Source organism: Malaclemys terrapin, chromosome 12, assembly GCF_027887155.1.
Source record: "Malaclemys terrapin pileata isolate rMalTer1 chromosome 12, rMalTer1.hap1, whole genome shotgun sequence".
Classification (NCBI taxonomy): domain Eukaryota; kingdom Metazoa; phylum Chordata; order Testudines; family Emydidae; genus Malaclemys; species Malaclemys terrapin.
The window spans coordinates 1,647,500-1,716,661 of record NC_071516.1 but is presented as its reverse complement, the minus strand read 5'-3'; the positions used below and the strand labels follow the sequence as shown (position 1 = coordinate 1,716,661).

At 54.8% G+C, this 69,162-nt stretch overlaps 2 protein-coding genes across 3 annotated transcripts; both read right to left on the bottom strand.

The window, feature by feature from the left end:
• Nucleotides 1–31,063: 31,063 nt before the first annotated feature.
• CDK5RAP1 (CDK5 regulatory subunit associated protein 1) lies at nt 31,064–43,752 on the bottom strand. 2 transcript variants are annotated; one of them, XM_054046211.1, is made up of 14 exons: nt 43,511–43,752; nt 42,119–42,427; nt 40,757–40,860; nt 40,195–40,229; nt 38,545–38,645; nt 38,135–38,345; nt 37,304–37,424; nt 36,281–36,511; nt 35,967–36,064; nt 35,121–35,176; nt 34,569–34,699; nt 33,627–33,776; nt 32,859–32,999; nt 31,064–32,335 (listed from the first exon to the last, which is right to left on the bottom strand). In XM_054046211.1, the coding sequence occupies exons 2-14, from the start codon at nt 42,396–42,398 to the stop codon at nt 32,255–32,257; spliced, it is 1,740 nt and encodes a 579-aa protein (XP_053902186.1). In that variant the 5' UTR covers nt 42,399–42,427; nt 43,511–43,752; the 3' UTR covers nt 31,064–32,254. The 2 variants fall into 2 exon arrangements, with proteins under 2 accessions (XP_053902186.1, XP_053902187.1); XM_054046212.1 differs by lacking the exon at nt 43,511–43,752 and adding an exon at nt 42,535–42,750.
• Nucleotides 43,753–47,944: 4,192 nt separating this feature from the next.
• On the bottom strand, nt 47,945–63,993 carry BPI (bactericidal permeability increasing protein). The gene is made up of 15 exons (XM_054046498.1): nt 63,623–63,993; nt 61,627–61,741; nt 60,739–60,867; nt 59,653–59,808; nt 58,979–59,042; nt 56,353–56,416; nt 55,704–55,795; nt 54,972–55,148; nt 54,556–54,615; nt 54,016–54,183; nt 53,459–53,526; nt 52,015–52,057; nt 51,115–51,178; nt 50,524–50,600; nt 47,945–49,245 (listed from the first exon to the last, which is right to left on the bottom strand). The coding sequence occupies exons 1-15, from the start codon at nt 63,735–63,737 to the stop codon at nt 49,207–49,209; spliced, it is 1,431 nt and encodes a 476-aa protein (XP_053902473.1). The 5' UTR covers nt 63,738–63,993; the 3' UTR covers nt 47,945–49,206.
• Between the last annotated feature and the right edge of the window lie 5,169 nt (nt 63,994–69,162).

The window sequence follows — 69,162 nt, the reverse complement described above, 5'->3', positions numbered from 1 at the left end:
TCCAAACAAGAATTCAAATGCTTCACTTAGTTCTCAGAGATCCAGTTAGTCGGCCACCTCCTGGGTTATTACATGAAAAATGAGTCTATTTGTCATGTTCTAACTCACAGCCCCAAACAAGCACTCCAGTTGAGGAGCGGCTCCTAACTCTCCCCCCGAGACCCAGAGATTAACGTGCGACGGTACTTAAAATATCTCACACTGCTAAAGCTGCTTCAGTGCAGCAACCTTTCTGGCCCTCAAGAATTATAGATCTGGCTCCAATAGCCCATGAATAACAGACCTCTCTTGGTGAAGCATCTCCTCCATAACAAATCCCCGCAAACGGCCCCGCTCCGCGTCTAAACCAAGGAGTGGGGAGCTCGTGACATTTGCCTAAATCGGACATGTAGCGTTGGCATATGACAAGTCCCGTCATTTGGATTTCTCTCCTCCTTTGATAGAATTCTCCCTTACCCTACATGATCCTTTTCACCGTGCCAGCATCCCTCTCAGAGAGAGAGAAATACAAACTGAAATCGGGGCCAGCAGCATGACGATTTTTTGTCCCAGAGTCCTGGTCGCGTTGTTCCATTTCATGCTTCGTGGCGGGGATTTCCGGGAGTGGGAGGGGGCTGGCGCCATTTCATTGAGAATCGTAAGGAGGGCTGCATTAGAGCTGCCATAGGAAAGTTTGGGCTGCACACAAGGCTTTAAAGGAGGAGCAATTGGATCTGATCTGTAGAAATAGCTCAGAGCTGCTCTGTCACCCCGGTTGCAATAGCGCCGAAGGGGCCGTTCTGACAGCTGGCGATTGCTGGAGTGCGGCAGCACTCCGGCGGTGCGTCTGTCACCTAGGCCAGGCCCCTGGGCCAGGGCCAGGATGTGGGTGGTCTAGAGATGGGAATTCTTCTCTGTCGGGACTCCCCAGCCAGCTGTGTAGCTGAGGATGGGAGGCCTAGGATCGGTCCCATTGTCTCTAGAGTATGCACCTAACGCCTTCCCTTTCTATAATGTATACGGCACCTCTTCTGTCCGCTGGGTTTTCTGTGTTCTGACTGTGGTACCTGTCCTCTTCCCACTCCGTCCCAGGCAGGGGCATTGACTAGAAACACTCTGACCGGCATTGGGGCCAAGATGTTAAAGGTCTGCAGTATTCTCCTCTTCTGCGCTCTGCTGACCCTGCCTCAAGACTCACAGGGCTACAGGCCGGAGCTGATAATCAGGCAGAAGGCTACTGAGAAAGGTGAGTAGAAAATGTCCCATTCGTTCCCCACCCCGCCTGACATGAAACCTGCTAGCTCAGCGAGCCTTTCCTTTAGTACTGTAACATGCCAGCCGTGGGACGGGGTGGAGGTAAGCTGTCTCCTGAGTTCACAGAGATCAGGGGTCTCCTACTTAGTGTCTCTCTTTCCAGCAGCCATTCAAGGTTCTAGGCTTGACACAGGAATTATTGGGTAAAATTCGGCAGCTCATATTATGCAGCAGATCACGATATGATCATGATGGGCTGGGGCCCTTCTGGCTTGGAAATCTGTGTTCCAGTCTTTCTTCCTCCTTTAAGGGCTCAACGAAGTTAAAACGCACCTGTTTAGTCGTCCTAGCACAGTGCATTTATCTACACTGACCCAAAGCCTTCCAGACCTCCCTAAGTGTGCTCACAGAAGCAAGATGGGTGCATATGTGGTGTACGCCCACGGAGACACAAGGTCTGTGTGCGGTGTCACCTGGGGTAACATTGCAAAGATGACGTAGGAGCAGAGCTGCTCAGAAAAATTGCAACCAAAATTTTCTCATCAGAATTTGCTGATTCACCAATATCAAAATGCATCACCGAGATGGTTCAGTTTTGACGACGCTCTGATGGAGGGAGGGTTTCAAACTGTCTGGTTTCCTGCCAGCTTGCCTGATGGGGAGCTGGGGGCCTGGCTCCCAAGCTTCCAGATGCCCAGTGCCTTGTGAGCCAGGGCTTCCAGGTGTACCTGGCAGAGTGCATTGGAGTCGGGGACCCTAGCTAGATTCAAAATTTGGGGTTTTTTTCCCCCTGAACTGGCATGAAATCCGATTGCAAAATATTGCAATCCTCCATCGAATGGAATGGCCTTTCTCTGCCCAGCTCTGGTTAGGAGCCTACGGGCTTGGCCACTTAGCGAGTTAATGTGTGCCAAGCCAGGGTGTGACTCTAGGGAGCACCAGCTTGCAATGCAGTAACATTTCCATATTTCAAAAGTGTCGTCAGCTCTCTGGAGCCTGAACCCATTAATATTCCATGGGAATTCAGCTCCTAGGCACTGGCTTTTCAAAGGTATTTAGGCACCGACAGGTCCAGGGAGGCACCTAATCAGATTTTCAAAGGCACCTACATGGGATGGGTGTCTAACTCCCTTTGGAATCAATGTGCTTAGCTTGTTTAGATGCATTTGTAATTCCCATTAGATGACGCTGTGCCTTTCAGGAGCCAAAACACCTTGGCAAACCTGGCCCTGAGGGCCCAAGTCACCTTTGAAAACAGGACTTAGGCATCTCGGTCACTTCAAATGTCACCTTGGGCCAATGGCCAGCTACATGGAACCATTGGGCTGGATCCTGGAGGTGCTGAACAAGGCGCCTGTCTCCTGCAGACCTTCTGAGCGGCAGAGCAGATCCCCCAGAAAGTCAACGAGGAATCCGGTGGCACCTTAAAGACTAACAGATTTATTTGGGCATCAGCTTTCATGGGTAAAAGCATCTGAAGAAATGAAGTTTTTTTAATCCACGAAAACTGATGCCCAAATAAATCTGTTAGTCTTTAAGGTGCCACCAGACTCCTTGTTGTTTTTGTGGATACAGACTAACACAACTACCCCCTGATATTTGCCCCCAGAAAGTGACTCTCATCCTCCCCCAGCCCCCAGGCCGGATGGGGCCACAAGCCCTACCAGGTTGTGCCAAGAGAGATCATTAACCGTTGCATCCTAGAAGTGAGAGCTGGATGGGCCGCAGGGGCCATCAGCTCCCTCCTGGCACTGGCAGGACATCGCCCCCAAGGTGGAGATAGCCAACGTTAAACTGAGATGCTGCCAACACAACTGAGTAGCTGGGGCCTGATTTTCAGGGGTGCTGGGAACCTGCTCAGCAGGAGAGGTGGGTGCTGAGCCCCTCTGAAAGGCGGGCCCCATGTGAGATGGTGTAGCTGCCGTATAGGCAGCGCTGCAGGAGTGCCCGATGGGGGGGCCCAATGGGCCATACTAACATGTACAGCCCTGTTGCTCCCCGCCCAGGGCTCGCCAGGGCCATCAGTGACATGACTGGCAATCTTTTCAGAGTTTCTAGACTTGGTGTCCCACGTGCTCCATAGGCAAAGTCCTGCGGACGAGCAGCTCAGCGGTGACCCTGGAGGGCAGCTGCCAGGCGCTGGAGGCACGCCCATCGCAGGAAGCCAGCCGTCACTCCTCGGCAGCCTGCTGTCTGCGGTGGGCAGGCTATTAGGTGGGCAGGGAGCTGAGCGTCAGTCCAATGCGCAAGGGGCTGGAGCGGTGCCTTCCTTTGGTGGGCGGGGGGTCAGAGAGGCCAGACCTTTACTTGGGATGGAAGCTAGGAGAGCAGGACAGCCTGTCTATGGGAGGCTACTTGGCTCAAGAGGACAGGGAGCACGTCTGCCTTTGATCAGATGGCTGCTTGGGGGAGGCAGGGGAGTGAGGTTACTTTTAATTGGGAATAACCTTGGTGGGGTACGGGGGGGTCTGCTACATGGGGGAGGAGGTGTCCCAATAAGTGGCGGTAGGGGGTTGCTTGGTGGGGGAGCAGGCGTATCTACACATCAAGGTGCCTTAGGAGGGGGAGCAGGTGTCCCTATAGTTGGAGATATACTCAGTGGGGGAGCAGGTGTCCCTGTAGTTGGAGATCCTCTCAGTGGGGCAGCAAGTCTACCTATAGGTGGAGAAACACTCAGTGGGGGAGCAGGTGTCCCTATAGTTGGAGATGTACTCAGAGGAGAAGTAGGTGTCCCTTTAGGTGAAAGTCTGATGAATGTGGAAGTAAGTATCCCCCTAGGTGGAGAAACACTCAGTGGGGTAGCAGGTGTCCCTATAGGTGGAGATATACTGAATGGGGGATCAGGTCTCCCCATAGGTGGAGATCCACTCGGTGGGGTAGCAGGTGTCCCTATAGGAGGAGATATTCTTGATGGAGGAGTAGGTGTTCTTATAAGTGGAGATCCTCTCAGTGGGGTAGCAAATCTCCCTATAGGTGGGGAGACACTCAGTGGGGTAGCAGGTGTCCCTGGAGTTGGAGATCCTTTCAGTGGGGTAGCAAGTCTCCCTATAGGTGGGGAGACACTCAGTGGAGTAGCAGGTGTATCTGTAGTTGGAGATGCTCTCAGTGGGGTAGCAAGTCTCCCTATAGGTGGAGAGACACTCACTGGGGTAGCAGGTGTCCCTGTAGTTGGAGATCCTCTCAGTGGGGTAGCAAGTCTCCCTATAGGTGGGGAGACACTCAGTGCGGTAGCAGGTGTCCCTATAGGTGGGGAGACACTCAGTGGGGTAGCAAGTCTCCCTATAGGTGGGGAGACACTCAGTGGGGTAGCAGGTGTCCCTGTAGTTGGAGATATACTAAGTGGGGGAGCAGGTGTCCCTGTAGTTGGAGATCCTCTCAGTGGGGCAGCAAGTCTACCTATAGGTGGAGAAACACTCAGTGGGGGAGCAGGTGTCCCTATAGTTGGAGATGTACTCAGAGGAGAAGTAGGTGTCCCTTTAGGTGAAAGTCTGATGAATGTGGAAGTAAGTATCCCCCTAGGTGGAGAAACACTCAGTGGGGTAGCAGGTGTCCCTATAGGTGGAGATATACTGAATGGGGGATCAGGTCTCCCCATAGGTGGGGATCCACTCGGTGGGGTAGCAGGTGTCCCTATAGGAGGAGATATTCTTGATGGAGGAGTAGGTGTTCTTATAAGTGGAGATCCTCTCAGTGGGGTAGCAAATCTCCCTATAGGTGGGGAGACACTCAGTGGGGTAGCAGGTGTCCCTGGAGTTGGAGATCCTCTCAGTGGGGTAGCAAGTCTCCCTATAGGTGGGGAGACACTCAGTGGAGTAGCAGGTGTATCTGTAGTTGGAGATGCTCTCAGTGGGGTAGCAAGTCTCCCTATAGGTGGAGAGACACTCACTGGGGTAGCAGGTGTCCCTGTAGTTGGAGATCCTCTCAGTGGGGTAGCAAGTCTCCCTATAGGTGGGGAGACACTCAGTGGGGTAGCAGGTGTCCCTATAGGTGGGGAGACACTCAGTGGGGTAGCAAGTCTCCCTATAGGTGGGGAGACACTCAGTGGGGTAGCAGGTGTCCCTGTAGTTGGAGATCCTCTCAGTGGGGTAGCAAGTCTCCCTATAGGTGGGGAGACACTCAGTGGGGTAGCAGGTGTCCCTGTAGTTGGAGATCCTCTCAGTGGGGTAGCAAGTCTCCCTATAGGTGGGGAGACACTCAGTGGGGTAGCAAGTCTCCCTATAGGTGGGGAGACACTGAATGGGGTAGCAGGTGTCCCTGTAGTTGGAGATCCTCTCAGTGGGGTAGCAAGTCTCCCTATAGGTGGGGAGACACTCAGTGGAGTAGCAGGTGTCCCTATAGTTGGAGATCCTCTCAGTTGGGTAGCAAGTCTCCCTATAGGTGGGGAGACACTCAGTGGAGTAGCAGGTGTCCCTGTAGTTGGAGATCCTCTCAGTGGGGTAGCAAGTCTCCCTATAGGTGGGGAGACACTCAGTGGGGTAGCAGGTGTCCCTATAGGTTGGGAGACACTCAGTGGGGTAGCAAGTCTCCCTATAGGTGGGGAGACACTCAGTGGGGTAGCAAGTCTCCCTATAGGTGGTGATACACTGAATGGGGTAGCAGGTGTCCCTGTAGTTGGAGATCCTCTCAGTGGGGTAGCAAGTCTTCCTATAGGTGGAGATCCTCTCAGTGGGGTAGCAAGTCTCCCTATAGGTGGGGAGACACTCAGTGGGGTAGCAGGTGTCCCTGTAGTTGGAGATCCTCTCAGTGGGGTAGCAAGTCTCCCTATAGGTGGGGAGACACTCAGTGGGGTAGCAGATGTCCCTGTAGTTGGAGATCCTCTCAGTGGGGTAGCAAGTCTCCCTATAGGTGGGGAGACACTCAGTGGAGTAGCAGGTGTCCCTGTAGTTGGAGATCCTCTCAGTGGGGTATCAAGTCTCCCTATAGGTGGTGATACACTGAATGGGGTAGCAGGTGTCCCTGTAGTTGGAGATCCTCTCAGTGGGGTAGCAAGTCTCCCTATAGGTGGGGAGACACTCAGTGGGGTAGCAAGTCTCCCTATAGGTGGTGATACACTGAACGGGGTAGCAGGTGTCCCTGTAGTTGGAGATCCTCTCAGTGGGGTAGCAAGTCTCCCTGTAGTTGGAGATCCTCTCAGTGGGGTAGCAAGTCTCCCTATAGGTGGAGATCCTCTCAGTGGGGTAGCAAATCTCCCTATAGGTGGGGAGACACTCAGTGGGGAAGCAGGTGTCCCTGTAGGTGGAGATCCTCTCAGTGGGGTAGCAAGTCTCCCTATAGGTGGTGATACACTGAATGGGGTAGCAGGTGTCCCTGTAGTTGGAGATCCTCTCAGTGGGGTAGCAAGTCTCCCTATAGGTGGTGATACACTGAATGGGGTAGCAGGTGTCCCTGTAGTTGGAGATCCTCTCAGTGGGGTAGCAAGTCTCCCTATAGGTGGGGAGACACTCAATGGGGTAGCAGGTGTCCCTGTATGTGGCGAAACACTCAGTGGAGTAGCAGGTGTCCCTATAGGTGGGGAGACACTCAGTGGGGTAGCAAGTCTCCCTATAGGTGGTGATACACTGAATGGGGTAGCAGGTGTCCCTGTAGTTGGAGATCCCTTCAGTGGGGTAGCAAGTCTCCCTATAGGTGGGGAGACACTCAGTGGGGTAGCAGGTGTCCCTGTAGTTGGAGATCCTCTCAGTGGGGTAGCAAGTCTCCCTATAGGTGGGGAGACACTCAGTGGGGTAGCAGATGTCCCTGTAGTTGGAGATCCTCTCATTGGGGTAGCAAGTCTCCCTATAGGTGGGGAGACACTCAGTGGGGTAGCAGGTGTCCCTGTAGTTGGAGATCCTCTCAGTGGGGTAGCAAGTCTCCCTATAGGTGGGGAGACACTCAGTGGGGTAGCAAGTCTCCCTATAGGTGGTGATACACTGAATGGGGTAGCAGGTGTCCCTGTAGTTGGAGATCCTCTCAGTGGAGTAGCAAGTCTCCCTATAGGTGGGGAGACACTCAGTGGGGTAGCAGGTGTCCCTGTAGTTGGAGATCCTCTCAGTGGGGTAGCAAGTCTCCCTGTAGTTGGAGATCCTCTCAGTGGGGTAGCAAGTCTCCCTATAGGTGGAGATCCTCTCAGTGGGGTAGCAAGTCTCCCTATAGGTGGGGAGACACTCAGTGGGGAAGCAGGTGTCCCTGTAGGTGGAGATCCTCTCAGTGGGGTAGCAAGTCTCCCTATAGGTGGTGATACACTGAATGGGGTAGCAGGTGTCCCTGTAGTTGGAGATCCTCTCAGTGGGGTAGCAAGTCTCCCTATAGGTGGTGATACACTGAATGGGGTAGCAGGTGTCCCTGTAGTTGGAGATCCTCTCAGTGGAGTAGCAAGTCTCCCTATAGGTGGGGAGACACTCAGTGGGGTAGCAAGTCTCCCTATAGGTGGTGATACACTGAACGGGGTAGCAGGTGTCCCTGTAGTTGGAGATCCTCTCAGTGGGGTAGCAAGTCTCCCTATAGGTGGAGATCCTCTCAGTGGGGTAGCAAGTATCCCTATAGGTGGGGAGACACTCAGTGGAGTAGCAAGTCTCCCTATAGGTGGAGAGACACTCAGTGGAGTAGCAGGTGTCCCTGTAGTTGGAGATCCTCTCAGTGGGGTAGCAAGTCTCCCTATAGGTGGAGAGACACTCAGTGGAGTAGCAGGTGTCCCTGTAGTTGGAGATCCTCTCAGTGGGGTAGCAAGTCTCCCTATAGGTGGGGAGACACTCAGTGGGGTAGCAGGTGTCCCTATAGGTGGGGAGACACTCAGTGGGGTAGCAAGTCTCCCTATAGGTGGTGATACACGGAATGGGGTAGCAGGTGTCCCTGTAGTTGGAGATCCTCTCAGTGGGGTAGCAAGTCTCCCTATAGGTGGAGATCCTCTCAGTGGGGTAGCAAGTCTCCCTATAGGTGGGGAGACACTCAGTGGGGTAGCAGGTGTCCCTGTAGTTGGAGATCCCCTCAGTGGGGTAGCAAGTCTCCCTATAGGTGGGGAGACACTCAGTGGGGTAGCAGGTGTCCCTGCAGTTGGAGATCCTCTCAGTGGGGTAGCAAGTCTCCCTATTGGTGGGGAGACACTCAGTGGGGTAGCAGGTGTCCCTGTAGTTGGAGATCCTCTCAGTGGGGTAGCAGGTGTCCCTGTAGTTGGAGATCCTCTCAGTGGGGTAGCAAGTCTCCCTATAGGTGGAGATCCTCTCAGTGGGGTAGCAAGTCTCCCTATAGGTGGTGATACACTGAATGGGGTAGCAGGTGTCCCTGTAGTTGGAGATCCTCTCAGTGGGGTAGCAAGTCTCCCTACAGGTGGTGATACACTGAATGGGGTAGCAGGTTTTCCTGTAGTTGGAGATCCTCTCAGTGAGGTAGCAGGTGTCCCTGTAGTTGGAGATCCTCTCAGTGGGGTAGCAAGTCTCCCTATAGGTGGGGAGACACAAAGTGGGGTAGCAGGTGTCCCTGTAGTTGGAGATCCTCTCAGTGGGGTAGCAAGTCTCCCTATAGGTGGTGATACACTGAATGGGGTAGTAGGTGTCCCTGTAGTTGGAGATCCTCTCAGTGGGGTAGCAAGTCTCCCTATAGGTGGGGAGACACTCAATGGGGTAGCAGGTGTCCCTGTATGTGGCGAAACACTCAGTGGAGTAGCTGGTGTCCCTATAGGTGGGGAGACACTCAGTGGGGTAGCAAGTCTCCCTATAGGTGGTGATACACTGAATGGGGTAGCAGGTGTCCCTGTAGTTGGAGATCCCTTCAGTGGGGTAGCAAGTCTCCCTATAGGTGGGGAGACACTCAGTGGGGTAGCAGGTGTCCCTGTAGTTGGAGATCCTCTCAGTGGGGTAGCAAGTCTCCCTATAGGTGGGGAGACACTCAGTGGGGTAGCAGGTGTCCCTGTAGTTGGAGATCCTCTCAGTGGGGTAGCAAGTCTCCCTATAGGTGGGGAGACACTCAGTGGGGTAGCAGGTGTCCCTGTAGTTGGAGATCCTCTCAGTGGGTTAGCAAGTCTCCCTATAGGTGGGGAGACACTCAGTGGGGTAGCAAGTCTCCCTATAGGTGGTGATACACTGAATGGGGTAGCAAGTCTCCCTATAGGTGGAGATCCTCTCAGTGGGGTAGCAAGTCTCCCTATAGGTGGGGAGACACTCAGTGGCGTAGCAGGTGTCCCTGTAGTTGGAGATCCTCTCAGTGGGGTAGCAAGTCTCCCTATAGGTGGGGAGACACTCAGTGGAGTAGCAGGTGTCCCTGTAGTTGGAGATCCTCTCAGTGGGGTAGCAAGTCTCCCTATAGGTGGAGAGACACTCAGTGGGGTAGCAGGTGTCCCTGTAGTTGGAGATCCTCTCAGTGGGGTAGGAAGTCTCCCTATAGGTGGGGAGACACTCAGTGGGGTAGCAGGTGTCCCTATAGGTGGGGAGACACTCAGTGGGGTAGCAAGTCTCCCTATAGGTAGTGATACACTGAATGGGGTAGCAGGTGTCCCTGTAGTTGGAGATCCTATCAGTGGGGTAGCAAGTCTCCCTATAGGTGGGGAGACACTCAGTGGGGTAGCAGGTGTCCCTGTAGTTGGAGATCCTCTCAGTGGGGTAGCAAGTCTCCCTATAGGTGGGGAGACACTCAGTGCGGTAGCAAGTCTCCCTATTGGTGATGATACACTGAATGGGGTAGCAAGTCTCCCTATAGGTGGGGAGACACTCAGTGGGGTAGCAGGTGTCCCTGTAGTTGGAGATCCTCTCAGTGGGGTAGCAAGTCTCCCTATTGGTGGGGAGACACTCAGTGGGGTAGCAGGTGTCCCTGTAGTTGGAGATCCTCTCAGTGGGGTAGCAGGTGTCCCTGTAGTTGGAGATCCTCTCAGTGGGGTAGCAAGTCTCCCTATAGGTGGAGATCCTCTCAGTGGAGTAGCAAGTCTCCCTATAGGTGGTGATACACTGAATGGGGTAGCAGGTGTCCCTGTAGTTGGAGATCCTCTCAGTGGGGTAGCAAGTCTCCCTATAGGTGGAGATCCTCTCAGTGGGGTAGCAGCTGTCCCTGTAGTTGGAGATCCTCTCAGTGGGGTAGCAAGTCTCCCTATAGGTGGGGAGACACTCAGTGGGGTAGCAAGTCTCCCTATAGGTGGTGATACACTGAACGGGGTAGCAGGTGTCCCTGTAGTTGGAGATCCTCTCAGTGGGGTAGCAAGTCTCCCTATAGGTGGAGATCCTCTCAGTGGGGTAGCAAGTCTCCCTATAGGTGGGGAGACACTCAGTGGAGTAGCAGGTGTCCCTGTAGTTGGAGATCCTCTCAGTGGGGTAGCAAGTCTCCCTATAGGTGGAGAGACACTCAGTGGGGTAGCAGGTGTCCCTGTAGTTGGAGATCCTCTCAGTGGGGTAGGAAGTCTCCCTATAGGTGGGGAGACACTCAGTGGGGTAGCAGGTGTCCCTATAGGTGGGGAGACACTCAGTGGGGTAGCAAGTCTCCCTATAGGTAGTGATACACTGAATGGGGTAGCAAGTCTCCCTATAGGTGGGGAGACACTCAGTGGGGTAGCAGGTGTCCCTGTCGTTGGAGATCCTCTCAGTGGGGTAGCAAGTCTCCCTATAGGTGGTGATACACTGAATGGGGTAGCAGGTGTCCCTGTAGTTGGAGATCCTCTCAGTGGGGTAGCAAGTCTCCCTATAGGTGGAGATCCTCTCAGTGGGGTAGCAAGTCTCCCTATAGGTGGGGAGACACTCAGTGGGGTAGCAGGTGTCCCTGTAGGTGGAGATCCTCTCAGTGGGGTAGCAAGTCTCCCTATAGGTGGTGATACACTGAATGGGGTAGCAGGTGTTCCTGTAGTTGGAGATCCTCTCAGTGGGGTAGCAGGTGTCCCTGTAGTTGGAGATCCTCTCAGTGGGGTAGCAAGTCTCCCTATAGGTGGGGAGACACTCAGTGGGGTAGCAGGTGTCCCTATAGGTGGGGAGACACTCAGTGGGGTAGCAAGTCTCCCTATAGGTGGTGATACACGGAATGGGGTAGCAGGTGTCCCTGTAGTTGGAGATCCTCTCAGTGGGGTAGCAAGTCTCCCTATAGGTGGAGATCCTCTCAGTGGGGTAGCAAGTCTCCCTATAGGTGGGGAGACACTCAGTGGGGTAGCAGGTGTCCCTGTAGTTGGAGATCCTCTCAGTGGGGTAGCAAGTCTCCCTATTGGTGGGGAGACACTCAGTGGGGTAGCAGGTGTCCCTGTAGTTGGAGATCCTCTCAGTGGGGTAGCAGGTGTCCCTGTAGTTGGAGATCCTCTCAGTGGGGTAGCAAGTCTCCCTATAGGTGGTGATACACTGAATGGGGTAGCAGGTGTCCCTGTAGTTGGAGATCCTCTCAGTGGGGTAGCAAGTCTCCCTACAGGTGGTGATACACTGAATGGGGTAGCAGGTGTTCCTGTAGTTGGAGATCCTCTCAGTGGGGTAGCAGGTGTCCCTGTAGTTGGAGATCCTCTCAGTGGGGTAGCAAGTCTCCCTATAGGTGGGGAGACACAGAGTGGGGTAGCAGGTGTCCCTGTAGTTGGAGATCCTCTCAGTGGGGTAGCAAGTCTCCCTATAGGTGGTGATACACTGAATGGGGTAGCAGGTGTCCCTGTAGTTGGAGATCCTCTCAGTGGGGTAGCAAGTCTCCCTATAGGTGGGGAGACACTCAATGGGGTAGCAGGTGTCCCTGTATGTGGTGAAACACTCAGTGGAGTAGCAGGTGTCCCTATAGGTGGGGAGACACTCAGTGGGGTAGCAAGTCTCCCTATAGGTGGTGATACACTGAATGGGGTAGCAGGTGTCCCTGTAGTTGGAGATCCCTTCAGTGGGGTAGTAAGTCTCCCTATAGGTGGGGAGACACTCAGTGGGGTAGCAGGTGTCCCTGTAGTTGGAGATCCTCTCAGTGGGGTAGCAAGTCTCCCTATAGGTGGGGAGACACTCAGTGGCGTAGCAGGTGTCCCTGTAGTTGGAGATCCTCTCAGTGGGGTAGCAAGTCTCCCTATAGGTGGGGAGACACTCAGTGGGGTAGCAAGTCTCCCTATAGGTGGTGATACACTGAATGGGGTAGCAGGTGTCCCTGTAGTTGGAGATCCTCTCAGTGGAGTAGCAAGTCTCCCTATAGGTGGGGAGACACTCAGTGGGGTAGCAGCTGTCCCTGTAGTTGGAGATCCTCTCAGTGGGGTAGCAAGTCTCCCTATAGGTGGTGATACACTGAACGGGGTAGCAGGTGTCCCTGTAGTTGGAGATCCTCTCAGTGGGGTAGCAAGTCTCCCTATAGGTGGAGATCCTCTCAGTGGGGTAGCAAGTCTCCCTATAGGTGGGGAGACACTCAGTGGGGTAGCAGGTGTCCCTGTAGTTGGAGATCCTCTCAGTGGGGTAGCAAGTCTCCCTATAGGTGGAGAGACACTCAGTGGGGTAGCAGGTGTCCCTGTAGTTGGAGATCCTCTCAGTGGGGTAGGAAGTCTCCCTATAGGTGGGGAGACACTCAGTGGGGTAGCAGGTGTCCCTATAGGTGGGGAGACACTCAGTGGGGTAGCAAGTCTCCCTATAGGTAGTGATACACTGAATGGGGTAGCAGGTGTCCCTGTAGTTGGAGATCCTATCAGTGGGGTAGCAAGTCTCCCTATAGGTGGGGAGACACTCAGTGGGGTAGCAGGTGTCCCTGTAGTTGGAGATCCTCTCAGTGGGGTAGCAAGTCTCCCTATAGGTGGGGAGACACTCAGTGGGGTAGCAGGTGTCCCTGTAGGTGGAGATCCTCTCAGTGGGGTAGCAAGTCTCCCTATAGGTGGGGAGACACTCAGTGGGGTAGCAGGTGTCCCTGTAGTTGGAGATCCTCTCAGTGGGGTAGCAAGTCTCCCTATTGGTGGGGAGACACTCAGTGGGGTAGCAGGTGTCCCTGTAGTTGGAGATCCTCTCAGTGGGGTAGCAGGTGTCCCTGTAGTTGGAGATCCTCTCAGTGGGGTAGCAAGTCTCCCTATAGGTGGAGATCCTCTCAGTGGGGTAGCAAGTCTCCCTATAGGTGGTGATACACTGAATGGGGTAGCAGGTGTCCCAGAAGTTGGAGAAACGCTCAGTGGGGTAGCAAGTCTCCCTATAGGTGGAGATCCTCTCAGTGGGGTAGCAAGTCTCCCTATAGGTGGGGAGACACTCAGTGGGGTAGCAGGTGTCCCTGTAGGTGGAGATCCTCTCAGTGGGGTAGCAAGTCTCCCTGTAGTTGGAGATCCTCTCAGTGGGGTAGCAAGTCTCCCTATAGGTGGAGATCCTCTCAGTGGGGTAGCAAGTCTCCCTATAGGTGGGGAGACACTCAGTGCGGTAGCAAGTCTCCCTATAGGTGATGATACACTGAATGGGGTAGCAAGTCTCCCTATAGGTGGGGAGACACTCAGTGGGGTAGCAGGTGTCCCTGTAGTTGGAGATCCTCTCAGTGGGGTAGCAAGTCTCCCTATTGGTGGGGAGACACTCAGTGGGGTAGCAGGTGTCCCTGTAGTTGGAGATCCTCTCAGTGGGGTAGCAGGTGTCCCTGTAGTTGGAGATCCTCTCAGTGGGGTAGCAAGTCTCCCTATAGGTGGAGATCCTCTCAGTGGGGTAGCAAGTCTCCCTATAGATGAAGTTGTGTTGGGAGGGGGATCAGAAGCGCCTGTAGTTGCAGATCTGCTCGGTGCGGGAACAGATGTCACTCTAGAGGGTGGGACGCTCAGTGTGACAGCCGGCCTCCCTGTTGGTGGAGGTTTGTCTCTGGGAGAAGATCTGTCTGTCTTTGGAGATTCGCTTCTCAGGAGCTATCAGAGAGCTGCCCCACCTGCTGGAGATCTACCTGTCACGGGACCAATTGCCGGGGGAGACATCGGCAGTACAGGCCTGCTGGGCGCAGAGCTAAGCAAAGTGGTAGGGTAAGTTGAACCCAAAACGATGAAAAATAAATAGGATGAAATTCAATAAATGCAAAATACTCCACTTGGGAAGGAAGAATAAACAGCGCAAGAATGGGCAAAGACTGCCGAGGCAGGAGTGCTGCAGAGAATAATCGCGGGTGATAGTGGATCACAACCTAAATATGAGTCACTAATGTTACTCTGCTGCAGAAAAAGCAAACATCATTCAAGGCTGTTTTAGCAGGAGTGTTGTAAGCAAGGCTGAGAAGTAATTCTTCCGCTCTGCTCCGCGCTGATAAGGCCTCAAGCAGGACACTGTGCCCCGGTCTGGGTACCACACTCCGGGACAGATGTGGACAAATTGGAGAAAGTTCAGAGGAGGCCGTGCCAAGGTGGAGGGCGGGGTCCGTGTGAGAGCTGTGGTTTAACAGATAATGTGGATTAGAGATTCTGTCCTACTGGAACAATTATGAGGCCCTCTAGAGCCTCAGTAGCCACTACGCTGCTCACTACGGCTGCACAAAACTTCTTGGGAATGGTGAGGCTACAGCCCAGATCCTCCTGCTCCAGAAATACAGGACCCAGTCACAGGAGCGTCATTAACTTGTAGCAGTATAGGGCATAGGACACATGGCAGAGTGGTTCTAATGCTGTCTAACCCAGGTGTGAGTGACAGGGGAATCAGGCTCAGTGGTTTTCACACACACATGTTGCTGTTTACCAGGGGACCACTTTGTGCTTTATAAACATTGGTTAGGCCTCACCGTGAAAATAAGAGTCATTGTCCCCATTTTGTACAGCCAGGAGGTGAGGCTGAAGTGACTTGTCCAAGGTCCCCCACAAAATATGTGACAGAATCTTGAAATCCCGAGCTGCAGTCCCTTGCTCTACCCACTAGCCCACGCTGCCCCAAGGCACTAGAAATGACATTTTTCACTTAAAAAAAAAAAGGCAGAAAAGGGATTTGAGGGTTTGAAATATCTCAGCTGCTCACCCTGCTGGGCCAAGCGTTTCTCCTCACTAGCTCTGGTTTCATTTGCAGGCTTAGAATTGAAGAAGTCACTGCCCCTAACGTAACACTGGATGTCTTATCTAACAGTGTGTTGGAAATTACCTTCAAATTAAAACTACACGTTGCAGTTAAGAGGTCAGTAAACATTTGGCATTTTCTTTTGTTGTTCGTTAGCAGAAAGACTCCAGAATGTAGCAGGTTGCTCTGTTGATCTAGGCTTGTAAGCAAAGTTGCAGCTACTTTATTGTATAGGTACCAATCGATATTTGAGGGAAAGGGCCAAATTCTTCCCTGTTGTTAATTGGTGCAGCTACACTGAAACCAATCAAGATGTACCAGTTGACACCACCAAGAATTTGGCATAAAATGTCCACTTCTTTAGGAAGAGGTGTTCCAGGCACACAGTCAAAGTTTTTCATGCCAAAGATGGAGTAAAGACACCAATGCAGAGAGACAGCAAATGTTTTTCATACAGACCCTTTTAGTTTCTTGCAAGGAGGGAGCCATGGATTTGCCATTCTTTTTCGAACCATTTCCTTCTGTGTAAAAGGCTCCTGGCAATGCTGCTGCTGCTGCACCAGAAATCTGAACTGTCCAGTGATTTAAGTGAGCAATTTCTTAAACTACCGGCGCAATGGAGACCAGTCGATTTACCCCAGCTGAGGGCCTGGCTCTGTATACTCATGGATGGCATTTCTGGGACTCGTATCAAATAGCAGAGAGGGAAAAACTGGGTTATTGATGTCTCAGGGGTAGCCTGTTAGTCTGTAGCCACAAAAACAACAAGGAGATGCATCTGAAGAAGTGGGGTTTTTAACCCACGAAAGCTTATGCCGAAATAAATCTGTTAGTCTTTAAGGTGCCACCGGACTCCTTGTTGTTATTGTGGGCTACTGATAGTTTCTTCTTAAAGAGCCCCAGGTTGTGATGTTGCCAGGTAGGTGAAGAGAGTTTCCCCCAGTAAAGAAATTTGGCCTGGTGGCACCTGGTTACTAATGAAGTTGCCCAGGGTGATGTATCCTCCCAGTAGGGCGCTGCCTAGCAAATGTCTAGGGATGGCAAGTGCCAGAGCTGTTGACCTCTCCTGCTCTCAGACCATGGCGTTTGGCTCCAGGCAAACAGATCATGGCTGTTGGGCCCTGGATTCCTTTCGATGCTGGATGTCTGGCATGAGACTACAGACCAAGAGGCATTTTCACTCCCGGCACCCTTTGCGAGGCATTGCATCTGCCGCTGGAGGGGCAGGTCTTGAGGGCACCTGCCCCTCGGTTACTGATTGCTTTGTGGCACTGCACATTGAGTGCCCATTACATTATCTAGTTGCTTTGTCCATCATTGTTCTCAGAGGAGCTTTGGTGAACTGTACTTTTTATGGGGACCTTTCAGTGGTTACAGTCACTTGGGATACGGCTACACTGCAAAAAAAATAAATAAAAAAGCCCAGGACAGCAAGTCTCAGAGCCAGGGGCAACTGACTCGGGCTCACGCTCTGGGGCTAAGAATAACAGTGTGGGCTTTCAGGCTTGGGCCAGATCTGGGCTCTGAGACCCACCCCCATCACTGGGGGTTCCACAGCTAGGGCTCTGAGTTCCCGAGCGCAAACGTCTGCGAGCTGCTATTTTCAGTCCTTTAGTGCAAGCCCAAGTCAGCTGACCCGAGGGGCTCTCAGGCTTGCTGCTGTAGGTCTATTTTTGCGGTGTCGTCCTGCCCCGGGAGGTACAATTTCCCATGCTGCATAGGGAAGGCAGCTTGTGGGCTATGTGAAAGACAACACGTGGCAGGTATGGAAGCACGTACATTTTCGTTTGGATTCACACTTTGAGTGTTGTGACAAACTTATAAAAACCCTTTGTGGGGTTAGTGATAGCCAGTTTTCAGCACCTGCTTGTGCTGCTTCTAGGCCATGACCCAACAGTCCCTCTTTGGAAGAGTCGGATTGCAAGACTGTCTGAAGGGATTCGTTTAACCCAAGCTTGTTTCTTTAGTCCCCTTGACCTCTTAGGTGAAATAATTGAAGTTGAAGTGCTCAAGAACATCACCATTGCAATCAGAAGGGGAGATCCCAGCCTCGTCCTTGAGGACTGCAAAACCCCTCTTGGTTACATGGACATCACAGTTCTGAAAGCGTAAGTAACAGCTCCTTGTCTGGACTCCAGCAGCATTGCTCAGTAAACAGCAGGTGCATAGCATGCGCTGCAGGGCACCCATTCCGCTTGCAACATCTGAGCCTACACATTGCATGAATGAAGGTTCTTACGCTTAAGGAGGGTTTGATTTCTAGTCAATATTCAGCTGTATCATGAACTACTGAGACAGTCAGCATTTCACCCTTGCGTGCGCATGGAATGAAGGGGAGTCTCAATCACGGGCTCATGGGAATGCCTTGCCAGACTTTTGTAGATACAGACTAACACGGCTACCCCCTGATACTTGCCAGACTTGAAATCCTGCTCTAGACGCTGCTCACTGCTTTATGACGAACACATCTCTCCTGTATTGTGACTCATAACTCCACTGCTAAGCAAGCTGCCGCTATTAACCACTGAACGTTTAACCTACGCAGATCTTCCCTGCCCCTGGAGAATGAAATCCTGACCCTCGTAACGCGTGTACTGGACAGAACCCTTCCTCAGATCCTGCAGAAGATTGTAAGTCTAAAAAGAGTTTCTGCTGCGGGTTGAGCTGAATAAGGACCCCTGTTAAAAATGCACTGGTGGATGACTAGCCTTTCAATTGGTTCCAGCTGTCACTGACTGCCCAGACAGAACTGGCAGGGAATCGAAAGTGTCTTTTCAGGTGTTGAGTATTTTTCTCTGAATCTCTTTAGAGCAACTGATCTGTGCTGAGGTTTTGACCATTCAAGATGGCAGAACTATTGTAAGAGCTCATGAGATTTCCACTAGTTTGACATGAAGTCTCATGGGAGCAGTTGATCTCATGGGATGTCAGCAGTTCTCCAGAATGTAAACGTACCCGTCCCAGCAGAGTGCCCGACTGCACATGCATGATGCCAGGGTCACGTGTGAACTATGTCCAAGTTTCAGAGTAGCAGCCGTCTTAGTCTGTATCCGCAAAAAGAACAGGAGTACTTGTGGCACCTTAGAGACCAACAAATTTATTTGAGCATAAGCTTTCGTGGGCTACAGCCCACTTCTTCGGATGCATAGAATGGAACATATATTGAGGATATATATACACATACAGAGAGATGAAAAGGTGGAAGTTGTCTTACCAACTCTGAGAGGCCAATTAAGTAAGAGAAAAAACTTTTGAAGTGATAATCAAGATAGCCCAGTACAGACAGTTTGATAAGAAGTGTGAGAATACTTACATGGGGAGATAGATTCAATGTTTGTAATGGCTCAGCCATTCCCAGTCTCTATTCAAGCCTAAATTGATTGTCTCTAGTTTGCATATCAATTCGAGTTCAGCAGTTTCTCGTTGGAGTCTGTTTTTGAAGCTTTTCTGTTGCAAAATTGCCACCCTCAGGTCTGTTATTGAGTGACCAGACAGGTTAAAGTGTTCTCCTACTGGTTTTTGAATGTTATGATTCCTGATGTCAGATTTGTGTCCATTTATTCTTTTGTGTAGAGACTGTCTGGTTTGGCCAATGTACATGGCAGAGGGGCATTGCTGGCACATGATGGCATATATCACATTGGTAGATGTGCAAGTGAACGAGCCCCTGATGGCGTGGCTGATGTGATTAGGTCCTATGATGATGTCACTTGAATAGATATGTGGACAGAGTGTTTGTCACTTGAATAGATGTGTCCAAGTGTTTGTGACTAGGCACCATCCTTATCTTAAATCCTGAATAATGGCTGCCTGCATCTTTTGCAGCAGCTGTGTGCAGGGCTTGACCAGGACTTAGCCGCAACTGGACCCTAATAGCACCTCGCTGGCCGAGAACCCTAAGCGAGTCCCAGGGCAGGAGGGGATTCCCAGGAGGAAATGTAGCAGACCAGCAGAGCTGCTGCAGAGATGGGAACTGCAACCTACACGTGGGGGCGCACTGAGAAGAAGCTCATTCTGATTTCATGCTTTTAAGTAGGGCTGTCAAACGGTTAACAAAATTAAGTGCACGTAATCACACTGTTAAACAATAATAGAATCCCATTTATTTAACTACTTTTGGATGTTTTCTACATTTTCAAATATATTGATTTCAATTACAACACAGAATACAAAGGGTACACTGCTCACTTTCTATTTATTTTTAATACAAATATTTGCACTGTAAAAAACAAAAGAAATAGTTTATTTCAATTCACCTAATACAAGTACTGTAGTGCAATCTCTTTATCATGAAAGTTGAACTTACAAATTTAGAATTATGTACAAGAAATAACTGCATTCAAAAATAAAACAACGTCAAACTTTAGAGCCTACAAGTCCACTCAGTCCTACTTCAGCCAATCGCTCAGACAAACAAGTTTGTTTATATTTGCAGGAGATAATGCTGCCCTCTTCTTGTTTACAATGTCACCTGGAAGTGAGAACAGGTGTTTGCATGGCACTTTTGTAGCCGGTGTTGCAAGGTATTTACGTGTGAGATATGCTAAACATTCGTATGCCCCTTCATGCTTCAGCCACCATTCCAGAGGACATGCGTTCATGCTGATGACGGGTTCTGCTTGATAACGATCCAAAGCAGTGTGGACCGACACATGTTCATTTTCATCATCTGAGTCAGATGCCACCAGCAGAAGGTTGATATTCTTTTTTGGTGTGTGGTTTGGGTTCTGTAGTTTCCGCATCCGAGTGTTGCTCTTTTAAGATTTTTGAAAGCATGCTCCACACCTTGTCCCTCTCGGATTTTTGAAGGCACTTCAGATTCTTAAACCTTGGGTTGAGTGCTGTAGCTATTTTTAGAAATCTCACATTGGTACCTTCTTTGCATTTTGTCAAATCCGCAGTGACAGCATTCGTAAATCAAACGTGCTGGGTCATCATCCGAGACTGCTATAACATGAATTATACAGCAGAATGTGGGTAAAACAGAGCAGGGGACATACAGTTCTCAAGCAAGGAGTTCAGTCACACATTTAATTAACACATTATTTTTTTAACGAACACCATCAGCATGGAAGCATGTCCTCCAGAATGGTGGCCGAAGCATGAAGGGGCATACAAATGTTTAGCATATCTGGCACATAAATATCTTGCAACGCCGGCTACAAAAGTGCCATGAGAATGCCTGTTCTCACTTCCAGGTGACATTGTAAAGAAGAAGCAGGCAGCAGTATCTCCCTTAAATGTAAACAAACTTGTTTCTCTTAGCGACTGGCTGAACGAGAAGTAGGACTGAGTGGACTTTTAGGCTCTAAAGTTTTAGTGTTTTAGTTTTGAGTGCAGTTATGTAACAAAAAATCTACGTTTGTAAGTTACACTTTCATGACAAAGATTGCACTACAGCACTTGTATGAGGTGAATTGAAAAATACAATTTCTTTTGTTTATCATTTTTACAGTGCAAATATTTGTAATAAAAATAATATAAAATGAGCAATGCACACTTTGTATTCTGTGATATAATTGAAATCGATATATTTGAAAATGTAGAAAAACATCCACAAATATTTAATACATTTCAATTGCTATTCTATTGTTTAACAGTGCGATTAATTGCGATTAATTTTTTAAACTGCAGTTACTTTTTTTGAGTTAATCGCGTGAGTTACCTGCGATTAATCGACAGCCCTAGTTTTAAGTCAGAGCTTCATCCCATACTGGGTCATGCAGCCGTACCCGGGCCTGTGCCAGCACCCCACAAACATCATCCAGGTCAATAAATTTATTAAGAAAAAGCCGGTTGTGAAGGAGCTGACTGGCACCTCCCCAGGCTTAACTTAATAAAGCTTCGATTATGAGGGGCCAGTGAAAACGGAGTTGGGAAATATAGAAACAAAGGCGCGGCTCCAAACTGTCTGTCTGGGTCACTGCCCTTTAAACCGAGTTAACTGAGGCTTCGGACTCAGTGCATACGCCGACTTCTATTCCTTTTATCAGTCCCTTGATTTAAAATCTCAGCGATAAAATTAATGGCAACATTACTAAACCGCCCAGTGTCATGTCCTCACTGCTGTCTCGGCACCATGACTGATTAGCGGTGCCTGTGCTTGTGTTACTTTGTGTTACAGCTGTGCCCACTGATCAGTGCTGTCGTGTCCAGCGTGGATGGAACATCATTAAGCACAGCAAGACGTAAGTTCCTTCTTTGATACTTCCCACTCTTTCTTTTCAGGGCCCAGATTCTGCCCCCTTCCCCTGTCCCTCACTGCTTGGGCAGTAAAGTATTACCCCAAAACTGGTGCCCCAGACACCCCGATACAGGAACGTTTCTGATTTACCCATCAACAGGCTGGTAACATTACAGGGCCCCAAGATCTCCCTGAGCAGCAAGCACCTCACCTCCCATTGCCCCTGGGAGCCAGGGAATGGGAACGGGTCCCAGTGCCAAATAGGCAGGGACATGGCTCTGAGATTAAGAGGAGAGATTGTCAAGTTAGGGCCCTAGCCTGGGAGTGGAGACCCAGGGGTCAGTTCCCTGCTCTGCTACAGTGTTCCTGTGTGGTCTTGGGTAAGTCACTTAGCTGCTCTGTGCCTCAGTTCCCCCTGTGTAGCACGGAGATAATAGCCCTACCTTCCCTTGCAGGGGTGTTGTGAAGACAAATACAGTAAAGACAGTGAGGTGCCCAGATACCACGGTGATGGGCCAGAGCAGTTCCTAAGAGAGATCCTTGGCCCCAGCTCTGGCTGCAGCCACAGATCTCCTCTAAAGCAGCTACTCAGGAATCCCCAGTGTGACAGGTTGGGTGACACGAAGGCACCTGCTCCCCTCTGCACGGAGGGGGAGCCGGGTGTACCAGGGCAGGACACTGCACCGTGCTCTGCCCGATCCCAAGCTGGGACAGTGACTCCTAGAGAGCTGCTGGTGCAATTTAAAGCTGCTCTAAGTTACTCTGGGTGTGTGCTTTGAGCCCCCAAGTGCATGCGGGGGCTGGTTTAAAGGTAACTGAGAACGACCGTTCCTCTCCACAGCTGCGCTGTAGGTAACTGCCCCGGAGAATCTAGCCTGAGATGCGCATTGACAATCTGTACGATTCTGCAGCTCCGTCAGCCCAGCGACCCAGCCCTTCCAGCAGCCAGGGGGGAGTCTGCCCATTGCCAATGGGCGCAGCACAAGTGACGCTCGCGTAAGCAGCGTCCGTGTGGTTTCAAAGCGTGCAACGTATGAAATGACGTTTATAGTCACCTACACCTGGGGGAAACGGTAACCGGGCCTGACGTGCAAAATCCTTCAGTGGAGCAGGTGTGTGGGGGCAGGCTCCGAAGTGGGGGCTAGTCTCTCATCTCCCTGTCTCGGTTCCTTGCTGGAGTCCATACCAACCTGCTAACCTGTGCTAGGACTTTCATTTCTCACAGTCCAGCTGCTGCCGGGCCTCTCGGCCACATCCATTTCTCATGTGCTCTTTGTCTCTGCAGTTGCGACGTCCCCTCCAGGAGGAAACAGCCCATCTTCCGTCTTTAAAGTGTCGTTTAATCCCGACATCATTGTGCTAGAACTGACCGTAAGTGCGTCCACCTTGCCTGTGTAGGAGGCTGTTGTGATTGTTGGGGTCCTGGGCAAGGATGAGGTGGGCACCTCTTGCTGCAGGGCTCCGGCTTTGAGCTCCTAGTGTGAGGTCTGTTGGGCTCTCACAAGACTCCTGGCACAGAAGGAATCCGCTCATTCCAGGGGGGCAGACCCAGGGCTATTGTCAATGGGCAGAACCGCACAACAGCTGCTCCCCTCTCACAGCGTTAGTGGTTTTACGATCTGGGGAGAGGACCCCAGTCAGGTGCGTCTCTCACTTGGCAAGGAATTGCTCCAAACTCACCATGTTTGTAGCAAATAAAACACTCCCTTAGGGGGCTTCTTTTCAGCAAAACACTTTCCTTCTTCTTCCTGCCTTTTTCTTTTTAAAATATGAGCTGTCTCCCGCAGGGGAAGGAGACAGTACATTGCTCTTCCCAGGAGCTCAGGCCTGGCGTCTCGTCTGCCAATGAGGAACAGCTCCACTGCTGCCCGAGAGCGTGTTAATAGAGCCGTGCCTGGCTTGCATGCCGCCGAGCCCCATGACAATCACTCCCACGTACCCGGCGGGGAAGCGCGTGGTCACTGAATGTACCTGTTATTGTTCACTCCTCTCTGGAGACGCCTGTGCATGCAATGATCCCTTCCCTGTGTGTAATTCACTGTAGGAGCCTCACTGGCTCTGTCTGCAACCTTGCTGGATTGAGAAGAACTGCCTGATTCCTCCACTTTTAGGGCTGCGTTCCATTTCTCATGCCATTCAGGGATACACATGTAAGGCCTGTCCCTTTAACAGGGGCTCAGGATCAGCCCCACCTGTGACACAGCCAACCCTTCTCCCCCGGTGGGGAAACAGACGAAAGTCATGTGACCTAGTCAGGCCGCTGGGCACATGGAAGGGGCCTGGGAAAAGACTCCAGACAGGAAGGCTGGCCGTGGGGACCAGAGGGCTGAAGGCCCGCAGGGTACCCTGAGACACCAGGGGAGCAAAGGCTTCAGTGAGGCAGGGCTGGGAGTGGCTGTCTGAAGAGTGCAGCAGGATGAACTTACTTTTGCTCAGTAAACCAGCCCCAGCAAGGGGTTATTGGCAATGAGAGAGCCTTTGAGAACCCTGAGGAGAGGGAAACTGAGGCATGGGTGCTGCAGGCCATGAAGGGGTGCTATGGAGGCAGTGACTTGGTACAGGGCCAGCTTGGGGTCCAATTCACCTGCACAGAGACCAGGTCAGGGAGGTGTGTCCAACGGTGTGGTGCAAAGCGTCCTGTCCAGACAGTTGTACAGAACGCTAGCGCTTCATCACGCTCTCTCTTTTATTTCACAGGGTCGCAGTCTGATTGAACAAATACTGCCTCTGCTTCCTGAAAATACCACTGAGGTTAGTGAATTTCATTTGTATGCCACGCTCTCTCATCTCTAGCGACAGACTTTCCCCACCGTGTAATTGCCTGAACTTTCCCGTTCCCTACTATGGAAACCCAGAAAACCTTTCCGAGCTGCTCTTGGCAGATGGCACTCCTATAAACCAAAGCAGCTGGAGAACCGTGTCTGATCAGTTGAAGTCTAACCTGTGTTATGTATTGGGATGGGAACACTTAAGCAGGACCTACTGTAGATTTGCTTACAGGATTGCTTCCATCTGTTGCAGGATGAACATCCGCAGGATGAAATGGTAAGTGTCCTGAGCAAAGCACTGCTGCTAAAAGAGAACTGCAAGAATCCATGGCCATTGGCATTGATATAATCTAGTGTAACATAGTATACGTTGGTCTAGCAAAACTATAAACTCAGAGCTCCCTGAGTTTATTATTTATTCGATGGCTAATTCCCCTGCAATGCAGACATGCACAGCCTGGCAACCATACCAGCATTAAATGTGCTTTCACCATCTGTATAAAGATATTTGCAGGTTCATTTTGACGCCATTAAGGACACAGCTGAGCACTGAAATAAACACACAGCAATATAAGGATGTAGTGGCTCTGCTGCTGCCAGTCACTTTGTTGTCCTGGGAGCATTGTCTTCTGTCAGTCCCTGTGCTGGAAAATCTGCCCAATGGGAACGGACATGTCTGATCCTGTGCAGCCCTGTAATAATGTTTCCCTTCCAATTTCCAGTCAAAGGGGAAATGATCTATCAGGCACATGAAACAATATAGCCAGCTTCCTTCAGCTGGGGCAGAAAGAAAACCCTATTTGTTCATTTCAGCTAATGATCAAGGGGTCCCATTGCCAATTGCAGAAGGCAGTAGCCTTGGCCAAGCAACGATTTCCTTTCCCCTGAGAGGAGTTTGAATTTTTATCTGTAGCATTTTCACTTGCACCCCATTGTACTTTTTCATAATGAAAACAAACATTGCAAACACCCATTTCTGACTGCCCCACCACACAGGATGTTTGCTATGTATCATAAAGGCACTGTTGTCAAGCAGCTCCAAGTGTCTCTGGCATGTGAAATGATTGTGATTGTCCCTTGTTTTGCAGAATGCAACCCTGCTGCCTGTCCCCCAAGGCTGAGAGCAGTGCACTCCTCAGTACCAGGGCCACCACGTCTGGAGACTGCTGAGCTGTGTTTGTCCTGTTGCCTTAACGTTGAGTTAAGCCTTCATGTTTCCAAAATGTTCGGCTGTTATGAATGCTTCAGGATATTTCTTGAAAACAAACGTGCTGCTTTATCTTTTGAATCTTTGGAAATGTATGCTAAATGCGATCATGAATTCTATTCTGTTGTTCGATCCTATGAATTGTCTATATAAAATTACATCAGTGCTTCTAACCTGAACAGTAAATTGTCATATCATGGCTGACGATACAGTATTTCTCCTCTAATAAAGAGTCTATTCCCTCTCCACTGGTGTACTTATCTTTTCCAATGTGTCCCAAATTCCTAAAGTCGTCTTATTAGGGCCTGAATCAAAACTCCAGATCCTAACTCCCCTGGTCAGAGCTCAGTTCCACCTCTGCCTTTTTCTCTATACGTGAGCGTAACTGAACGTGGGCCCTGGAACGCCTTAAACAGTCAGAAACATTTGCATCTGCATTCGTTCAGGCCTTTGCAGCTCTGGTCCCTTTTTCATTGTCTCTTGCTGGTCACAGCAGTGTTTACACGGATGTCTGAAAACTGGCATGTAAATTTCTCATATGGGAGATGCCAGGAATATAAGAAGGGATTCAATGCACTGGATTCTGAGCTCACTCACACCAGTATTGCAAGGATATAGCAACTCCATTGACTTCAGTGGCGGTACTCATGACTGAAGTATGATCAGAATCAGATCCAATATGTGGACACTGGGGCAAGAAGCAGCAACCATTAGACACAGTTTGTGCCCGTCTAATCCAGCACCTTTCAGAGTGACTACTGAGGGCAAGATTCTCCAACCCAGCGTCACAGTGAGCAGTGCTGACTCACACAAGTAGTCTTATTGGCTTCACTGAGTCTACTCTGGGGAGTAAAGTTGGCTCACCTACTGCTCGTATATTGATTCTATTACTAAATTACTCCCCCCAGTTAGCACACTGAACGTTGGTAAGTTCCTATGCCAAGCGCATGCCCAGCGTTATCAGAATCACTGTCCCGGTGCGCATGGCGTCCCTGTGTGCACAGCTGCAACCCTCACGCTATCGTTATAATCGTTTTATTGGTACAGTCAGCAAACTCGCAAACACTCCACTCCAGCCAGGCAGGCAGCGCGGCGCATCCCCAGCCTTACCCCAGCCCTTGCCAAACAACCTGCAGTGTCAGTGCTCATCGGCCCCTCACCAGGGGTTGTCCTCCTGACAGCTCCCCAGGGCAACACCTCCCCGGCTCGAAGCACCGGCTGGGATCCACCTTCCAGCCTGTGTTACGCTGATGCCCTGACGCCTAATGCACAGTCAATGGGGGTTTCAGCCCCATTCCCTTATTTGTAGTGCTGGGGTGTCGTCTCCCATAGGTTAGTCGGCCTGTTACTTCAAGCTTATTAGCATCTACATCAGTTAGCTACCATGGCGTTCTTGTGGGCAGACTTTCCTGATGTCCCAAACTATATCCCAAGTGGCTAGAAACTAGCGCAGAGGTCCCCATACGGTGGGGTGCGCCCCCCAAAGGAGACGCAGCGGAATGTTCGGGGCGGGGGGGAGTGGCAGGGCCGAGGCCAGCCCCCATGGGGGACGGGGGGGAGCACCACCCAGCCCCATCCCGAGCTTCTGTGCCTGGCCGTGGCTCTGGCTTCAGCATGGCTCCGCACTCGCTGGGGGCCCAGCTACCAGCCCCGCCCTCCCCGCCCCCTCCCGGAACAGCTCAGCTGTGGCTCTGCTCCCACTTCTGTCCCCAACCTCGGCCCCTGGCCACAGCCGTCCCTGGCCCCAGGCCAAGCCTCAGACCCATTCCCAGCTGCAGCCCCAGCCTCCGCCCCCTTGCCCCTGGCTGAGTGTCCTCCTCCCCGAACTGCAGCCCCATTCTTGGCCCTGGCTCCGAGGGGCAGGGGCGTGTGGCTAGGGCTGAGGGGGCATGGGGACCCCTGGGGGTTTGGGGACCCCTGAACTAGCCCCTTGTGATGACTTGCCAGCAGTTTAGTCACTATGGTGGGATAACGATCTACCCCAGTGTAACCCTAGCGCCCAGCCATGCTCAGGGTTTTGGGCCTTCGGCCTTGATTAGTTTGGCTAAGCTAGTGTCATACAGGCTGTGAGGCCTCACCTGTACCTCACCTAGCAACTACCGATCAGGGACAGTAACTGCTACTCGCTGAAAGGGTCACGCCTCTGGCCCTGCGTTAGTGACGGCGATGTGCTCTGTGTCACCGCTCACACATTCGACACCTGCCCCTCTGCACAACAGAGTTGGTCAGGCCCAGCAGAGGCTGGCAGCCCTGAGACGCCCCCACCTCCACCTCCACCTCCACCCCCACCCACACCTGCCAGTCAGGTATTTTCCCAGAAATGTGCTGCCCTAGGCAGTGGCCTGGTCTGCCTAGAGCTAGCGTCAGGGCCGGTGTAACCACTAGCTGAACTAGGTGGGTTGGAATGGGGGCGGGGAAAGGACGGAGTCGGGGCGGGGCCAGGGCGGCAATTATTTCCCGGCCTAGGGGCAGCAAAATTATTACTCCGCCACTGGTTCAGGTGCAGAGTTAGAAGGGGCCTGGTGGGGGCCCTACTAAGACATGGGGAGGGGGGGATGATATCGGCAGTGACCCTCCCCTTACTATGGGTCATACCTGGCTCCCTCCAGACAGGGCCTGAGCTGTGAGACGTTGTCTTTTTCTCCAGACAGATTGCACCATCTCAGCATCACGGAAGGTAGAGAATTGCCCCACTGACTCATGCAGCTTTGGCACGGCTAGGGGGGGACCAACCGGGCATCGACCAGCCCAGGATTAGGGGCTGCACGGGGATCCAGTCGTGTGTCACACGGGGGGCCTAAGGGAGCCGGGGAAGCCAATGAGCTGGTCAATACCAGCCGTTGCTGCAGGACAAGGCAGTGCCCTGCTCTTGGCAGGTGCCTCGCGAGGACACGGCCGGTTAGGAAAACCCCGTGTCATGGAAGCCACTTGATGCCCCAACTCAAGGGCAGCTTTTTTACCCTTCTTCTGAGTAGCACTTACTCACCAGAGCAGGCGCAGCGTATCCAGTGAGACTGACTCCTGGACACGTAGGGCTGGAAGGGCCCTCGCAAGGTCCCCTAGTCCCGTACCCCCCCCCCCACCTCCTCCAACACACACCGTGCTGAGGCAGGACCAAGTTAACCTAGGCCGGGGGGGGTCGCAACCTTGGTTTTTCTAAGCCCCCTCCCCCACGTTATTAAAAACTCCAGGGCCCAGCAGTGGGGGGGCAGGGGCCTTCGCACAGAGCTGTAGTATGACGTATATTGGGGGAGGAAACAGCAGAGCGCCCCCCCCCGAAACCCCTAGCTACCCCCTCCCTGCACCATTCCTCAATACCAGCTCCCTGCACCCTGAGCTACCCCCACACAGATAGCTAGAGGCTGTGTGAGGGTCGGGGGGCTGTGTGCAGACAGGGGGTAGCTCAGGGTGCAGGCAGGGGGTAGCTGGGGCTGTGTGGACAGGGGTAGCTCAGAGGGTAGGCAGGGAGTAGCTAGGGGCTGTGTGCGGACAGGGGGTAGCTCAGGGTGCAGGCAGGGGGTAGCTGGGGGCTGTGTCTGGGCAGGGGGTAGCTCAGGGTGCAGGCAGGGGGTAGCTGGGGCTGTGTCTGGGTAGGGGGTAGCTCAGGGTGCAGGCAGGGGGTAGCTGGGGCTGTGTGCGGACAGGGGGTAGCTCGGGGCTGTGTGTGGACAGGGGTAGCTCAGGGTGCAGGCAGGGAGTAGCTAGGGGCTGTGTGTGGACAGGGGTAGCTGGGGGCTGTGTGTGGACAGGGGTAACTCAGGGTGCAGGCAGGGGGTAGCTAGGGGCTGTGTGCGGACAGGGGTAGCTGGGGGCTGTGTGCCCGGACGGCTCCTCTGTGGTCCCTGTGCTCGGAGGGCTCTGCCCGCCCTGGAGCTGCCCCAGTACTATCCTGCTCTTGCACTGCAGTTTGCAGGGGCAACAGCCCCTGTGCCCCTCAACTCTGCCCCTGGGCTCCGGGCTTCCCCTGCACATGGGGCCTGGGGATCGCCGCTTCAACTCTGGGGGGAGGCTGGGTTTCAGCTGGACCCCCCCCTTGAGAACTGCTGCTCTAGACCATCCCTGTCAGTGTTTGTCCAACCTGTTCTTAAAAGCCTCCAGCGATGGGGATTCCACAACCGCCCTTAGAAGCCAATTCCAGAGTTTAACCGCCCTCGAAGTTAGAAAATTTCTCCTAATAACTAACCTAAACCTCCCTTGCTGCAGATGACTCTGATTACGGCTTGTCCTACCTCCACGTCAGACTCATCAGACCTTACCCCTGGCTGAAAATACAAGTATCTTCGCTGTCCCTTGTTGTAAGTACAGGGGGGTTCTTGTTCTCTATCCCTCCTTTTACTTGCTTTGTTCTTACCCCAGCTGTACGGTACACCAGGCCATCTAGTCCCGCTCTGGTTCTGCTCTCTGGGCTGTGCTGTGTGTCTGAGTCAGCCCCACCCCAGTCCCCCCAATGGCAACGCTGAGCCCAGCCAATGCAATCACCACCCAGGTGTTCAAATCTCCCAAGGACGCTGGCAGGCCTGTCCTGATGCCTGTGGCTGTTGCAAGCACCGAGATCAATTGTTCGCAATGATCTGGTCTCCTGGGGAGCCTGGTGCACTGGGATGGCACCCTACGGCAGTGACACATAACAGGGCACAGGGCGTGTTACAGCTGAAGGAAACGTGCAAACCCCCAATACCGAGCTCCTGTCACACACCGAACTGCGCCTGGCAAAACAGCTGCTCTGGGCAGTGGTGCCTGACAGCTGCCAAGGTCACTGTGGAAGCCTCCTCAATGCTTTAAAGTCCCAAATGTCATTCACAAGCCTTTAAACACTAAGTACCCAGGCTGGGCGCTGAGCCGGCTCCCCGAGCGTCTGCGGGCGGAGAGACGATATAAACTCAGCTCGCCCCCTCTTCACGTAGTTACAGTACAGCGTGACGGGGAGAAGACAGCACCTTCCTGGCTGGCTCGCTCCTGGGAGTGCTCAGTGCCGCGGGAGCAGGGGGGCTTCTGCTCCCAGGGGAACGGCCCCAGCCTGCATCGAAAGGAGGGTTTAATCCCCCCTGACGAGCAGCCTTAGTGGGCTAAGGGAACCCGAGAGAGCAGGGCGGGAAAGCAGAATGCTGTGCTGCTGGCCTCACTGTACCAGTGACTTTCTCTTCTGCCACTTTGCAGGGCACACGGGAGGAAAAGTCTGCAGCAGACAACAGAAGGGACTGGGCTGAGAAATTGCCAATTCTCCGGGCAGCCCCTCCGCCTCCTTTTTCACTGAGAAAATGATGCAAATAACATTTTTTGGTTCGTTGCCAGAGGGGGGTGTTTGTTTACAAACAACATGCTGCCCATCGCGGATGCAGGGAGCAGAGAACCCTGAAAACCCCAGAAGAAAACTGCTGCTCCCCCTGAGTTTGGAAACTGTGGCACGGCCGCGCCTTTCTGCAGAGAGAGCCAGGGCCGGACTTGGGGACATTCCCCTCCGTGACTTGCTTCTCAATGATTTGGAGGGAGAAGGAAGATTGTTCCCCCGTCCTCCAGCTGGCAGCATCTGTGGGTCAGGCCCTGGGCTCCCCCACAGACCTAGCCCCATGCCCAGTAAAGCTCTGGAGGCTCTGCCCCTCGCTCCCCCTGTCCTGCCCAGCGCAGGCTCCAGCGGGGGACGCAGGGCTCTGAACTCACTGCAGCCCAGCTGGGGGGCGCTCGGGGGGGCCCAGTTACAGGGTCGATTCCTTCCTACTTTACAGGGAGATGAGCTGTTGAATTTTCCATACAAAGTTCGCTAGAGTGTTTAGCTTGCAGCAGTGTGAAAAGACACAACACATTTCATGAGGTGTGAATCTTTTATCGATGTCCTCCCCTTGCTGGACGTTACGCCCTGTGACCCACTGCAGGAATCATCTGAGCGCCACCTGACAGGTACAGGTATCAATTCGATTTCAAAACCCTGCTCTGGGGAATTCCCAAGTCAGTCTGGGATTCCGCTGGACGTTAACAGATGGCCGGGAACAATCTCCCAGTTAAACGGCTCCGGCTGCCTCCCCACTCCCGAGAAATTGCCCAGTCGGATGACACTAGCCCGTCTGGAATCCACGGCACAGAAACGAAAGAGGACGCTGCACCGCGACTCCCAGGCCTTCAAAGCCACTTTCCCAGCTACCCCAGGACTCCTCTGCTAAAAGGGATTGTCCAGGTGGCAGAGAGGCGCCCGTTAGCTCCCGTCTCCTCCTGCTCTAGGGGGCCCGGAGAGGAAGTGACCAGTGCAGGGCAGGACCTCCAGGATGGTTCCCACACCCAGCAGGGTGCAGCTCTGCAATCTCCCACCCCACAGCTCACACCTCAGCTGGGCAATACTTCCTCTGCTCTGCTCCCGTCCGTCCAGCACGTTACAAACAGCGCAATAACTAACTCTCCCCGCTCCCCTTTCACGCAGGGCTGTCACTTCCCCGCTGGCAAAACGGAGGTGATATTTGTCAGTTGTAGGAGTAGCGACTCCCAGCCCCCTGCTTTAACCATCAGGGCATGCCCCATCTTCTGCACACGTGTGCTGCTGCCCTCGCTCGGGCTCTGAGCAACCACTGGAGTTTTTGCGGCTCCTAATGTCAGCGTCTCTCTGCAGGGTTTACGGAGGTGACCTGGGAGAAGGCTGCAAGTCGCTGAGTGAGGAGACCTCCAGCCCTTGGTGCTGAACTCTGGCAGGTGCACAGCTCGGGAGGTACAGGGGGGCAGAGTGTTAACTGCCTCCGAGCCCAGGGAGGTACAGCCAAGACAGCAAATGAAAAAGCAGAAACAAAGCACTTCCTGGCGGTAGTGATTTTCGAATAACTCCAAGCAGTTTTGCCCAGGGCAGGCGTGTGTGTCCGTGTCCGTTGCCTTTTGCTCAGGAGTTTGCACGGCTCCAGCTGAGAGGGCATCTCTGGGAGTAAACACCACGTCCGTCTCCACCTCCATCCGGCCAGCGCTCCCCATTTCTCCCCGGGGAAAAGTCGCTTGCCCCTCGTTCGCCGGCAGCCAGGAGGTGTCAGCGGTGCGCTGCCGATTCTCTGAGGGTGGTGCGGCGAAGCAAAACTCCCTTCAGCGTCTGGGAGCTGGCGGAGGTAACCTGAAAGGCAGCGGCATAGAACAGTCATGAGACACGCCGGCAGTGGGGGAGTGACAACAGGGAACAGTTCAGGAGAGCTGGCTGTGTGGGGCAGGGCCATGACCCAGCTCTGCTGGTCTGAGATGGATTCCCGACAGGGAATGCTGAAGGAGGACGTCTGCTGGAGTCCCAGCCCCGCCCAGCAGCAGGTGCTGGCAGGAACGGGCAGCGTGCTGCTGGTGTTTGAACTCCCAGCCTCACCCCAGAAGGCACTGCAGGGAGCGGGGCAGCGGCGCTGACAGTGGTGGGAGCTCCAGGCCACGCCAGAATCCCTGGGAGAGGAACTCACAGCTCCCCCCAGCAGGGGATGGTGCTGGAGCACCAGGCAGGCAGCAGCACAGCTCGTCTATTCAGATTTGTGCTCGCTATTCATCTGCTGGCACAAAAAAGCACACGCAAAAAGGGAGAGCTGGCCCCGGCCCTTTGAAAACCGCCCCCTGAACGCACGGCTCCCTCCTGGAAACGAGAGCCACGAGAGCCTCACCTTCACCAGCACATAGTCCCCTGGCTGGGCTCTGACCAGAGCCCCGGAGCCAGAGCCGTCCTCCATCTCCGTGTCGGGGAAGATCACTCTGATGTTTCCATCGTTTCTACCGCACAGCTCGGCGGCAGAGCGCTTGCTGGGCTGGGAGGGGAACAGGGGGCGTTATCTGCACAGTATCAACCCCGATTCACGGCCCGGGGGTCGAGCGCGGCGGCCAATATTAAAAGCCACCTTCCGTGTCGTTAAGCAAAGAGCTCTTGCTGCAGTGGCAGTGCTGGGAGAGAGGCAGCCAAAAAGCCTCCGCTCATTTTGGGTGCCCAACTGGAGACGTGTCTAAACCCCACCCCCATCAGGACTGTCAACTCTTCAGGGCAGGGACCCTGTCTTCACATCTGTCTGCAACGCATCCAACGGACAGACATATTTCACCAACTCCTCCTGTCACCTGACAAGCATCCCCTGCAGCCCAAACCTGAAATAATTCTTCTCCAGCCTCCCAAAAGTCCTATTTCAGGACCTCCCCAAAGCCAAGATTTTCCAAACCAGGTGCCTGGAGTTATGTCCCTACAGAAAAGTGACCTGATTTTTAATGGGTGCGTCAAAGCACTTTGCTCTGCACTTCTGAAGAGCAGGGCACTTATTTAGGTACGTATCGCTGGCCTGACTAGAGGGCGTATGTGCCGGGGAGGTGGAACGGTCGAATGGCCTCAGAGCCTCTTGGGCCAGGGGTGGGAAGCAGACCCAGCGTGGTGTTAAAGTTCCACTCACCCCCTCCACCAGCACGAGCTGCGAGCGGCCCACCATAGCCCCGTTTGCCCTGGTGGCCTCCTCCCGGAAGACAGAGATGAGTTCCTCCAGCCGCCTATGCTTCACCTCTGCCGGCACGTCATCCTGCAGCCGGTGATAGGCCCGGGTTTTCTGAAACAACAAAGAGATTAAAAGCCCTTTCTCGGCCAGGCCGCCAGGGGTAGGAGCCCTGTCCTGTCTGAGCCAGCGGGGCTCGGATGCCACTCAAACAAAGACAAACTTTGCACAGGTGGCCAGTTAAGTCCCACCCCGAGGAGGAGATTTATCTTCCTTTGTCTCCTTCAGCCACTGCCGACCTCCCGCCTTCTTTCCCACCACCTGGCACTCCTGGGACGGCTGCCAAGAGACCTCCTGCCTCTTCTGCCAAAAGCTTCTGAAAGCCGACCGGTTCCACCTGCAGGGGGGCGGATACCTGGCTACGCCCTGCATCTGCAAAATTCCCCTCCAGCAAAGCCAAACGTGCTGCGGTCAGCCCCGAGTGCTCAGCTCGGGGACCATAACTCATGCTGGGGGCAAACCGTGCCGTGAAACCAGCTCACCCAGCTGGCAGCCTGGATGCTCACACCACGTTTCGCACGTGGAAAGCGCTGAGCACGGCAAGCATTGCGGCTGGGAAAGGCTGCCCCGTGGGCTGCTCTGATGAGCTGGACTGTATCAGCTGATGCTCCGTGACCATAGGCCCGGTGGGCTGGGAACGTCCTCACTTGGGCAACCCAGCCCCACGGATGCTGACAGTGCGAGTGCATACAAGCCATTCACACGCACTGTGTGTGCAAGAGACTGGGGCTTGGTAACACAGTCACTGCCATTCACTTGGGGGGGAACAGGTGAGAACAAACCGACCCGGACCGGGGTGACCACGCTAGGGACAACGGAGGCTTCTCCCCCGGGCCCCGCACTCACCTGCCTCATGCTGTAGGCAAAGAGGAAACCCACATTGTAGCGGACTTGTCTGAGCAAGGACACCGTCTGCTGGTGATCGTCCTCGGTCTCGCCGCAGAAGCCAGCGATGAAATCACTGCTGAGACTCACTCCTGGCACCAAGAGGCACAGGGTTACACAGGCGGGGAGCGGACCCTTCGCCCCACAAAGCACAGACAAGAGGGGAATATCCAGGGCAGCTGTGAGCTTTATTCCCCATCAGCCCTCCCGGCCACGGCTCCTTCCCACATGCACTAGGGCAGAGCGAGGCCAGAGGCTGGCTTTGGGTGCACAGTCACTTCTCTGAGGAGAGGGCGAGGGCCGGGCAGGTCACCCCGCTGACCTTGTTTCATTTGGAGGAACATCCTGGTTCTTCCCATGGGCCCCTTCAAATGCAAAGCACAAACCCTGATCTAGCCGATCCCAGCATCGCTGCCCGTGTGTGTGAGCAGGCGTGAGGAGGAGTGAGGGATTCAGGCAGGGGAAGTGAGACAGCCGTGACTGGGTCAGAGCCAGGAGAACGGAAACCCCTACCTGGTATGGAATCCCGCACATGCTGTATGAGCTCTAAATACGCTTCTCTCGTGTAGCTGTCAGGAAGAGCACACGGACGGGTTGGTCATCAGGGAGACAGGAAACAAAAGCAGCATCTGCAGGGTCGCCCCCAACCCCCTTGCATCCGAAGAAGTGAGGTTTTTACTCACGAAAGCTTATGCCCAAATAAATCTGTTAGTCTTTAAGGTGCCACCAGACTCCTTGTTGTTTTTGTAGATACAGACTAACACGGCTACCCCCTGATACTTGACCCCAAACTCAGGGATTCCTCTGGCTGGACCCGAAGCTCAAGAGGAGTGGAGTGGGTAAGTGCGTCTCCTCCATCTCCCTCCCTGCCAGGTGGGCCACACGCCCCTGACAAAGCTCAAGGCGACAATACACAGCACTGCGATCGCCTGGGGGCACCTGCCCCCCACAATCGCCAACCGCGAGGGGAGGTGCTGAGGCAGAACCAAAAACGCATGGAATGAAACCTGGCCGACAGAAGGGAACACTGCTCGGAGAGGGCGTGCTGAGCATCCCTGGCTGAGATGCAGACAGGCCTGGAGAGGCGCTGCTGGAATCCCGCTCCTTTGCCCCCAAAATGTTTCGGGGGGTGTTAAACTGACAGGCAAAATGTTCACCTGGGCCTTGGAACTAGCCTTTGCTGCCATCCCGTGCCTGCCCTGGCCAATGCACAGCCATTACACTCGCAAACAGGCTTCCTGGAGCTCCCTGTCCGGCAGAGACGGCGGCCCCCGGAAGGCTCCCGCTCCCCCATCGCCGAGCCGAGGGGCAGGCTGCAGCACGGCGAGGGGGGGAACACGTCCCCTCAGTCAGACTCACCCTCGCCTCATGGCCTCCAGGATTCGCGAGCTCCCGCTCTGGGCTGGGAGATGGAGCTGTTTGCAGATGTTGTGCCTCTCCTGGATGAGCTGCAGGACCTGCCGAGAGGAGAGCGGACAGGGGGTCACAGAGCTGCCCAGCTGCACACAGTTCTGGCCCAAAGAGAGGGAACAACCTCCCGAAGCGAAGGGGAGCAAACAGCGATTGCAAAGACACAGCTCCCGCTCGGCCTCAGCCGCTGGGGATGATCTCAGCCTGGTTCCCTCTGAGGGGAGCTGCAGCTCGTGAAATCCGGGCAGTCCCTTCACACACACCTCGTCAGGAAAGTCCTTGGGGTGCGGGGAGGTGAAGCGGATCCGCATTTCCGGGTCGACTCTGGAGGCCTGATCCAGCAGATGTGCGAAGCGCAAGCCCCCCTCTTTAGCCTTGTAGATGGTGCTAAAGCCGCGGCTCAGGCCAGGTGCGGCTGCCGAGCGGAACTGGACCTCGGAGGTGTCTCGGAAGCTATTGACGTTTTGACCCAGGAGGGTCACTTCTTTCACCCCCTGTGGAGACGCACAAGGGGGCACGCGTCACAAAGAGAAATACCACCCTAGCCAGCAAACCAAGAAAGCCTCCGGACCAACCTCAGCTTTGCAAAGCCATCGCCAAGGAGGCAGGCCCGGTGCGCCGGCGGGAAGAGGTGGGGGCCGACGCCTGCATTTCACGCACAGACCCGCCAGAGCGCCGGGAGCAGCAGGACGAGCTCGCCACCCTGCCGGCGTGATGCCCTCGAGGGCCACGGGGCAGCCACGGCCTTGTCAAGCCTTGGCCTCTCGGCTGAGACTGTCTGGCCTACAGGAGCACAGACCGTACAGGTTTTGTGACGTGGACGCCTCTGCACCAGAACAAGCCTGCGACCATCAAACCTGTTCCCACGGGCCATCGAACAGATGAGAAGGATTCAGGGGTGCCACCTGCCTGGGCTGGATTTGAAGAGGTGACTGACTCTGTACCCCATCACAGCACAACTCCCTAAGCCAGCCAGCCCCCCTCTCTCACTGCCCGGGCCCAAGGGCCCCTCCCTGTAGGGGGAAATGGGGGTGGACAGGGAACAGCCTCTGGTCACTCCCTTCTGGGCTGTCCCATAGGGAGAGCCGTGGTTTTACACTTATCTAAAGAACCAGCCCCAGCGAGCATTCCCCACTGATCCCCAGGAGGGGCTGATCACCACACGCCTGGGCTCAGTGCGGCGCTTGGGGCTGCTGGTGCAAAGATGGCAGCATGGCCAAGCAGCCTGACCCAAGAGCTCCCACTGCCCCGGGGCTGGGCCAGGCGGGGTGCAAAGGACAGCGCACCTGATCAGACAGCAGCTTCACTTCCCGCAGGATGGAGGCCATGGGCCGGCTCCTCTCGCGGCCACGGGTGAAGGGGACGATGCAGTAGCTGCACATGTTGTCACAGCCGCGCATGATAGATCTGCAGAGGGGACACGCCAAAGAATGGGCCCCAGTCACACCAGGAGAGCCACTGGCTGAACGTGCTCCCCACCCGGACCCAGTGCCTCTGGGTGAGCCTGCCCCATGTGGGAGGTGCCCATGTCTTCCTCCCTCCCAGGGCAGGGTGGTAACCGCCTGTCTGTACCCCTACGGCACGTCCACACCTAGAACGTAGCTTCACAGCTGGGCGGCTCCATACGAGAAAGGAACGCGCCAATGGGACGAAACAAGGACGGGGCGGGGGAGGGAGGTGTGCCCTGGAAGGGGCGATGTACAAGTCAGGATAAAATACGCACAACTTGGGTGCCCAGCTACGGGCAGGGAGGGTGAGACAGCCGCCCACCCGGGAGAGGTGCCAATATCAGAGTCTGGAGTGGTGCTGGGGAAGTGGGACCAAGCATTGGAAGGGAAACCAAGGCCGGCTACTAGGAAAAGCTCTCTGACAGTCAGAACTCTCGGGCCAGGGCGGGTGGGAGTCCGATCACCGGGGATAAAGTAGGAGCGAATGTACAACAGGCGACAGGCTTGCATCCGCGGGGTGATGACCTGGGTCCGCGTCGCCGGGGACGAGCACGGTACAGACACTAGCTCGCAGGTCTCTGCCATCTCTCAGGTCTGATTCCCCACGATCCTCCGAAATCAGAGCCCTGCAGAGCAGGGCAGGTGGGAGAGAGACGCCTCGGCTCTTACACAAATGCAGAGGTGGCGTCTGGGCTGGTCTGGACAGGCAGGATATCTGCATACGTCTCGTCTAAGGAGAGCAGGACGTTGGCAGCCTGCTGGCCCGTTTCGGCCACGGCCAGCAACCGGGGCAGGTCACGGTAAGCATCGGGGCCAGCCACGATATCCACCAACTTCTCCTTGTGCAGGATCTCCTCCCTCAGCCTCTCGGCCATGCAGCCTGCGGCCAGAGGAGAACGGTCAGTGTCGAGAGGCCCCTGACCCCACCCAACGGCCCGCTCTTCCCCATCAGAGGAGGCTCGGTGCCCCCGCTGAAGCTAGTGTTCTGGGATGCAGCTTTTCATCCCCTCGACAGTGGATGTAACACCCCCGACCCCTTGCCATGGCCACACGGTAACGCTGTACATACTGCCAGGTACCTAGAATCCCGATGCGGAGAGGTGCCTGGGACCGTGGCCGCTTGGATTTCAGAGCCGTGAGGTGCCGCAGGCGGTTCCAGATGGCCTGCTCAGCCTTCTCCCTGGGGAGCCATGAGAAACGGCAGTGAGTGATGCTGACGGCTCTTCCTCCGCCCCGGCCAGCCGAGGGCCCCAGGCACTTGTTGAACACCCGGAACGAGAGGCAGGGAAGGTTATCAGCCTCCTTTCACCGACAAGGCACACGGCTGCCGAGCGACACACCCACAGCCAGGGAAAGAGCTCAGCTCCCATCTCCACAGCCTGGGCCCTGAACCTCGTCCACTGTAATCAACCCCCTGCTGTCCTAGATTAGGCAGGAGGGACCCTTATGATTAGCTGGCCTGTCCCATGGGCCAGAGAACCTCACCCATGCCCTCGGCATCCAGCCTGCAGCGTATGCTGAGCTAGAACAGATCTACTGGGCAAATAGCCAGCCCTGACTTAGGGCATGCAAGAGCCCGAGAGCCCAGCGCACGGCCAGGTACGTTGTTCTGATGGTTAATCCCCCACCCCCAGAAAAAACCTGCACCATATCTCTAGGCTGAATGTGTCTAGCTTCATCTTCCAACCATTGAAACTCACGAGGTTTTGTTCTGCTAGATCAGAGAGCCATCTGCTCTCAGAAACCTCTTCACCATGCGGGCTACGTGGGATATACCATGATGAAACCACCCCGTGCCCGCTCTTGGGTACAATAAATAGATTGAGCTTCTTAAATTACTCACTAGAAGGCCTGTTTTCCAAACCTCAGACTGTTCTTGTCATTCTTTCCAGAACCCTTTCCAATTTTTCCCCATCCTGACCCGAGAGCGAGGGAGGATATTTATCGTTATAGCGTACCATAGCCTGGACCCATTGCCTAAGGGTGCGCACTGTTTACAGCACACAGATTGCATTATTTTAGCACCGCGTCACCAAGGGCTGTTTTGTTTGCTTGCACAGGTATTGCCTGTAGGCCGCAGCTACACTGCAGAAATGACTCTTAATCAGCGAGACTGAGGCCTTTCAGAGACTTTACTGGTGACACACACTGCATCACAGCTGACAATGAGCATTCTGCAATGCATTCAGAAACCGCAGGCAATTTTACCACAAGCACGGAACTACATCCCACATTCTGTTATTACGAGAGGAGGCGATGGAGAAAAGAGGCAGGATGCAGAGAAGAAAAACACATGCAGAATAAGTAGTAAAAAAAAAGAAGTGGCATCATTGTGTATAATGCTGCTGTAAGCGTATCCCACTGACGAGTGTGGGTTATGGGCCCTCCTCTTTGTTGCAGGTTCCGGCTACAGAACCTTCTCTCTTTAGCTCAGCCTGCAGCAACTCGGCTTTAGCTCGGGAGGTCCTTGGTTCAGGCCCCAGCGTGTCAGCCAGGATGGCAGTCGTCACGTGAACACACGTTATGTTCACTTCGGGCTGTGCTACAGCAGAGACCAGGGAGACCATGACGTGCCGCAGGGCTAGCACTGTAATAAGGTCGGTCCAGCTCTTTAGATATCTACTGGGCAGTTCCAGGTCTCAAGCTCCCGGCTCTGATCTCCGACACTCGGGGACATTCACGCTCCACAGTTTCCAAATAACCCTTTCTAAGAAAGCGAAGTTCCTTACCTGACAGAGCAGGTGACCAGGAGAATCACGTCCGCCTACAGTGGGGAAGAAATACAGAAGAAATGAGAGGAGGAGGATCAGTTCTCCACACAAGCTGGAACCCAGGCACTGCCAGCATCACGGCCATCAGCCAGTTCGGCAAACCAAGGGAATCGCTACGACTCCACTCTGGGGTCCAGGAAACAGAGTGGAGAAAAAGCAGAACGGAAAACAGGCAGCGAGCTCCACGGAATGGATGAAAGTTACAGCCCGGCCACCTGCTTCACGCGGGGCCCAATCCCCTTTGCAGCCAAGTCAGATGCAACAGTTAAAAAATATAAATCAAGTTTTATTATCGTGCCCAGCCCATCGTTCCATTCCAGCTGCCGAGCAGGGCTTCCCACAGAGTTAGCACCTGACCCGGCAGGGTGCTCTGCAGAGGAGACCACTCAGGGTATCTCAGCATCTCGTGGGATCAGACCCTTCATGTAAAGCTGCTGTCAAGACCCAGGCTGGGAGACATGGGCCCAGGGGTTCCCGGTGTGGCACCCTGTATGTCAGGCTAGTTAACACGGCGCCATACCTCCTCCAGCTGGTGTGTCCGCAGGTAGCCACTCTTCTGTAGGATGGCCCAGGCAATCTCGGTGTCATTAACGTTCATTTGGCAGCCGTAGGTCTCCAGATACACTGCAATTAAACAGAAGGCATGACCAGGACAGAGAGGGGAGGGTTCAGCTCTGGTTTCCTTTTCCGAAGTTTGGCCCCCTGGATAAACTCTCCAAATCCTGACCGTGTAGAGCAGGCAAAGCCAGGCTGCACCCGTCACTGCCGATTGCAGGGGGCGTTCGGAGATTCGCCCACTGTGCAAACCTGCTCGGCGGTCTGCCGAAAGAGTCAGACAAGTTGTACCCGTAACGCCAACGCCAACCTGCAGCAGTGACAGCGGCTTAGTGAGGATGGGAATCCTGCCGGAATGGGGAGGAGGCCAAGCATGTAACAAAGTGGCCACGAGTGCACATGTGGGCCTGGACCTGCAGCCCTGAACGCACAAGCCCCTTCCACCTGCCCTACAGGAGTAAAGCGGCTGGCTGCACAGAGGCAGCAGTTTCTGGGGCCAGATGCTCGAAGGAGACGGGATCACATCATTCAGCCCTTGGCTCTATCTTGTGCCTCGCCCGGCCAACCTGCTGCTCTCCCACCTGGGCTCAGATTCACGCAGGCAGCACGTGAATTGCCGCCACCTCCTAGCTTGCTTCTTCCACACCAATGACACGCCAGGGCTGCCAGCGATCCCCCACCACTGGCACTGGGCAGCCTAGGCCCTACAGCGTCTCACCCCATGCCGTGGTCCCAGACTCTGCAGTGCCCTAATGACACGGTGCTGTTGGGATGCTGATAGCAACACTCTTCGGCTGGTGTCTCCTGGTACCCAGCGATTCCCCTCTGTAGAAACAGAGGAACCGTATGCACGTGCTAGGAAACGTGCACAAACACTCCTACTTTCCTAGCGGCGGCTGTGCCAGATGCCTGGTCACCACTGTAATGACCAGCCATCAGGAAGAGACGGGCACTGTGAACAGTCCCCCGCTCCTCAGCCCCCCTTCCAGGCACAGGGGAAAGGGCAGTTATATTTTCCTAATTTCAGAAAAACAAAAGAGCACGAACAGCCCCCGCGGGGCTGGGCCCTTCCCAGGGAGTCTCAGTGCTGGCTAGCCCCGGGACTGGTTCCACTGGCCCATCAGTCCCTGGTGTGCGGGGCGAGACTCGCTAGCCCTCGATGACAGCCTCGTTCTAGGTCACTGACGGCCGGGCCCTGTCATGACCGCGGCCTGTCACAACGCCCAGGGGGTGGGGGCAGGCGCACGGGAGGACCAGAAAGCTGGTGCAAAGAACAGGTGTGAGCCAGTCCTGAGGAAAGGGGTGAGTGGGGCCAAGTAACACTGACCTTTCCGCCTGGCTTCCTCCAGGATGCTGGAGGTGAGATAGGGCTCCGGCTCCTCCTCCAGCTGAGGGTGAGTTTCCTGAGGTGGGGACGTGTTTCTTAAGAAGTGCTGCAGCGTCGGCCCTGCTGCCAGCCGGGCGCTAAAGTCCTCCAGACCCCTGTTCCGCTCGCTCCGGCCCCGGGTGGGCACGCGAGCTCTGAGCTCAGAACGCGCCGCCCAGGACAACCGCCTCCAGAGGAACGTCCCAGCAGCTCCCAAGACGTGTTTGAAGGGCAGGAGCATCGTGGCAGATGGGCGAGAGACCAGACACCCTGCAAAACCCCAGAGAGCAGGACGTTCACTAGCCAGCCCCGCTTCACCCCCTTTCTTGGGAAACCGACAAGATGCAAAACGCCCGGGAACCCCCATTTCCACCCACCGGAATCAGGAAACTATTAAATGAGCGACATCCCCAGCGTGCGGGTTTCAGAACACGGGGGACGCTCCTGTCCCAGCATCTGGGGGGCTGGTGACCCCAGGGGGCTGGAGCAAGCTGCAGAATCGGGGCCGTACATCATTTTCAGTGATTCAGAGACACGGTTCTCCGGGGCTGTGCACCCCTGGGGTGCAAACGGAGAGGGGAATACAAAGGGGGGCGGGGGGAGTACTCGGGAGGCCTCACTGTAAGTCAGTCCAGTCTGGCAGCTGCCCCCCCCGTGCAGGGCAGGAGCCGGTTCTAGGGATGAACTGGGGGAGGGGGCCCCATGGGTCAGCAAAAGGAACGAGGTGCAGGGCGAGTTGCTGGGCCCAGCAAAGCCAGGCAGAGACACAGCAGATGCGCCCTGTGTCCGGGCAGCCGGGGGCAATCCCCAAATCAGCCCCGTCCCCTGGGCCCTGCCCCGGGGTCAGAGGGGCTGCAGGGCAGGCCGGACCCGCTGCATCGCCCCAGGGCACTGGGACTGGCCCCAGGCAGGGCTCGGCCAGGCCCCCGAGCTAAGCACCCCAGCAGCTAAGGCAGCGGCTCTCCACCTTTGTACTGTGACCCCTTTCGCACAGCGAGCCCCTGAGTGCCACCCCCCATACATTAACTACACCCTGTATCTACTGCACCCGGTATAAATGGAGGCAAAGCAGAGCTGGGGAGGGGGGGGCTGAGGGGTCCCGACCCCAGGCTGAGAGCCCCTGAGAGCCACCCCCCGCCCATTAATTACACCCTGTATCTATTGCACCGGGTACAAATGCTGGGGGGGGGGCTGGGGGGTCCCGCCCCCAGGCTGAGAGCCCCTGAGAGCCACACCCCCCCCATACATTAACTACACCCTGTATCTATTGCACCCGGTATAAATGCTGGACGCAAAGCGGGGGGGGGGAGTTGGGGGGGGGGGGGTCCCGCCCGCCCCGGGCTCAGGCCGTACCTGGCAGACGCGCTGCAGACCCCGCCCGGCTGCTCACCGCCCACGGGCGTGTCTCCAGCCCCGGCCAGTGACCTGCGAAAGCCGCTCCCCGCGCAACCTCCGGCGCGACGGCAGTTCCTGCCTGCGAGGTTCCTACTCACAGCACAGCGGGGAGCCCGGGGGCCCCGAGAGACTCACAGCCTTCGTGGGTAAAACCCAACGCCCCCGACCGAGCGGGGTTTTACCCACCAACGTTTATGCCCAAATCGATCTGTGAGTCTCTAAGGCGCCACCGGACTCGGTTGTTTTTGTGGATACACTAACGCGGCTACACATACTTGACAAGGTTAATCATAATATACGGAGCTGGACTTATCTCCTAGAGCTGGAAGGGATCTTGAAAGATCATCTAGGGTTACCATACGTCCGGATTTTCCCGGACATGTCCGGCGTTTTGGGCCTTAAATCCCCGTCCGGGAGGAAATCCCCAAAAGCCGGACATGTCTGGGAAAATAGGGAGGGAGGGCCCGGCGGTGCAGGGCCGGGGCCGGCGGTGCTCGGCCAGGCACCGGGGCTGGCAGTGCTCGGTCAGGGACGGGACGGGGCCGGCAGTGCTCGGTCGGGGACGGGACGGGGCCGGCAGTGCTCGGCCGGGGACGGCAGTGCTCGGTCGGGGACGGGACGGGGCCGGCAGTGCTCGGTCGGGGATGGGACGGGGACGGGGCCGGCAGTGCTTGGTCAGGGACGGCGGTGCTTGGACGGGGCCGGGGACGGGGCCAGCGATGCTCGGCCGGGGGGCGGGGATGGGGCTGGGGACGGGGATGGCAGTACTCAGCCAGGGACGGGACGGGGACGGGGACGGCGGTGCTCGGACAGGGCTGGGACGGGGACGGGGACGGCAGTGCTCGGTCGGGGACGGCGGTGCTTGGACGGGGACGGGGCCAGCGATGCTCAGCTGGGGGGTGGGGACGGGGCTGGGGACGGGGACGGCAGTACTCAGCCGGGGACGGGACGGGGACGGCAGTACTCAGCCGGGGACGGGACGGGGACGGCGGTGCTCGAACGGGAACGGGGACAGGGACGGCGGTACTTGGCCAGGGCCAGGGCTGGGGCCGGGGCCAGGGCCGGCACTGCTCGGCCGGGACGGGGACGGGGACAGCGGTGCTCGGCCGAGGACAGGGACGGCAGTGCTCGGCTGGGGGCTGGGCCAGAGGCCAGCGCCCCAGGGCCTGAACTGAGCCGGGCGGGAGACGCCGGGGCCAGAGCCTCTTGGCCTGGGCTGGCCGGCCGCCAGAGGGAGCCGCTCGGCCGCGCCACACCCTGCCCCAGCCCCAGCTTACCTGCTGCCTCCCTGTTTCAGGCTTCCCACAAATATTTGATTCGCGGGAAACAGGGGACGGGGAGGAGCAGGGGGCGGAACGTTCAGGGGAGGGGGCAGAGACTTTGGGGAAGGGGCGGAGTTGGGGTGGAGCCGGGGCCCCGTGGAGTGTCCTCCTTTTTTAAAACTAAAATATGGTAACCCTAAGGTCATCAAGTCCAGTTCACTGCCTTTACAGCAGGACCAATTTTTGCCCAAGACCCCTAAATGGCCCCTTTAAGGATTGAACTCACAACCCTGGGTTTAGCAAGCCAGTGCTCAAACCACTGAGCTATCCCTCCCTACTGTCTCTCCCCACCAGGCTGGCAGTGTGGCCCGGCTCTCAGTCGATGCTCTTGGGCGCTTCTCTCAGCGCCTCTGTCAAACGCTTGCCTCTGTTTTAAAAGGTCAGCCCATGTCTAGCTGCCCTGGTTATGGGCCAACGTGAGAGCGTGACCCGCATGCCGCCGGCCAGCTCCGCCATTCACAGGAACAAAAAACTCTCAGGATTTTGGGTGCCTTTGACACATGATTTTTGAACTCTTGGGGTTGGCAGTGCTGACACTTGCTTACAAGAATTTGCCATCCTGAGATCTCTAGAATGGAGCTTCCCCCTCCAGCATGGCAGAGCAAACATCCACCCCCCAGAAACCAGCCCCGCAGGAGAGCGTGCGGTGCGAACACCGAGCACGCCAGGGCCCCTCAGCAGAGGCAGGATTCCCGCTGTTGAGTTTTAAAATGATACTTAATTCAATTCTACATGGCCAGCATGGCTCAGGCGCTCTGTTGAAAGAGGTGGGGCTGTCAGTTACACGGGCCTCACCTGCTGCCCTGGACCCCAGTTTGAACTAAGAACCAGGCACCTCCCTGCTTTGTAGCTCCACCGTCCTGCTTCTACCAGCTCTGCGCCTGGTATCACCGTCTTGGTGCCCAGAGGGTCTCCTCCCCAGCAGGTCTGGCTGGAAATGGGACTGTTATCTGGATCATGGAGTTAAGGCGAAAGCAGCCAGGGGGGCACCATTTGGTTCCTGACCCTGGCAGTTGCCAATTGCTGTGTTTGCCCCTGGGCCGGCTCCAGGGTTTTGGCCGCCCCAAGCAGCCAAAACAAAACAAAAAAAACCAAAAAGCAAACAAACAAACAAAAAGCCACGATCGCGATTCGGTGGGAGGTCCTTCGCTCCAAGTGGGAGTGAGGGACCGTCTGCCAAATTGCCGCTGAATACCTGGACGTGCCGCCCCTCTCCGGAGCGGCCGCCCCAAGCACCTGCTTGAGAAGCTGGTGCCTGGAGCCGGCCCTGGTTTGCCTCTCTACCCTGCAGCTCTCTGCCCAGGCTAGTGGCTGTTTGGCCGAGTGCACAGCTTTGCCTTTGTCTCCCGCTTGTATTTCCGTGTGTTGCTGCTCATAGCAATCCCCATGGACTGGGCTGGGGCAGTACAGAAACCAAGTGGGGACTGGAACCAGCGGCCGGCCTGCCTCCTGCTGTGACTAGTTCCCACGCTCCTCAGCTCCCCTTCGTTGATGTGCCATCCACAAGCGCTTGCCCCGGTGCCCTCGGTGCCTCTTCCCAGAGAGACTGAGCCCCCCACACAGACTCCACTGCTTCCCCAAGTCTGTGGGTGTCCCGGAGCACGCAGCAGCTGGGCCAGAGAATCAGAGTGTGGGGCCAGTGGGGGACATTGCCGTGTTTCAGATACAGACCTCCACAGGATTCACGCCTCACCCAGCTCCACAGCACCTGTCTCAAGAGCCAATGGTCTAAATTCCACCACCAGCAAACTGGGCCTCAGAAACCTGCCTCTAATCACTGGCTGCCGCCGGGACAGCAGCTCCGGAAACCATCACGCTGCCTGTCACGTGGGGGCCTGACATTCCAACAGCAAGTCCTGCTCGTCCTGCTGTCGGCTTTTTCGTGCCTCTGACACCCCAGCCGTGCCCACCTTCATCACCACCTGCCAGGCAGGGCTGCCCAGAGGATTCAGGGGGCCTGGGGCAAAGCAATTTTGGGGGCCCCTTCCATAAAAAAAAGTTGCATTACTACAGAATACTATATTCTTGTGGGGGCCCATTTGCTCCCCTCCCCCCCCGGGCGGCCCTGCTGCCAGGCAAACCTCCCTCAAGCCCTGCAGGACCAGCATGGCTTCTTTGTGGGCAGACAGGGCCCTGGTCTCCAGCATTGCCTACGCCAACAGCTGCCTGAATCTATCCTCTCCGAGAATTACAGAACAGGGCTGGGGAAATCAGTCACTACCCACCTCAAGAGACTCTCAGGCAGAAGTTACTGCCTCAGGACTGCTCTGAGCGACCTACGTAACACCAGAGTCCAGCAGTGAGTGGGAAAGTTAATCTGCGTTCGAACTACTAAAGAAAAAATATCCAGTGAATAAGTGGTTAGTATTTCATACAGATTTTTGTGTCACCTGGCAGGTAGGGGAGGGACCTGAGAGTCAGGACTCCTGTGTTTGATTTTTGGCTCTGCTATAAAACCGAGCATGTGACTTAACCGCTACTTGCCTCAGTTTACTCACATGTACAATGGCTGCCTACCCCCCAGACCTTATTAATCAGTCGTGCTGCTTGGACAATTATTCACCTCTCCCTTGAAAAATTCTGAAGAAAATGATTTTTGTTGTTTTCCTTCTCATAAAAGTCTGAATTTTTTTTAGTTTTTGTTGAAAACCTGATAATCAAAAATTTTCATTTTAAACAATAAATAAATTAAGAAATGCACTTGGTTTTTCGTTACTGAAAAGAGAAAATTTCTTGGATTTCATAGTTTTCCTCCCAAAATTTCCAGGATATCAAAAACGTGTTTTTCATTGGAAAAAAATGTTTTTTTACAGAATTTTTTCAGCCATCTCATTACTGTATGTAATGGAGCTTTCAAATGCTTGGCTAAAAGCCATTCTGGACCTGACGCAAAGTCCACCGAAGGCAATGGAAAATGTCCTAGTTGGCTAGTGTGTTACACGCAAACGCTGGAGAGCTGTTTATGAGAGGCATGTGCGTGCAAAGTAGTATTGTTATGTCAGGTACTTCCTCTGAGTAAACATTCTGCTGACGGGCCACAGAAATAGATGAAAAAACCTTCTGCAACGTCTGCCTTTATCAGAGTGTTTTATTTGCCAACAGCATAATACAACATGTGTTCCTCTTTCTAACATACTTTCCACTGGAGCACACTGCAGTGTGAATAAATAGGTTACAGCTGGTCAGAGTGAAAAGTGGATCGGGGGAGATGCGGGACCGGGAGCCCTGTTCTGAGGAACCCACAATTCCAATGTGCCTTTTTTCCAGAGTTTTCTCATCATTATAAAATGTACAGCGAGTTGGCAGGTCACATGGTGCTGGTTCTCCTTCCCCCGCCCCCCTTCATTGCTAGCTGCTACACTGCATTAAAGAGACAGCAGCAGATACAGGAAATGCTGCCACGTTACTGATCCATGAAAGCAGAGACGACCCAGCACGGCGAGTGTGAGGGGCCGTGGGCCACGACCACGAGACCATGTCTGCTCACTGGGGGAAAGGTGGAGGAACCCCCAGCTTAGATGCTAACGTCCCAGTAGGGTGCATGGGTATTTTCAGTTGCACACAACACTTAACAAAACTAGGGCCAGGGCCCAGATGAAGACTGACAGCCGGGGCCTGGTGCGTGTGGCTCTCAGCTCCCTGCTAATCAGGCCTCACCCCCTGGCTTTTGTTCATTTCTGGTCTCTTCTGCACCACCGTGAATTGCTCTGCACAATCAATGGCCACGTCCCTTCTGAACACCCATTCTCAGGTTCTATTGTGAGCGGCTCCCCAGGCCACACTCCACCTGGCGCAACCAGTCTGCTACGCAGGGCGATGGGCACAGCTGCTCATTAACGCGGATTAGAACTTCACCCCAAGTGTGTTAATAAATCCACTGACTGGTTCAGGGCAGGGGCCAACTCCCAGGGCAGCCAATGGGCATCTTTCCTGGGCGCTGGAGAGCAGCACATACCAGAACGGTTTCCTAGTATCAAAGGCTGTGGAAGGGAAGCTCGTTTGCTTGGGTTTTCCTTTTGTTCAAATGCACATGCTGCTCCTCCTATCTGTCTATCCAGTGCCCAGTGATCCAGACCGAGACAGGCAGGGGAGGAATTTCTTTGGAGACAAATCACATGTTTTTTACTCCTGGACAAACAGCTTTGGTAGCAGTGAATTGCAGGGGGAAGGAGAGAATCTGGAGCCCTCTCTGGGCGTGAGGATGGGTGCGGCGCAGGCCAAGAGGAAAGTTGGGCACCTGCTATCCATTCACAAGGCCAGGTGCTGCTCAGGGGAAAGAGGAACGTTGTCTTTTCATATCGGTCATTTCTTTCAGCGTCGTCCTCGGCCTCTCTACACGTAACGAACGTCTGCTCCAAAAAGCAGGAAGTTCTAGGAAAGAGATCAGGATGTAACCCAGTGGCAAAGCCTTGCCTTTGGTCACAGAACAGCAGAGCCCACCTGCATTACGTGAATGCAGGGCTCGCTTTAATCAGGGAATATGTACTCTAATTAGAGCAGCAAGCCAGTGAGCACGTGCGTATGGTGCACACCGCAGGGCATGTAGCATGTGAGTTGGCTCCACATCAGAGGGAAATCCATGTTTCTCCCCAGCTATTGTTCCCAACTTTATATTTATTCAGCGTTGTGTGAACAGCTGTTTCTCTGTTTCTGTCATTGGCGCTAGGCTGGATGTGCTGCAGTAGTCACAGGCACCGACGTTCTCATGTTGCTTTGCTTTGGCTTTACAAACGTGCCTGGCCAACACCCAACGGACTCAGTCCTTAACACGTTATGTTTCTTTAGTTCCTCTCACGCTGCCTCACAAAGGCTGGGCTCGAGCCAAGCCCCGTTGAAATGAACAGGACTCTGCACTGATTTCAGTGTGCATTGGCCTGAGCCGTCTACGTGCGTACAAAGGCAGCCACCGCTAACGTGAGGGGGGGGACAGGGAAGGATGCGACCCAGTAGAAAACCCACACATAGCCCATCGCAAGACTGGGTGTCTTAGTGGTCGTGGAGATGGTGGGAATTTAGGGTCAAAAATCACAGCAAATCTCTGCTCTTTATAAAAAGAGCCATGTGAAAGTTAAGACCAGATTTTCAGAAAACACAAAACCACATGTACATTTGCACGCTGACTCTGAACGTGCAGTTCTGGGATTGGTGTGCAACTGTACTTGTGCAGTTGTGAAAATCTGGACCCTGACGCTCAGGGCCCAGACCAGCTCAGTTCCTAAGTTCTTGTCTGAGAGACACGTCCTACCCCCCGTCCGCCCATGCCCAGTGAATCCCCAGGAAATCCAGGGATGTACCTTGGGTAGACAGAGGACTTTATATGAACCTGGGCTCCCATGGAGTCTGTGTGTGGCTGGACCCCTGACACTGACTAGTGATCTTCTCCTCATTCTCCTCCCTTAGTACAGACCAGCTCCTCCCTGTGTGTCAGCGCAGAGACCCCTTCCTTCCCTCTCCCACCCTACTCCCCGCCGCAAGAGCTTCACTAGCCATGAAAAGGGTTTAGTAGGCCACCTCGCCTTCCCCCTCCCTGGCCCTGTACTAAAGTATCCAGTGGTGCTTGTTCCGGGCCCGGCTCCTCACTCTGATCCGGCCTGCTCCTGGCATGATTTGTTGCCCCTTTGCCCAGCACAGAGGACTGTGTTCACTGACCTGGTGGGGCTGGATGACGAGGCTGGAGAGCTGGACGCGAGCCGGCAGTGGGAGAGGGAAGCCCTCCTTGAGTCTCGCTGCAAAATAAACCACTCATGAGAGCAATGGTGGGGCAGAACAATCCGAGTCGCTGTGGGGTTGTGCAGCGAACCGGGCACCATCGACTCGCACCCACCCCGCACTCCCCTTGTTAGCACCCTGCTCCCTGGGGGAGGAGCCAGGAGCTCCCCCAGCAGCTGCACAAGCGGGGAGACGTCTCGCGTGCCGCTCTGCCCCTGCACACGCACACAGGAGCCGGTCCCTGCGAGCTGCAGCACGAGACGCAGCGCGTTAGGGAGACGGGATCTGGAAGGCATTAAGACGGGCGCCGTCAGGCACATTCTTTCCAGTGTGTTCTCTTCTCTGCGTGTCACCGCTCCGAGATGGACTCTCTCCAGCCACCCACCCTGTGTGTGCAGTGGGCCCCAGGACACTGGTGGCAGGTCTGGGATCTAGATCTCCTCTGCCCGCAGCAGCTCTACCCACTGCTGATCAGTGGGGTGTCAGGGCTCTGGTCTGATACAGATACCCTTGGACCCCCCAGCCCCTCACCGTTGATGCGTGGGATCAGGATGCTTGAGCCATAGAAGTTCATGAGCGCCTGCAGCAGCTGCACCTGGGGATGCAATGAAGAGCGTAACCCTCTGCAGCTGGCAGCAGGGGAGGCAATGGGAGGGGGGTGGCTGTGTGCCAGGGGACCAGGCACTCAGGTAAGAATCTGCTCGAACCAAGGAGACAAAACACAGGGGCCGTCCTGGAAACTAACCAAGTCCCACAGACTGCAACCCCCGGGGCTGGGGGAGCATCGTCCCAGGTCCCACAGGCAGGCACAGGGGGTGTACAGGCTCCGTGTCTCACGCAGCATGTCTGCACCGCACCCTGAGCCTGGCTCTGGGGGACCTGGGCAGGTGGACTCAGTATTTCCCTGAGCAACCGCACTGCAGTGCAAACCTGGGCTTAGAATTGCTCCACCTGGGTCTCCCAGGTGGGCTGGTGCGTCCACACTGCACCACGCAGACCGTCTGACTCAGGCTGCAGCTTGACCTCCAGCCACACTGCAAAATCACAGGGCTTTGACCCGAGCCCCTGAGGGGTCCCAGAAGGGGACCCAGTCCCCTAGCAGGGTCCCAGGACCCGGGTCCTGAGTGCTTGCTGCTGGAAGGGGGGCTGACACCTGAGTCCCAGCCTGGGCTTAGTGTGCAGTGTAGACACGAGGAGGAGGAGGGGATGGGCCTGTGGAAGTTGAGTCCTGGGAGATGAGAAGACCCCAGTGGTGCAGCTTCTCTTGAGCCCCGGTGGCACCCCCACAGAATGGAGGCAGTGGGGCGCCATCTCCCCTCCCCCGGGAGCCCTCCCTTGGCTGCACATCCAGGGGTGTGAATCAAGGCCAGCAGCTCCTCCAAGCAGAGCCTGGGTGACTTCTGGTGTGAAGTCCCTTTGAGGAGAACTCACGGAGAAAGGGCCGACGTCCGAGTGCTTCAGCGACAGCTGCAGCCTGCAGAAAAACACAGAGACTTGGCACGTCCGTCGCGCCCTCGCGTATGGAGCTCTGCCCTGGGGGGGCTCGCGTCTGAACCCCACCCGCAGCCAGCCCGGCCTTTCAAGGGAGTGGAATGGCTGCAAGCATAGCATTGCCATCCCTCTGTGATAGCAGCAGACACTGGGGGGCGGGCAGGGGCGGGCCCCGGGCAGTGATGGGCATGGCTGGGTCGGGCCCTGGGGGGCGGCCGGGGGCAGTCCCTGGGTGTGGTACTCGGGCGCTGTGGGGTGGCCGGGGGCTGGCCCCGGGCAGTGATGGGCATGGCTGGGTCGGGCCCTGGGTGTGGTACTCGGGCGCTGGGGGGCGGCCGGGGGCAGTCCCTGGGTGTGGTACTCGGGTGCTGTGGGGCGGCCAGGGGCGGGCCCTGGGTGTGGTACTCGGGTGCTGTGGGGCGGCCAGGGGCGGGCCCTGGGTGTGGTACTCGGGTGCTGTGGGGCGGCCGGGGGTGGGCCCTGGGCAATGATACCCGGGCGCTGTGGGGTGGCCGGGGGCGGGCCCTGGGTGTGGTACTCGGGCGCTGGGGGTGCGGCCGGGGGCAGTCCCTGGGCAGTGATACTCGGGCGCTGTGGAGCGGCCGGAGGCGGGCCCTGGGTGTGGTACTCTGGCGCTGTGGGGTGGTCAGGGGCGGTCCCTGGGCAGTGACACTCGGGCGCTGTGGAGCGGCCGGGGGCGGGCCCCGGGCAGTGACACTCGGGCGCTGTGATACTCAGTGTTGTGTGTGCTGTAATGCCGAGGCACGCTGGGAGGAGTGAAGGTCACATACCAGGGGAGCTGGGAGTTTGAATCCCACAGCTTTCATCCCAGCTTTGTCGCTCCCCCGCCCCGTGAGCCCCGGCCTTCGCTGGCAGGTACATTCAGCTCAGATGTAAGCCGATGCAACTCGCCTGATGCCAAAAGGGCTGGATTTACCCCACCAATAGGGCCATGGCCATGGCTAGCCCACTAACCAGCAGGGAGTCTGGGCTTGCAGCTCTGGGATGCTTCTCAGCCTCCCTCCCACTGCCCTCATCCCCAGAATGGAAACTCTAACACCTCCTGGGCCCTGCGGGAAGTTTAGCCGAATCCTCCGGCAGCGCCATTCCCCAGGATCCACACTGCTCTCAGAAAGACCATGCATCCGAAGAAGTGGGCTGTAGCCCACGAAAGCTTATGCTCAAATAAATGTGTTAGTCTCTAAGGTGCCACAAGTACTCCTGGTCTTTTTGCAGATACAGACTAACACAGCTGCTCCTCTGAAACTGCTCTCAGAGACGCCCGGCTCGCTATCGAGCCTTTACGAGCATCTTGTGACTTGAGGGCGGCTCAGCGGGGAAGGACAAAGGTTGAACTCCCCCCGATCCTCGCTGTGACTCCTACCTGCCAAGTTCCAGGGTCCCACCTATCCGGGCAGAGGTCACCATAATCTTGGCTGAAACGCTGCTGGTCTAGGAATAGAAGGAGAAGTGACATCAGTTCCCGTGAGACTGGCACTGTGAATGCAAAGGCCCTTCCCTGGCATTGGGGAGCCAGGAGTGAGGTCTGGCTCCTCCGGGGGAAGGGCTGGGCACAGCCTGCACTGTCACCTTGCTGACAGCACTTGGAGCGAAGCTGGCCTCGGGAGGAAGCCAGAGGGGCTGTGCTGGGAAAGGCAGAAAGGCAGGTTATGGGAGGGCTCCCTCTCCTCTCCTGCTGTGGGAATGCTGTAGAATTGCTGCACTTGGCAAAGGGATGGGGCCCAGCTCATGGCAAATCCAGTCCCAGCCGATCCCAGCAGGAGTCAGCTTGCTAGAGGGGGTGACACAGGGATGTGAGCTTAGGAGAGATCACAGCTATTCCAGGTCCATATGCCAGATCCCTCCTCTATCATCAGTAGGACAACTGCACTAAGGTCTCTCCACCCAGGGTCAATATCCATAAGCCATGCCCAGACTGACCACGCTGAGGAGGAAGACAGGGACAAGGGAGGAGTTGGGGAGGATAACGTATGCTTGGATATCCACAACAGGCGTAAGCGACAAGTTCCCAGGCGTGATGGTCAGGAATGGAGCAGAAGAGGTTTTAATTCTGAGCTTCATCAGCTTGTCTGGGTACATCTTTTCCAGCTGGGGACGGAGCAGAGGGGAGCCAGTCAGCACCAGGGAAGGTGACAACAGATTCGCACAAGCTCGGTACAGTGATAAAGCAAAGTCCCTGAGAAATGGGATCTGATGCAGCCTTTAATCTAACAACACACCATGTTCCTCCAGTGACCATCACCCCAGCGAGCGGCGGGCCCACCTCGCCATTTCCAAACACGTCTTTCCTAAACACAAACCCAAGTGTTGTGGGAAGTTCTCATCTTTAATCCAGTCTGGGAATGAGCAACGGCTCACTTGAAAACAACAGACCAAGGCACTGCGGCCACCCCCAGCAAACCCCGATGCCCAGTCATTTGTGTGTGGCAGATAGGTAGCTCAGGGGAGCGGGACACTTACCTGGGGAATGAAGGCTGAAAAGGTGGAGGTGTTCAAATGGAATTTAAACTCCTTAGGAATCTGTAGCAGGAGAAACACAAATGGTGCCTGAGGGCCAATTCGCCGCAGCAATGACCTGCCGTACGGAACGGCACAAGGAAGAGCTGGAGGCAAAATCAGCCGCCAAACCCCCTCTGCCTTCCTCATTAGAAGCTAATTTCACCAACAGAGAAAGGTACTCATATGGCCCTCACCACCACAGGGTCTGAGCGCCATGCAGTCATCAATGGAGTTACCCCACCCGCACCCCATGCAATAGGGCGATTCAACGATCCCCATTTCACCAATGGGCCGGAGAGACTCAGCGACATGCCCAAGGAAGCTTGGGGTTGAGATGGGAATGGAACCCAGGTCTCCTGAGTCCCACAGCCCCTTACCATGGCGTCAGTGATCTCGAAGAGCAGGGCCCCGGCCGTGTGGTACACAAAGCCAGCTGTGTTGAAGAAGTAACTGGAGGCCCCGCAGTAAACCATGCGGTCATGATCCACCGGGAAGGCCAGTGCAGGAGGAGGAAAGGGGACGGCAGAGCGATGGGCCAGGGAAAAAAATTCACCCTAGTGAGGAAGGAAAGGAAGAGTGACGCCTGGGGGAGGGGAGAACAGGGGCAGCTAGAATTCACTTGGTTTTCACTGACCAGCTTGGGAGCAAAGCGTTCAGAGGAAGAGAATAAAAACCGGGTCTACCCACTGCTCTCCCCGCCCTGCACTCGCGCCAGAGCATGTTAAAAATAACCTGGGATAGGCTCAATATAAAGAATGCTAATGCCTTTATAGGACTGGCCTGGAGCTCGTCGCGGGAAGGAGCTCAAGTGCCCTGTACCTGACACCAGAGAGGGATGGATTGCATTTTACTCATGTCACCCTTTTTAGCTGCAGCTAATTCACTGGAGGCACAGAGAGGTTAAGTGACTTGCTGATGGCCACAATTCCACACTGAGAGTCAGTGGCAGATCTGGGAACACAACCAGTGAGTCCTGACTTCCAGCCCCTAGCTCCGGCACCTGGTAGTTGATGCTCCAGGACCTCGCTAGGCAGAAATGCTAATGGAACGTACCAATATTCTTCACTGATCCCCGCAGGGTTGTGTGTGTCCCTCCGTTCCCCTCTCACCTTCAGATTCACGTCCAGAGACTGGGCTGTTGCCGCGGGAGGTGCAACCAGGGAGTAATCAATCCCAGCCACCTTGTCTATCTTTGCTGTGACTGCAGAACAGGAGAGACACAAATCCGACGGTTGAGATGCCAGAGGAAATCGGGGGGGGGGGGGGGGGAGCCGTTCCCGCTCCCCAGCTGGGACTCACACAGAGCAGCAAGCCAGGGAGGAGTTACCGGTGGCATGGGGAGTTAGGGAGCCAGGTTTATTCTCCCTTAGCTCAGTTCGGCACAAAGAGACAGGGTTTTTCTGTAGCTATCAGCTCTGGGAACTAGCCCTCAGCCCGGAGAGTCAACCTAGGTCTTTTCTGCTAAGGACAACCGCAGTCCCAACCCCTGCGAGGCCCTGGGCCTGGTCCTGCCATGCTCCCCAGAGGCTGCAGGGAGGAGGCAGGGCTTTGCACCCTCCTGTCCAGAGAGCAGCTGACTAGGTACGGAGCGGGACAGCCTCCGCCAGGGAGCTCACACAGTCCCTCTGGGGTGACGTGGTGCCCCATGGCCCTCAGTGTGGGCCGGAGGCTAAATGCAGGGTGAAAAACAGTGTGAAAAGCATGTGCCTGGCCTGGGGGAAATACTTGTAAAAATCCAAAGCCATCACCATGTTGTACCTGGCACAGTCTGGAGATAGGGCTGCAGCTTGGTGGTGACAGAGCTGGTCACCACTCCACAGACCTGAGGAAAACAGAGAAGTGACACCTTGGTGACCGGCCAGCAGCTCAGTCTGGAAAGGCTGAGTCACACAGAGTGGCAAGTCCTCAAACCGCCTCTTCGTTTCTGCGATGTTGCACAATTATTTTACTTATGCAAAAGCCAGCGTTTGCACATGCAAGTGACATTTGTGCATGCAAATGAGGCAGCGGTCTGGCTCACTGCCCAACATGCATGCATCACGTGTGTGTGTGTGGGGGGGGGCTGTGTGTGCAAATATTTGCTCATGCAAACAACTCCAAGCACAGCCTGGTGGCAGAGTTGAGCTCCTTTGAAAAGGGTCTCACTTGTGACCCAATTCCCAGTTCTGTACTGGACACGTGGGGGAATATGTCCGTGGAATCCAACCTGCTCTGGATGGTCTCTGTGACTTCTATGGCCAAAGCTCCATCACGTAGACTGCAAGTTTGTCTGTTCACCAAATGCAGGCAGCACATAGAGTGGGGGAGTGCGGGGGTGTCTTTAACTTACTGCTCTTGGGTAAGCCAGGCTGGGTAGCCAAGTTTTTAGCCTACCCAGGCAACCAGAAAGGGCTAATTCAGCCTTGCCTGGGGAGGGGGAGAGAAACAGCATGATAGAGTGTGATGCTAAAAGCCAAACAGTGACAGCATGCTATTGACTCTTCTCCCCCAGCTCCAGGTGCTCTGTATAAACGCCACTTCAGTATTACTGGGGGATTGAACCAGCGTACACAGCATGGTAGGAAATGGCTGGCAGGGAATAACCCTGCCAATGCACTAGAATACCTGCCAGAGATCTTCTCCAGTCCCGTTTCCCAGAAGGACCCAGACCATTGGTCTGTCCAGTCTGGCCGCTGGCCTGCAGCATGGCCAAGAGCAATACCAGCTTCAGAGGAAAGGGGAACGGTAACCAGAAAACAGAGAGCTGAGCACAAGAGGGGAATTCCCTTGAGAGGTATGAGGCAGGAGCTGCCTGGTTAGTCCACGGGTCCCTGTTATCCATCATGCAGTCAGCTCACGCTCTCGCATGGTAGTTGTCAAACCAGTTCTTTTCCCTGCTCTCTGCTGTACAGCTTGTGAAAGGGAAGGTATGTTCCTTCCACCCTGCTGTGCAGAGACAGGACACATCCCCGTATTTGGTCCTGCTAGTGAAGGCAGGGGGCTGGACTCGATGACCTTTCAGGGTCCCTTCCAGTTCTAGGAGATAGGTATAGCTCCATATATTTTTAATGTAAGGCCCTGGAGTGCCTGAGACTGATGGGGAAACAGGAAAGGTTTGTTGCAGGCTGAGTCATATAACAGCCCTTGTGCATTCACACACCTTCCTAGTGCACAGAGACACGCTGGTGTGTCAAGGGGGAGCCAGCCCAGCAGAGAATGGGGAGGGGAGAGAGGCAAGGCAGGGGCAGGCCAGCTATGCAGGGGGTGGGAAAGTCCCTGAGACTGACAGGGAGCTGGGGGTGCAGGGAGTTAGGGTGAGAGACAGGATGCACCCCCTGTTCTAAGGAGGGAAACAAAGCAGTTCAGTGACTTCCTTGGGACAGGCATGAGCAGATTAACCGGTCGCTATAGGGGGGGTCTAGGCCTCTGCCTACGGGAAGTTTCTTGCATGTGGTGACAGGGACCTGACCTGCTGCAAGAGGAGCAGAAGGGGAGCTACTGAGAGAGATTCTCACCAGGTTTCCAATGTTCCCCAGTGGTGTCCCCTCCAGAGAGGCAGGAGACGAAAGCCTTAAATGGAAGCACGTCTTCAATAGGCCCGGACTTTGCTTCTAATGCCAACCCATCTGCTCCAGCAGCTTCCAGATGGCCCTTAAAAAGCCACTAGATGGCACTAAAAGTAGCTCAATACAATCAGTCCAGTAGTTTAAATCTATTATATAAATGGACTTTTCACTGTTCTCCAACTGCCTCCTTCCTGAATGAGGTTCACATCCAGAGATGGAGCAAGTCGTGCCAGTTAGCCGTGTAGCAATTATTGCTAACAGCTTGTTTCCATGTCTTGGTGCAGGTTTCCTGAGGGTAGGCTATTGTACGGTGCTGTCGGTATCAGGGTTTAGCTACTGTGCCCCATTAAAACAAGCCAGGAAATGTCTGTAAATCCACCAATGAGAATTTCTACCCCAAAGCTCCTAAAAATCTCTGCGAGTGACAGGCCATTCAAAGCCTCGGTCGAAGTGGGCTCTCTCGTTTGATATGAGCTTGGCTGAGGCATGCGATCTAATTAACCGACCATGTGAAAAGAACAGTCTATGTTAATTGAGACCGATTATATTAGGCACTGGCAAATGTTGCAAGTTTAGAATTCCGTAAGAACTGTGCACTGCCGAGGTGACTGCCGTTAATGTGTTTTTTCACGATACTTTGCAGCACTGATCTCCATACCACACGCCTCTCCCCAAGAAATCGAGCTCCAGGACGCCCCTCGTCCCCCGAGCTCTCGCCTGAGAGCAAGAGCCTGTGGACATGGGTCATCTGGAAATGGTGTCAGTGCCGCAGGAGAGCTGGACAGTGGAGGAGGGGTCACTAAAAAGGGTTGGTATTCTGTGCTCCTAGCATATCGTACCTTGCCTTCCATGGTCTTCCTGAAGCTGGACTCAATCTTCTTGTGAAAGAGATTGTACAGCCAGCTATGGAGAAAAACACAGCGTGCTAAAGTCGTGCTCCTGCCCATGGGAGGAAATCGGAGGAGCGTCTCCTTGGACAGGGGTGACACTAGAGAAGTGTGTGACCACAGGGCACGTTGTCCCAGGATGTTTTGGATTCAAACCTTGGCTGCTTTGCTTTGTTTTGATATGATGGCTGCATTTGCAAATCGATAGGCTTGTAAAATGTGTGCACCCAAATTTAGAGATGGGCTGAAAACGTGTCTCCGAAAGGGACAACACCGTGGGCCAAATTCAGACCTGGTGCAAGATCATTCATTAGCTCATGATTTGGTGCTGCATGTTTATTTATGAAATTCGTCTTTGACCAACCAATCTCCCGGGCAGTAGCGGAGCTGTTCCTTAATTAGCCTCCCTATGCAGCTACTGGGCCTTTGGGCCAATTACTCTAGGATTCAGTTTACCCCGCTAGCATTCTGTGAAGGAAGGAATGGGAAGGGCCGGCAGTGCTGCTTACAGACCAGTGGGCACAGCAGAGATGGGCTGAAGGTAACCTATATCCCTGGAGGCCCTTGTAGAAGATGGGCTAATCAGCATGGTCCCGAAGCCATGACAATTAAGGGAAGTTACATACCCAAACCTGCCCGAAATGTGCACCCGAACGTTGGAGATGTGGGTTCCACACTCTGAGGCGGTAACGGTGGGTCTCCCAGAGGCGTCGCTGCCCAGCTTCAGACCAATAGAGATAGAGAGACCCTCGACCTTCAGGTCAAACGACCCACTGTCCCTGCTAATGGAAAAGGAGGAAGGAGAAGAGATTGCATTTGCAGCCAAGGGCTCTCCTAATACCCTGCACATGCCATATGCTGGTGGAAAGGGCTTGTATGTTAATCCCTGGAGCTCTGATTATTCACGAGGAACATCCCTGAGGCTGGAGCAATATTCAGGATACGTAGTCACTCCGCCGTTTCTTTTTTCATTTATCCATCACTATTGCAGGAATTAGGGAATGGGAAATAACCTATAAGGCCATTGGTTCCATGCCCGGGATGGAGGTTCACTGCAGGATTGCGCCCTCCAGTATATTCCCCAGTGCTCCATACTAACCAGCTCAGAGGATCAGCCTCGGGGCTGCCCCATGTCACCCACCAGCCATTTTAGCCATTTCTACCGAGGCAGAAGGGGAGAACACAGCAAGAAATTCCCTCCACCCTCATCCCCATGGCTCTTCCCCAGGAGCCACGTGACCAAGCCCCGAGACGGATCGCCAAGGACTGAAGTGCAGAGGCCAGAGTCTACGAGGGCTGTCGGAGTGACTCTGGAAGAGATCCAGAGAAGAACACAGCCCCCTGCCCAGTGCCGCTTGGGTACTGCCCTCCAATCATCCCCGTGAATGCTCACGCCAGGGAGACAGCCCCTATGGTGATCCCCACCCCTGGGTGGGCTTTGGGGCCTGCCTCCCTGTGGATGATGGGCCTGATCCTTCTCTCACTCATGCTGGTGTAAATCAGGGGCTGCACTGGTGTAAATCGAGTATGAGAGGAGAATCAGCCCCCTACACGTGGGAAACAAGTTAGTGGGGCAGGAAATGACAAGGAAGAACAAGTGTGTGAGTGTGTGTGCGCGTGTGTGAGTGAAGGGGGCGGGGGAGGGGAGATAGAAGAGACAGGGCCGTTTTGGGACACAAAGGGTTACACTCGTGGGGTCAGACGGCGCTTACATAAATCTCTTCTTCACCCTCCACTTCCCCGTCAGCTGGGCAAAGGCATTGGTGATGGAGACTTTCAGGCCCACGTTGGGGATCGGGGCAATCTGCGAACTCGGCAACTGGAAACTGCGAAGGTTCAGGCTGCAAGAGAGAGAAATTCTATCAGCAGGAAACCAAAGCTTCCCCGGGAAAACCGGCAGGTGGCTGTCAGCCGCACCTTCAGCATAGGTCTCCATGTCCCCACAGCCACCAGCACTGCTGGTCACACGGGGCCCAAGACCGAGCAGGTCAGGGTGAACAAACTCCTTCCCTCCTTTACGAGTGACCCCACCAGGACTGGCCTGAGGCACATGGAGGGGCTGTGCCCCCTCCTGTGAACACAACGCTCTGCCAGTCACCCGCGGTCTCTCAGCGACCTCACTCCTGGGAGAGAGCCACAAAGTGCTTTCACCATCACAGGAACCTGCTTGTGTGGGACGGGTTGGGGGTGGAAGTGGGGGGGTTATTTGTGGTCTCCTGAAAGGAGAGGTCATCCCAGCAGCATCGGGAGCTCTGCTCCCTGGGGAAGGGCTAGCTCTGGAATCAGACAGGGACAAACTGGGCTGGGGGTAGGTTTTCTTTTTGGCAAAACCCATTGGTCCGATTTTGCACAAACACCATCCCAACCTTGAGTGCCTGGGCTCCGGGGCACATTGTACCCGGCTCCGGCTGGGAGGTTTGGATAAACAGGTTTGGCAGAACCACAGCAATTCACTCTCCACCTTATTCGACCCCCTGACACCCGGCTCTCCAGCAGGAGAGAAACGGTCTGTCAGGGACGTGCCCCACCTGGGAAGGACTCTGCCCACACCTTGCACTCAGAGCGGGGGACGGCTGCGCGCGGAAGCCCCAAGGTCTCACCTGTAGAATGTGTAGTGCACCTTTCCTAAGAGCTTGACTTTAAAGGTCCCCGAGAAGTCTGGCAGCTTCAGCTTGGCTAATTCCTTCTGCAGGGCAGTGATGCCCTCCTGACGAGCTGCAGGGACATAAAGGGGACGTCACAGACTGGCCCTTTGAGAGCGAGCCGGATACAGCCCTGGCATATTTGCCATCACACGAGGAAAGTGTCAAAAGGAACAACTAGTAAGTAACTTACCTGCTGATTCAATAAGTGAAGGGAGCTGGTTTCCATCCCACGTGCGATTATTAGTGCGAGAAAGAGCCCTAACATTGCAGCCTGAGCTACGGGCTGCACTAAGTGACATCTGATTAACCCTGGCCCATGGGGAAAGGCTGCAGCAAGGTGGACAACTGGCACAGGGCAGGCTGCACTGTGCCAAGGGGAAGGGAACCCAGGAAGCAGGGCTGATTGCCAAAACATGCATTAATTCCAGCTCCTAATGGATGCTAGTGGGCATAAGCCTCATTCTTCACGGCTCTGCGCCCCGGGCAGTCGTTTACACCAGTGCAAAGCACGGGTAACATTGGTGTAATGGGCCACTCTCTTACCACTTCAAAAGTTATTTTTCCTCCCTTGGTATCCTGTTGTTAATTGATTTATCTCGTTAGCCTGACCTCACACTTGGTAAAGCAGCCCCCATCCTTTCATGTATTTATACCTGCTCCTGTATTTTTCACTTCATGCATCTGGTGAAGTGGGTTTTAGCCCACGAAAGCTTATGCCCAAATAAATTTGTTAGTCTCCACGGTGCCACAAGGACTCCTCGTTGTTGGTGTCAAAGAGGCCCCAGATCTGAGTGCTCGCACGCTGCACTCACTTTGACAGTGCAGAGCACTGCACAAGACACAGCAGAGCCGGGTAGGATGGGCCCAGGGTTCTCCTGAGATCAGCACGGCCCTTACAGGTGTGTGTCCACTGGAACCGGAGGTGGGTCTGCCGCTTGCTCTAGCTTGAATTTAGCTACTGCGGCTAAAACCAGCAGCGAAGGTCCGGCAGCGTGGCCCTGGCGTGGGTTAGCAACGTGAGCACGTACCCAGGATTCCCAGCGGGCTTGTACAGCCTGCACCAGGGTCCATGCCGGCGTGTGCTAGTTCTAGTCACGTGACGGAAATTAAAGCTAGTGCGAGCTGCAATCACACCTCTTACTGCAGTGTAGACAGCCCCTTAGGCGGCTGCCGCTGTTGGCTCTAGCTGGGAGGGAAAGGCACTTCCTGCTCTCCAGATAGCGCTTGGGGGGATGGACCGCTTCTCACGCAGTATAGTTCAATCCATGAGAGGGCTGCATAGGAGCTCGGTCTGCGATTTCACTTCAGTCACGGACTCGCTCATCTCAGCCACTCCCCGCCCCCGCCCCTACCCAGCCTCCCTCCACTCTGGGAGCTCATTGACCTGGGTGAGTCTCTCTGCTCTTCGGGAACTGGCATCAGGCACTGAAGGAACAAGACATCACGCCAGCCAACTAGCCCCATGTGCTGCCGGGTCGGGAAGTACACGGAGCAAGAGCTGGGGGCCAAAGGGAGACAGGGAGGGGTCCCCAGCCCCAAAGATCCTCCAAGCCGGGTTGCAGGGCGCACTCGCTTCCCACCACAGGCAGCGAGAACACGGGGAGGACTTTGCCCATTTAACCCGCACGCACCCCACAGAGAACACGCCCGGAGAGATGCAAGTTCCGAGGGCCCCAATGGGGTTGGTAGGGTTCCTTCCCCGCCTTCACAGGGAGACGTTGCCATGAAAAGGCCCATTCCAGAGACGGGAACAGGCTACTCCACACGGTCCCGGGACCCATCCTCACGGCCGTGACTAGCACCCACATTTCTGGGCTCTCATGTCGTGTCCATCCCACTGGCCGACTGGTTCCTATCATACCCCCCTCACAGTGCATTGTGGGTAGCCGCACACCTGGCCCCTCTCGCCCGGCTCGGAGTGAGGCAGACACAAATTAGACTGGGAACCTACCGTAGTCCAGGCCTTTAACAGTGATTCTGGCCACAAAGCCGGGGTTCGTGGCCCCGGTGAGCACCGTGCAGATAGCCAGCACCGAGGCAGCCAGGGCCAGGCGACGCGTTGTCATCCTGACAGGAGTGCGGCGGTACCGTCCAGCCGCTGAGACGTGCTGCGCTGGCTGCTGTCCGATGCTCCCCTCCGATCCTGCTGTTAGAACCGGCGTGTTTATAGCAGGGTGGAAAAGGGAACTGAGAACAGGTGCCAAGGAAGCAGGAAGTTGCTTTCACATTCCTCTGGGGGCCGTCCCCACTTGCACAATTCTCAGCCATGTCCTGCTCCAGGTTCCTCCTCCAGGGGTTGGGGTTGGGGCTGGGGCAGACCCCCGGGCAGAGGGCAGGACTGCTCGGGGCACTTGTGCTCTCTGCTCCCTGGCCCGTGGCTCGCTCGCTGCTCACTTTGGGAGTTTCTGCTGGTCTCTTGCAGTGCGGGTGACGCCCGGCTCCATTAACAGACACCTGCTGACAGCAGCCCTGCAAGCCACAGGAATGCAGCTGGAAGGGTCTCCATGGATACCAGGGTGGGTCCTGGGGAAAGGAGAGGCAAGGACTTTGCATTCAGCACCACGCCAACCTCAAATGCATCCCCACTGCCCTGGCAACTGGAACAAGCTCCTTGCTGGCTCCTGGAGCGGGCCCCGGGATTCAGCCAGGGATTCTTGCATTGTGTTTTGCCCATGCCATTGGCAGAGGGCAGGGAGCAGGATGGAGTCGTTTATATCTCAGCAGGGACCTGCTGGGGGGCTGCTCTCACTAGAGGTTTCTCTGGGCGTTTTCTCCCTTGCGAGGAGGATTTTACATCTTGTCAAGCCCCCTGGCTGGGAGCAGCTTTTCCCAGTTATTTCTCTCCTCCTGTAGCTTCCTCCTTTTCACGTTCTCAGCAGGCCCCAGCTCCATTAGCCAATGACCTCACCAACCAACGTGGCCCAGTCAGCGCGGAGTGAGCACTGGTAGATGGCATGGGCCAGTCCGGGGAATTCAGTCTGTCGCGCTTTTATCCCCTCTGCACCCTGGCGAGGCCAGCAAGCAGCCACGTTCACTGCACGGTTCTGTGCAGGAAGCCAGGTCGGGGCCCGGGACGCCAGGCCTGCAGTGTCATTGTGAAGCCAGACTGTTACGGTCCATCTTCACCACAGACTTGCACTCTCTTCTTACACTGGAGCTCGCTGCCCCAGCTCGGTGAGCCCGCACCCAGCAGTCCCCACAAGCGTCGCCCTGCCTTGTGCTTTTCTGCCCCAAAGTTTCCTGCATAAATCTTCCAAACGGAGGTCCCGGGAGAAGCTGAAGGGTTCTGTGGGACTGGGCCAATAGCCTGATCTCATTAAAATAGTCACTTCCTGCTCACTGCCTCCAAGGGATGGATTCCTCTGTGTGGCTCCAAGTCCTGCCTGCCCTTGACCTGGAGGGGCCTGTAGAATCCAGAGGTGTGTTATCCGCCCAGGGGTATGCCGCTTTATACATACAGAGAGCACTGCACCTTTCCCATTGCTGCTCCCGGGGATGTCCCCCCCCACCTTCTGAAGTCCCTCCTAATTCAGAGCCACCCCCGTGTGAAAACAGAGCCGCTCTTCATGGGTGTGGCATTACGCCCCCATAATCTTCACACAGATATTATGATATGATTATGGCGTAACTGTGATGGATTTTACACGAGATAAGGCATGTGAGATATCACTGGAAAGGTTCTGATTTCCTGAAGATGATTATCCTATTTGTATTGTTTGGATATCTGAAGTGAGGAATATTGTCTATGCATCTATTACAGAGATGTTTACACCTGGGGATGCCCACAGGGCAGAATGCAATCAGTCTAGGTGTCTCGCTGGGAAGGGCCATTAGGGAGAACACCAGGGCTTTGAAGATGCTAATCACCCACTGAGAAGTCTTCCTGGGGACACTACAAACAGCCTCTGAGTTAGAGCATAAGCTTTCGTGGACTACAGCCCACTTCCGAAGAAGTGGGCTGTAGTCCACGAAAGCTTATGCTCTAATAAATTTGTTAGTCTCTAAGGTGCCACAAGTACTCCTGTTCTTCTTTTTGCGGATACAGACTAACACGGCTGCTACTCTGAAGCCTCTGAATTATGGCTACAAGGTCATGTGACCAAGTCACCTGGTCCTGGACTCCATGATAATACTAGTATTTTTCCACTAACTGGGGGCGGGAACCACACTGGGAGACAAAGAATTCCTGCCATATGCAAAAACTGGGGGGAGGGGCAAAGCAGCAGCCCCTCCCCTGGGGCTACCAGCAGTGATTGGCTCCTGGCCACCTCTGGAGACAGAAAAGCTGGAGGAGCAGACAGCCGGTGTGTGTTCCCCGCCTTCCCAGGCGTGGTGCGATTGGGCTTCAGCCCGGAGGGGGGGGGGGGGGGGGTTGCAGGCTCCACCCATGGGGCTTTGGGCTCCATCCCTGGGCCCCATCCCCTGGGCAAAGGGCTTTGGGCTCCATTCCCTGGCTGTGTGGTGATGGGCTCTGGCCCCGAGCTCAACCTCCCCAATCACCCCTGGCTCCTGCTGCCTCCCCCAGTGCCCCATCACCCTGCTGCCTCCATACCCACTTCCCCATCCAGGGCTTAATTTGTCTCTGGGCTTGCTGGGACTGGGCTGTGAAACGTGATATTTGTATGTTTGTTAATATCACGTTTCACAGCAGACCTACTGGCTAGCAAGTCTCAAAAAGAGAAAAGCAACCAAAAAAAAAAAAAGCAAAAGAAACAATAAGATAAAAACCAAGAACATGAGAATGTGCAAAGCACCTGATTTGTGTGTCTCTGCTGTTCAGATCCCATAAGGAATAGAGACAACTGGACATTATTTTTATTATTGAGTCTGCAAAAAACCCTCCATAAATAAATTACAATGATTTAGACATGGATATTTGCATATTTATTTGATTTTCCTAAAGTTAATTAAGTATTTTAGGAAAAATTGTCAGAGCGGCCACCAGCATTTTGTGTGTGAGAACCCCTGGTCCAGCCTCTGATTGAAATATCAGAAGTTTTAAGCTGCAGGCCAGTGCAGTCGGCCTTCAGGAATCTCTGCAATCTGCCAAGAACAACATTTAGGGTGAGAATTTGCTACTTGTAACCAGTTTCTTTAACATATTAATCTTAGATTGCGTTTTGTTTTATTTGCTGGGTAATCTGCTTTGCATTGTTTGCTATCCCTTATAATCACTTACAATCTATCTTTTGTAGTGAATAAACTTGGTTTGGTTTTGTCTAAAACCCAGTGTGTGGAATTCATAACTGGGGGAACAAAAAGCTGTTGCATATTTCTCTCCACGTTGAGGGAGAGGGTGAATTTCATGAGGTTGTGCTGTGCCATTCTCTGTTCAGTGCAAGACGGTACAGTTTGGGGTCTATGCTCTAGAGGGGGGCGTGCACTTGAGTACGGGGCAATTCCTTAGCTGAGTCGTCCCATGCAGAGCTGATCTCAGCCTCTGTGTGTAACGCTGCAGCCGAGCGTGTCCCTACCTGTATGTGTGCTGGTAAAGTGCAGTCTGAAGCCTGGGGAAGGGCTTGGCTGGCTTGCCTCAGCAGGACAGTGTGAGAGGGAGCCCAGGCTGGTGGGTCAGGCGGGCTCAGTGGTACCCCAGTTCCAAGTGGCACCCCAGGGAGAACCCATCACAATAGGTTCTGGCCCAGTTTCAGTGGCACCACCGTGCCCACTGCACAGCCAGACCTGGCTAGAACATGTGATAACTGCATGCTGCAAAAAAGATGCATCTCTCCAGCTTCCAGCCTCCATGGACGAGCTGGCGAGTGGAAACGAGGCTAGTTAGCATGAGAGGGTACGTAGGGCCAGCAGGTAACACAATACCCACTCAGCCATGGATCTCTGAACAGCCCGCCATCTGGAACCACCTTCAGCTCCTCCCATGCCCTTCGTTTTAGTCACTAGTAACACGCTGCAGGCCCTTTAATGGCACCAAGTGCAACGTCAGCCTCGGACCAGCCTCCGGACAGGACCTCAGCATGGTGTAAAAGAAAAAGGGATGCACAGTTCTCATGTCCCGCAGAGCCCAGGCGCTCCACCTGCAGCAAGGGAACAGAGAGGGCTCAGACGCGGTGCGACATGAGTGGGACGTTGTTATTACCCCGTGCGTGGGGAGCTAGACTGCAGGAGAGTTGCTCTGCCCCTTCTCAGCCCTGCCCAAGAGCAGCCGTGCTGGGAAAGGTGGGGCATGCAGCCTTGAAACCAGCAGCAGACCCAAGCTGCAAAGATCCCAGACGCCGAGGTGTGCTCAGAGCTGGGGGTTTGCCTCAGCCCCGTCCCGCCAAATTATGGCCTGGAGGCAGCTCCTCTGCTTCTGCAAACCACAATGCTTTGGTCCTGCCATTGAGTCCAGCCGCTAGGAAGATTCTACGCCCATTTCCCAAGCGGCCATGGTTTGCTTGGTGCAGAAGCACATTTCCGGGGGCCGAGCAGCCCTGCCCCTCCACAGAACTGACAGTCACAACCGAAGGAAGGAGAAATCTTTCCAGAAACTTTTAGTTCCCCTTTTGTGATGAGCTCCAGGCAGAGCACAGGAAATCGGAGGGCACTGCTGCATGTGCATTGCTACATTCTGTGAATCCCATGGAGCAAACAGGCACCGGAGGCAACTCCCCAGAGCTTACGGCTGCTAACAAAGGAAGACATACAGCAAACCAATTGCGCAAAAGCTGGTGGCTCTAGATGACATGGGGCCTGTATTTTGTGTGTGCAGGCTGGAGACTAGCTGCCTGCCGATTTACCATTGCCCCTCAAAACACACAGTGCACAAGCAGTGTTATCCAGCTCACTAGCATGTTTTGGTGGTGCTGCCCCAGGGGTGCCCTCCCTGAAGGGGTCTGGCACGCTGAGGGATTGTGCCTGGGAAGCTGGAAACCCACAGCCAGAGTCTATTTTACCTACCTTTTGAGAAAAAGGCCCATGCAATTGGGTGCCCAAGGAATGTGTGTGCAAATGTGCACGATTTGCATGCAGAATTATTGCATTTGAGGGTGCAGTTGTGGTAACTGAAGGTGCAAAGAGCCAATTAGGTGCCTACTTACCTCACCTCCAGTAAGATGTGCAAATGTGGGTATCACTGCTGCACGCTGGATCCAGTGTGAGAGCTGCTCTGCCATTGGCCTTCAGACTGCTGCAGCTAGAGGGGATTCTCCTTTGGCTGAGGTGAGACACACCTGTGAGACACACCTGCACTTTTGGAGCAGAAGGACTTGAGTTTTATCCTGGCTGTCTCTGACTGTGAAGTCCTAGGAGTCAGCTGCGATTGGCAGACACACAGCAGGAAACACAATGAAAGACCCACCAAAAAAGGCAGCTGTTGACTGTTTCCTTTTAGAGCAGCAGGCAGATGATGAACCAGCACAGAGCTGTGCTTCAAAGGGGGTAAACCCCACTGGGATGGTTTGGGATCCCCAGCGAGGAGAACCCCAAAGCCTCTCAAACTGTAAAACTTCATTCATCTGCCACACGTGTCACATGACATGTCTAACAAGCAGC

Excerpts from the sequence above, each read along its gene's own strand:
- CDK5RAP1 (XM_054046211.1), bottom strand. The coding sequence starts at position 42,398 with ATGCTCCTGCCCTTCAAACACGTCTTGGGAGCTGCTGGGACGTTCCTC. Across the intron at positions 40,230-40,756 it reads GGACACACCAGCTGGAGGAG|GCGGACGTGATTCTCCTGGT; the intron begins GTATGGCGCCGT and ends TCCCCACTGTAG. Across the intron at positions 36,065-36,280 it reads CCAAGGACTTTCCTGACGAG|GTCCTGCAGCTCATCCAGGA; the intron begins GTGTGTGTGAAG and ends TCCTCTCGGCAG.
- BPI (XM_054046498.1), bottom strand. The coding sequence starts at position 63,737 with ATGACAACGCGTCGCCTGGCCCTGGCTGCCTCGGTGCTGGCTATCTGC. Across the intron at positions 53,527-54,015 it reads CTGTCTTCCTCCTCAGCGTG|ACCAGCAGCGTTTCAGCCAA; the intron begins GTCAGTCTGGGC and ends TTCTATTCCTAG. Across the intron at positions 50,601-51,114 it reads CCTGATCCCACGCATCAACG|CGAGACTCAAGGAGGGCTTC; the intron begins GTGAGGGGCTGG and ends TTTATTTTGCAG.